The sequence below is a fragment of the Sorghum bicolor genome, chromosome 8, assembly GCF_000003195.3.
Source record: "Sorghum bicolor cultivar BTx623 chromosome 8, Sorghum_bicolor_NCBIv3, whole genome shotgun sequence".
Taxonomy (NCBI): Eukaryota; Viridiplantae; Streptophyta; class Magnoliopsida; order Poales; family Poaceae; genus Sorghum; species Sorghum bicolor.
This window is the reverse complement of record NC_012877.2, coordinates 55,569,047-55,624,401: the sequence shown is the minus strand read 5'-3', so window position 1 is coordinate 55,624,401 and position 55,355 is coordinate 55,569,047. Positions and strand designations below refer to the sequence as shown.

General features: G+C 42.6%; 5 protein-coding genes across 8 annotated transcripts; all 5 read right to left on the bottom strand.

The window, feature by feature from the left end:
- On the bottom strand, positions 22,664-29,096 carry LOC8068075. 4 transcript variants are annotated; one of them, XM_021466207.1, is made up of 4 exons: positions 28,721-29,096; positions 26,605-28,647; positions 26,345-26,497; positions 23,475-23,990 (listed from the first exon to the last, which is right to left on the bottom strand). In XM_021466207.1, the coding sequence occupies exons 1-4, from the start codon at positions 28,737-28,739 to the stop codon at positions 23,785-23,787; spliced, it is 2,421 nt and encodes an 806-aa protein (XP_021321882.1). In that variant the 5' UTR covers positions 28,740-29,096; the 3' UTR covers positions 23,475-23,784. The 4 variants fall into 4 exon arrangements, with proteins under 4 accessions (XP_021321884.1, XP_021321882.1, XP_021321881.1 ...); XM_021466209.1 differs by having other exon boundaries at positions 22,664-23,494; positions 26,379-26,497; positions 26,605-29,096; XM_021466206.1 differs by having other exon boundaries at positions 26,605-29,096.
- LOC8068074 lies at positions 29,966-31,333 on the bottom strand. Its single transcript, XM_021466096.1, has one exon. It carries the CDS (start codon positions 31,331-31,333, stop codon positions 29,966-29,968), a length of 1,368 nt encoding a protein of 455 aa, XP_021321771.1.
- LOC8068073 (glutathione S-transferase T3) lies at positions 31,821-32,831 on the bottom strand. The gene has a single exon (XM_002442281.2). It carries the CDS (start codon positions 32,829-32,831, stop codon positions 31,821-31,823), a length of 1,011 nt encoding a protein of 336 aa, XP_002442326.2.
- LOC8068072 (RGS domain-containing serine/threonine-protein kinase A) lies at positions 38,163-45,679 on the bottom strand. The gene is made up of 13 exons (XM_002442280.2): positions 44,705-45,679; positions 43,463-43,904; positions 42,448-43,072; positions 41,714-41,754; positions 41,554-41,622; positions 41,095-41,195; positions 40,246-40,324; positions 39,970-40,068; positions 39,822-39,890; positions 39,665-39,714; positions 39,497-39,578; positions 38,966-39,060; positions 38,163-38,824 (listed from the first exon to the last, which is right to left on the bottom strand). Exons 1-13 carry the CDS (start codon positions 45,112-45,114, stop codon positions 38,716-38,718), a joined length of 2,271 nt encoding a protein of 756 aa, XP_002442325.1. The 5' UTR covers positions 45,115-45,679; the 3' UTR covers positions 38,163-38,715.
- On the bottom strand, positions 48,762-53,677 carry LOC8068842 (pentatricopeptide repeat-containing protein At2g31400, chloroplastic). The gene is made up of 4 exons (XM_002442279.2): positions 51,200-53,677; positions 50,567-50,780; positions 50,120-50,304; positions 48,762-50,025 (listed from the first exon to the last, which is right to left on the bottom strand). The coding sequence occupies exons 1-4, from the start codon at positions 53,155-53,157 to the stop codon at positions 49,764-49,766; spliced, it is 2,619 nt and encodes an 872-aa protein (XP_002442324.2). The 5' UTR covers positions 53,158-53,677; the 3' UTR covers positions 48,762-49,763.

Here is a 55,355-nt window from a genome sequence, read left to right as displayed (position 1 = left end):
AGAGTTGTAATGAACCACTGTCGCCCTGAATCTGGGTAGGGAAGAAAATGACCATCCATGGATTTCATTCACTATGATGCAGGTTGCTTGCTCGTACGTACTCGTCATTCCTAGCCACCAAACGCCTAGAAGGGATCCAAGGGTCTGATACGAGCTTGTGGTTAGCTGGGGCAACCACCCCACCCTAGGGTGGCGCCGCCACTAGTGAGAGTTGCGATAGAAGGGGTTACGTCGTGGTTGAGTTAACCATTAATTTAGGTGGTACTCGACATGATGACAGTAGAGGCTCATAAGGGCGTCCCCGACGTACCAGTGTGGAGTGCATGCTACCCTAGAGTCCACGTCGGTATCAGTTCTCTATGTCATTGCAAACTATAACCCTACAAGGTGATAGAGTTCTTGTAGAGAACAATAGCTCAGCATCTTCCCGTGCATGTGACAGAAAGTAACATGGGAGAGGGAGAAAAACCAAGTAACACGGGAGAGGGAGAAAAGCAAGTACGTAGACCATGTCCCGGTCTTCAGAATGAGGTGGAGTGGTTTGCATTGAGAGCCCTTGAGTTCTAGTTCTTTTCACGTCTAACTATACTGTAGGCTATAAGCTAGCTAAATACTAAGGTGGAGGAGAGAGGAGAAGCAGGTTGTAAGTTTGATAAGTGGGTCATCTATTAATAATGAAGACCTAAACACAAAAAATCTTACCGTCAGCAGCCGATTGTAACTATTAGCCTTGCTCTTAGGCTCAAGCCAACAGGCTTTGTTAGCCTGTGTTGGGCCTGCTCTAGGATCGATCCCATCGCTGATACCTTGATCACGGAAGCCTAGATCGAGGAACGTTGTTCCTTGTGCATGCATTGTGTTATGCCACGGGGAGTCACGTCTCTTCCGTGTTGCATCCTAAATCAGTCTATTAGAGTTTGTACAATAGTTAGTTGGTTTATGGTCTACTTATCTGTCTCACAGAACTTTTTGGTTCTTGTGTATAAGCAAATGCACCAAAAAAAATTGTTGAAATATACAGTATATGTCAACTCACGTGACGCGTCTCTCCTCTTTAGATGCGAAAACAGGGGGCAGCAGGGATTGTGCCCCCTTAAGGCCTTGTTTGGATGTTGTCGGATTCACTTCAATCCATATGTTTGGTGTGTATTGAGGTAGAATTTAGTCAAGTTTCACTCCAATCCACCTCAACACATGTGGATTGATGTGAATCCGACTACATCCAAACAAGGCATAATCAAAGTTATTGATTCCGCCTCTGTTCTTCCTCTGATCATATCACATCCTCCGCTCATAGTTGTGCTGCTACCTGCGCTTTTCATTTCTGATATGATCCTGGTATGTGTTCGTTGCTGTAGGGACGCCGACGTCGGTTATGCTAGGAGAGCCACTGTGCTTCTGCTGCAACACTGGCATCATCAGCTGTTGTGAGTCTGCGACGCTGTCGATGACGACGCGCTGCAGGAGGAGCTTCACGCCATGCACATCCCCGACGTGCGCCGCCATTGTCAAATCCGTCCTATGTGCGGTTTGTAAAAATCTATAAAAACTAATGATGTGAGAGAAGAGCGGTCATCACTTTTCTTTTGGTACCTTTTCACCAGATGATTCTGTAGGTTTAGCTTCTTTTTACTACTCCTAGACTTTCTATGGGTCTTGCTGGGCTGCTGCCATCGCAATGAGGGCTTCTCCAACGAAAGCTAACAGAGGTGTTGGCCTCAAGGAAAAGGAAAGAACCACGTAGATTAAAAGAGCGTGAGATTGCATTTTAAGGCAGGCTGTCATAGCTAGACATTAGCATTGTCAACTCTGTCCAGGCACGTAAATAACATTTCTTTTGCTGCTCGACCTCCAGCCGTCCAACGTGCTCTCAGTTGGGTGCTCTGTCTTTTGGTCAGGTGAAGCACTTTAATCTGACACATTGTGGAGCAGCTCTTCAACTTGATGTGGCCTTCAATCCGGACGTGGAGTCTGGAACCACCAGCCCCCTGCCGCGTTGGGGCTGGCCTGACTTTCAGAAACTCTGCAGACCATGTATAAAGGCGACCAGTCTGCCTTTGCTTCCCTCTATCTTCAGAAGAAGTAGATACAAGTGATACCACTCCATGAAAATCTCTCTCTCTCTCTCTCTCTCTCTTAGCACAAGAATATTTTGCACAAATACTGTTTGTCTGATTTTTTTTTTGATTTTATAGACCTGCTCATGCTTTAATCCATTTGATCTCCATGAAAGTTTGATTTTTCTGAAATATAAGCACTGCACACCTCTAGCATTTGTACCTGTATAATATAGAGATTACTTTCCGTTGTACATATCCTGCATGTGAAACTGTTTGCTTTCATCTCTCATGACTTTGATGATTTGAAGCCATTTGCTATCATGTCTTGGTCATGCATATGAAATCTTTTCATCTTCTTGTATGTGCTTATGAAATCTTTTCATCTTCTCAATCTTTTTAAATCCATTTGATCTTTATGAAAGTTTGATTCTTCTGGACGACCGTTCCTTTTGTTGAAGTTCACAAATTAGGGAATTAAATTAAATAAAAGCAGCACTGCACTGCACAGTTATACTATATTTTGTGCCTGCATGGATAGCTTTCCAAGTTTTTATCCTATCCTGCATCTGAAAGACTGAAACTGTTTGTTAATTACTCCCTCCATCCATGAAAGCATCAATTCCTAGAATCCGTACCAGTCAAACTTTTTTAAGTTTGACTAGCTTTATAAAAAAGAGTAATAACATCTATGATATAAAATGCGCATCATATGAAAATATATTCTATAATGAATCTAATAATACTAATTTGATACCATAAATCTTAGTATTTTTTCTAAAAATTTGGTCAAAAGTTTAAAAAAATTGATTTAGGACAACTTTAGAAATTGACTATTTCGTGGACGGAGGGAGTAAGTACTATCTCTCATGATCTTGGTGATTCGAGACCATTTACTTTTATCTCCTCTCACACATATGAAATCTCTTTATTTGCTTCTTATCATAGTTGTACTTTGGTATCTTGAAGCATGACTGTTATGATTCTGCATATATTCTGGTAGGAAAGAGGAAGCACCAAGCTGAACTGAACCCGGATGAGGTTGTTCAAGAAGGCAAACGAGCTAGCCATTCTTTGTGATGCGCAAATAGGCCGGATTCATAGCATCTCCCATCCACTCGAGCTGATCCATCTGAGGTGAGAAGGATCTGTACCCGGGGCTTGCCCCAGCCCCTGCAACAGCACAAGTTGTATTTTCATACCAAAAAGACATGGTGGTCAGATCCTGTTCCGATCCAGTTTTGACGACAGTGACAGATACCTCTACCTCATCACCGGATAAGGCTATTCCTCACTGGCGGAGCCATGAATTATACATAAGGGAGATCGATTAAAGAGTTCCGACATATGATAACTTAGCGTAGCTTAATTGAGTAGATTTTTTTTCCAAGGTTAAGCTACATTTTTCTAAATTTATTCTACTATTTGATGATCTTAATATGTTCGCTGTTTTTTCTTTGACAAATGACTGTGTCTATCAACATCGGGGCGTATATGATTATGAATATTAAAATTTACCGGCTTAGTATTTTGAAAATATCCATACCTGTGGTAGATGATTGTTTTGTCGATTACGTGATGCATGTGATGACTTGTGAATCCTAAAATCTATCGTCTTAGTATTTCAAAAATGCTCATACCGAAATAGGATGTTTGTTTATTCATAGAAATAATCTATATGCGTGCATATATGCTCCGTGTCTATATCTATAATGCTCACAATAAAAAGAGATGATCACCAAACTGTTATTGTTAGTCAAATATGTGTCAGTAAATTATAAAGTATAATGAAACGTATGTATTCTAGTAGAACCAAAAATTCAATAGATGTATATCTTCTAATATGGTAGATGAACAAATTAAGATAAAATCAAAATATTTTATTATAATTATATTAGATTCAACTGTGTTGTCTAGAAGATATTAGTACAAATATATAACAAGATTTTATTTATTATACCTTTTAGAGTAATGTCCATCATCAGTCCCTAAACTTGTTCGGGTATGTCATCCTAGTCCCTAAACTCACAAAACGACTTTTTTGAGAGACTTGTTTGGTTGTGTCATCCTGGTCCCTAAAGTTAAAATTCTCCCATAGAGGTCCTCAAACTTGTTTAGTTGTGTCATCCCGGTCCCTAAACTTGTTTTTAAGTCTCATCTGGGTCAAAACAGGGCGAATCTAAAAACTCTATATTGAAAATAACTCATAACTTTTTCATATGAACTCAAATGAAGATAATCTTTATATCAAAATTGTAGTCAGCAACGCGATCTACAATTTGTAGTTGAAAATTTTTAAAACTAAAATCGTTTAGGGTCCCAAAATATTTTTTGTAAGTTTATAAATTTTGAAATTTAAAATTTAAAATTAAATTTTGTAACATTAAACGACTTCAATAAAAAACTTTTCAACTACAAAGTTGTAGATTGTGTTGAGGACTACAACTTTTATATAAAGTTTGTCTTCATTCGAGTTTATATGAAAAAGTTATGAATTATTTTTTGATATAAAGTTTTTAGATTGCTTTGTTTTGACCCATATGAGATTCAAAACCAAGTTTAGTGACTGGGATGAGACAGCTCAACAAATTTGAGGACTTAAATGTGTGATTTCTAAGTTTAAGGACCGAGATGACATAAGTGAACAAGTTTAGGTACCGAGATGACACAGACAAACAAGTTCGAGGATCTAAACGGTCGATTTTCGAGTTTAAAAACCAGAATGACACAGCAGTATAAGTTTAGAGACCGGTGATGGACTTTACTCTACCTTTTAATATAAACATAGACTATTAAATCTATATATTATAAAAATAAGTTTATATTGTTGCGGGGGGCATAGCCCCCTGCTGGCACCCCTAGCTCCGCCATTGCTATTCCTCATCAAATAAGCATAACGGGAGCGGGTCTTTTCTTAGGCAAGATCTTAGGTTCAATGTAGACAACGGTATGATATATGATATATATGGGGGCCTCCTTTCTCAACACATGCAAAGTATGTGTACCAATCATTGTGTGTTTTGGTTTTATTTCAGGGTCAGCAGGTGGAAGCAAATGGCCGGACACGGACAGGCACCCCGAAAAGGACGGACGACGACAAGCCGGAGATGTTCGCAGTAGGACTGAACAAACCCGAGCGCGTGCAGCTTCGATTCCGACAGGCAATCTCACCTCTTGTACGCACACGTCAATGAGGTACGTGGGTTATCGCACATCTAGCTACTAATTTCTCATGAAATAAACCTACATTATACAACTATATGTATAATAAATACAGCGGATGGAACCCTCGCTATCGGGGATCAGCGGAACCCTCGCTGAATGGAAGGTAGACAGACAAGTGACCAGCTACCACGTACGCCAGTCCAGACACATCAACATCTTGCGTACGTGCTATGTATAAATACAGGGATCTTTACGTATACCCAAAGCGGGTGGAGCAGCACTACGACCACTAGCAGATCTACCAGTTCAACTAAGATAACAACATTGCGCAGTGAAAGAGATTGGTACACCGGATGCTAGTGTGCTAGCACCTGGCGCACAGCCGAGAGGGGGAGAGAAACAGGGTTTAGGGTTAGACTTGGAAGGACCAATAGTTATTTTTCTCGTGAGGGCGTTGGTATATAGGGAAGATGATTATGTATCTTAATATCAATTAATAATATGGTACTAATTATTATTGCACGTTGCACCTTCACTCATGGGCTTTAAAGTCATCACTTATTAAAAGCTCATTAGTACTATACTAATGGATTATGTTTTAGCCCACTTATAGATCCAATTTATAACGGGTATGATTGCCTCTTGAGCACATCACCAACAATCTACCGCTTGCGATTGAATGATCTAGGCAACTGTTCCAACCCCTTAAGTATGTGACCCGTTAGATTCATGTGTAGGCAGCAATGATCAAAAACCATTTTTGAGTTATTATTCAATAGCGGCACCTAGTAGTACAGAGGTAAAGCCAACAATTTTAATTAAGGGGGGCAGACAAATATGATCGTATTTTTTTAGTGTGGTAAAATGTATATAATTATATGTTTCAACAACTTTTCAAAAAATTACACTATTTATAACTAAAATTATAATATTTTAATAAATTATATGTGAAATTGATAACTTTTTGCTATAAATTTATATATTTATATAAGTATTAAATAAATCTATTGTGCTTCGGAGGGGGGGGCATGGGCCCCGCTAGCCTCCTAGCTCCGCCTCTACAGTAGTACACATTGAATCCTGCTACACATAAAGATCATATCGGCCAAACCTTGATATAACACGTCTTGATCCTTTTGCCACATACATTATACCTGGCAAAGTCAATGTGAAATTTGTGTCCACCCTTGTGATAGCTCAACACTTCACTCGATCTTGTAGTGGATTAACTTGTGACTAACTCTTTGGTGACACCATAATTAATAATTCTCTAATCATATTGGCATGGCCATACACTTTCTTAATCCAACCACATCGAGGGGGCCAAAAAATATCTCTCCTTTTATGAAGGAGGGGCAAATTTCATCTTGATCCGCTCATATCCCATTCTATGTTTCATGGTACATCCGAAAACTTTTTTTTTTTATAACTATTCAGTTATGGTGTAGCGTTTGGCAGCCCCAAAATGCATCACTACATATGGTGAGAAACAAATGACGATTGACGATCTCAGGTCTGAGGATCCAGCAGGTATACCACTCGAGAACGCTTAATTGATGGCACATATCTCAGGTCTGTTTTTATAACTCTCCAGTTATATCTGAGAGGTCTGTCGCCACCAGCGGCCACACACCGTGCAAAGCCCTCCACCTTGGGATGTCCATGGCCGTGGTTGCCCATAGCAGCAGCACGCGCACGACCTACACCGGCACAGGTGCACGCCAGCGCACCAGTCGCCGCGCCGCCGTGTGCCCCTGCGGCGTTCAGCCGAACGGGTGGCCGGCACCTTATCGTACCCCTCCCTCCCTACGAACCAGGCTTAAAGCCCATACGACGCCCAACAAAAGCCGATCGAGATGGCAGCCTGCCAAGACAGCCCCGGCAGCCTTTCCTCACCGTTTGGCTCATCCCAAAACACTGGTCATTAGTAATCACAGGGTAATTTGGACCTAATTAAATCACACATTTAGCAAAGTTCATGGATCTAGATAATAACGTCCGCGTGAGAAGTTTAAGAACCTCTTATGAATTTCACTCGATTTTCAAGCAATGCGGAGCTTCTAATAAGTGCCTTGTGGAGATCTCGCTATGAACCATGTTCGACCCTGTTTTGTATCAAGAAAACACGGAATAATTGGAATCTTGTTTTTTCCCCCACTGCTTTGCACACGTCAGGAGTAGTAGCATTTAGATTCTAGTGCTCAACTGTGTTTTGGCATGCTGGTTGATATTTTGATAACACCTACTGCTTTAGATCTTGTTTGGATCCACTAGCTAAAGTTTAGCTGGCTAAATTTAGCTGTGGTAGATCCAAACAGTTCATAACTAAAACCAGCTAAACTTTAGCTGGAGGCTAGCTGTGGTGAATCCTAACAGTTCACAACTAAAACGAGCTAAACTTTAGGTGGAGGCTAAAATGTCCCCAATAGTTGTTTTAACCTAGCTAAAAGCAGCTAAAAAGCCTCAATGATCAAACTACCCCCAGCTAAAGTTTAACTAGCTAAACAATGGTATTAATGAGGGTTGAGGGGTAGCATGGTCAAGGTTTTCCAATTAATAGAAGATCAAAACACCCCTAGCTATTAGATGGCTAAATTTTAGCTTTATCAATTAGCTAGCTAAATTTTAGTTGAGATGGGTCCAAACAGGCCCTTAGTATAACCGAGTGTCAGATTAGGAGGTTGTTATTAGGAGGTGGGCAAATTTGTTCTTTTTAGAAATCATGTATCATATTCCATATGATCTTTTAGAAGAATGATCTAAAACGTAGCTGAAATTATTTACCATGTTTGCACTCTTTATGCGGTTCAGGGATATACTTTGAAGAAGAGGAGATGTCGAGAGCGAAAACCATGCTCCTGAAGATTGCTTCAAAACTGTTAGCTAAGCTAAAGCAGGGGTGGTCAAGGGATTCAATCAACTACAGGACGCCGACCATGCATGAAGAGGTCAAAGACACCAGGGTTCAGCCAAGTGATGAATATGACACACTACGTGATGAATATGCAAGTTCCCAAGATCCGAGGAGACCTTCTCTAACTTTATAAAGTTAAAGTTCGATCGAGAGGTTTGTTTTAGGACAGTGATACAGCCAAGTGAAGAGTAGAGGCATGTGAAACAGTTTAATTACTCTTGTCTGATGTAATCGGTGGTCGTCTTCGGCCGTGCCGATTCTTCTCCCCAATAATCCAATTCTCCATTCCTATCACGAGACCATAGAGTCCTACTGTTAGTGAAGAACAGGAGGCAAAGACACAACCGACACCAACAAGAAGATGATGGTGTCCAAGAGGCCCAATTGACAACTGCAGCCCAATCCACGTTACCAAGGCCTAGAGTGGAACTCACTCATGATGAAGCCATGTGGATCGCCTACTCTTGCAAACGGTTAAGGCCTTGTTTAGTTCCTAAAAGTGAAAAGTTTTCGGTACTGTAGCACTTTCGTTTGTTTGTGACAAATATTATCCAATCATGGACTAACTAGGATCAAAAGATTCGTCTCGTGATTTACAGCTAAACTGTGTAATTAGTTTTTGTTTTTGTTTATATTTAATGTTTCATGCATGTGCCACAAGATTTGATGTGACGGGAAATCTTGAAAACTTTTTGGTTTTCAGGTGAACTAAACAAGGCCTAAGAGAGAGTTGGTGGTGTGAGGAAGGAGGTGAACCGAGAAAGAAGAACAGGTGGCTACCTATGCCGCGCCGGACATGAGCTGTTCCTCGTTGTAATAGCTACGAAACACTACTATGGTGAGGTGATACCTCAACAATCCCTTCAGTAGTTCGCTCGCTGTGTGCGATCGCTAGCTAGCAGCCCACCGATCGATCTATCGATCGATTCATGCGTGGAGAAGATCGATATATGTTGAAATCACAGCACACACATAGGACAAAACGTAGTGGTATAAATACGGTTTTAATTTTCATTTTGTTGCGTGCAGCAGCTTTATCATTTATTTTGTGGAGGCATATACATATTTTTAGACCAAAGGTCTCGAGCCTTCTTATATTGAAAAAGCAAAAGCATAACCTAACTGCTGGGATTGACAGATTACACTTTAATTTAGCACTCACACAAACGGAAATGAAAACATAAACTGGAGACATACATATATAGACCTCGGCAGAGGTACATTATTATCCATTGGTATACGGCTGCTGAACGAAGTTGAACACGTCGATCGTGTGTGCTATTGTAGGTACGTACGTACGAACTGACAAGAAGCTGCATGAATGCAGCCAAAGATGATGGGGATATTTATAAGCTTGGTGTCATGCATGCATCAATGTCTCATGCGGCAGCAACCGTCATAGCAGCAAGCCGGGTCGAGTGTACACTCTTGGTTTCCAGCGCAGCACCTGCAGTAGATCTGGTCGGCGGCGGTGAGTACTGTAAATAAACAAACAAAATCAGCGTCAAACAAATGAAAATGCATGGTGAAAAACAACAGGCTACTTAGGTCTGGTTTAGTTTTAAATTTTTTTCAAAATTCTTGATCACATCGTCGAATCTTTTAACGTATGCCTAGAGTATTAAATATAGACGGAAACAAAAAACTAATTGCATAGATTTACAAGATAAATCTTTTGAACCTAGTTAGTCCGTGACGAGACAATCACAACCAAAATTTTTAACTGCTAGTGATGTGGACTTTTTCTAGTGTTTTAGCATCCAAAATTTAGTAAAAACTTTTCTCTAGTAAATCTTTTCTAGTGAGGATTCCCTAGTGCTATGACAACTAGTGGTAGTGTTTTACTATTAATTAAAAACACTAGAAGAACTTCACTATTTTGGTAATGAGTAATTATTAAATACAAACGAAAATGCTATAGTAGCCAAAGCTAAAAAATTTCACGAATTAAACAAGACCTTACTGTTTTTTCAATGTAGTAGTAAATTCTTTCGTATATATGCATACAAGATCAATTAATTTACCGTTGGGCTGGAGGGCGGCCATGAAGAAGAGCATAGCCACGGCCCAGATGAAGAGCACAAGGATCGCCCTCCTCGTCTTGCTCGCACTGCCGGCAGCCATGTCAGTCGAGCTCCTCGTCTCCACCACGTACGCCTCAGAAATGGCAGGCAGGTAGTACCAGAGACTGTGTGTGTGCTTGCTGCTGGGATTCCCTTTCCCTGCTATAGTATCGCTCTCGCGTGCATTTACATATTTATAGGCAGGCAGCCGAGCATCACTTTCATACCATACGTCATACGATATGGGCACATTTCCTTAGTTTATTGTTTCGACGGACTGAACCGATGCCGGCCAGCCGGACGACGACGTCGTTATTGATGGGCCAAATCCGATGGCATTCCTTGCTAGATCCCCCAGGTATATATGCCAGAGGCAGACGGTGTAGTAAATCGATTTCACATTGTTTTTGCTATTAGCTTAGTTCAACAAGACATTCTGCTATACAAAGTTGGGCTTTAATCTCGGTTTAGGATTGCGGATGTCGGGATTGTGGATCCGGGACTAAAAGTCAGAACCTTTAATACCGGATCACGCAACCATGACTAAAAGCCATCATTGGAACTAAAAAATAGTTTAAATCCTAGGACACTGCTCATGCTGTGTGTGAGAATCGAACCCAAGAGCTTTTGCTTTGCGCGTAACTTTCTTACCAACTTAACTGCACACCACATAACAAAATCCTAGACGCCCTCCTTTTGAATTCACTCGGGACGACTTTTAGTTCAAAGTGAAAGACCTTTAGTCTAGGTTGGTAACATCAACCGAGATTAAAAAGTAACCCTTTAGTCTGGGTTGGTGTTACCAACCGGGACTAAAGGTTGAAGGACCTTTAGCCTTTAGTCCAGGTTGGTAACACCAACTGGGACTAAAGAGTGGCTTTTAATCTTAGTTAGTGTTACCAACCGGGATAAAAGGACTTTTGATGTTCGTAAAATTTAGACCCAGGACTATAAGAGTCTTTAGTCCCGAACCTCAACACAACCGAGACTAAAAATACGAACAGAAAGTGCTTTATCTACTAGTTATATGCCATGGCCCATGAGTCAGAACATGTAAAAATCTAGTATGTAATGTAGCCACGGTTTCAAACTGCAATTGCAGTGCATCTGTTTCCCTCTTTTTACCTTCTAACAACGGAAAAAGTCTACATAACCCCCCAAACTATCTAGGGTGGAATACTTCATCCCCAAACTATAAAACCGGATATTCTACCCTCTGAACTTTCAAAACCGGTCAAATAACCCCCTCGAGTGGTTTTAGAGGGTGGTTTTGTTTTTTTCTTTTTTATTTATTTCCGCTGAATTTTTGAAAAATCATAATAAATCACAAAAAATCATAAAATAAAACATTCAATTTTGTTAGACCTACATAGTAAATATATAATATGATATACTTTAGTACAAAGTTTTTTCTGTAGCTTTAAATCTATTTTTTCTGTAATTAATTAGAATAATTCATATATGTAGTTCCTATGGTCCAATTGTGGTAAAATTTTTATGTTAGGCTCATTATTGTAGGCTTGAACTATGGTAAAAATTTCATACTCATTGGACCACATATAACTTAGTTATATATAAAGCATAGATTTAACAAGAATAAAGCTAAATAAATCTATAAACAAATTATGCTTGATCCAATGGATACGAAACTTTTACCATAGTTCAAGCATACAATAATGAGCCCACCATAAAAAATTTACCACAATTGAACAATAGGAACTACATATAAGAATTATTCTTTTTAATTATAGAAAAAATATATTTAAATCTACAAAAAAATATATACTAAAGTATACCATATTATATATTCATTGTGTAGATCTACTCATCAGAAGTCCAACAAAATTGAATTTTTCATTTTATGATTTTTCTGTGATTTATTATGATTTTTCAAAGATTCAGCGGAAATAAATAAAAAAGAAAAAGACAAAACCACCCTCTAAAACTACTTTAGGGGGTTATTTGACCGGTTTGGAAAGTTCACGGGGTAGAATATCCGGTTTTATACTTTGGGGGATGAAGTATTCCACCTTACATAGTTTGGAGGGTTATGTAGACTTTTTCCTTCTAACAACTATTCATTTTTTCTCTTAGCTGGGAATGTTTAACCATCATGTAAACCTATGTACCTGTTCCTTTTCACCTCTACTTACGCAAAGGCAGAGCACCTGTCGTTTCATGCTAAAAAACAACCGAGGTCAGTTTTGAAACTGAACTAGGCTTGTTTTTCCTAGGCCTTAGACCCGGGCTGAAGAAACCTTGGACCAGTTTTGCAAATGACATAGTCATGCCAAGCAGACATACAACGCTTTTCTTTCCATATAATATAAAGTTAGAAACCATGCAAATTTTTGATTTTTTCGATATATACAAACCTTGCAAAGAACCAGATTTTGAGGCAAGCAAATGGAACTGGTACCCCAACAAAAGTACAAAACCATATGTTGTTCAGGCGCTCAACAAACGAAGGCAAGAGAAGCCAAGAAGCAATCCCAATGTTTCGTTTTGTCTTTGATAGAGATAGTTAAAAGAAATCCTGAAGACTGAACTAGGCGACCAAAGGCGGTGAATGGGAACCAAATCAAAATTTCTCTCAAAATGACCGATGTCCTAGAATCACCATAAAAACACCAAACACTTAAACGTGATGTCCACGAGCCAAAATGGTGGCTGGATGTTCTTGGTGATGATCGAAGAACATAGCAGGACACACATAACAGCGGTAAACCACTCGCAATACGGGAACACTCCAAACCCCAAAAATGGAGCGCTTAACTTCAGTCACAATGAAGTAAGAGTCCAACTAAAGATCCTCTAAGCCAACTAGTGACTTGGGGATTGAGAAAAGTTTCTTGATACTATTGGACACCCACGAAACCCCAATGGAGAAGTGTATCCGCTACACCTCCTCCACTCTCTAGGCATGTCCGCATGTGTCACCATCATCCATGACCGCCCGATCACCAAGTCCTCTAGCGCCCCCGCTTGACTTGGTCAATCATCGTCTTAACTTGGGCAACACGATCTACTCCTCTGCATATCCTCTTTCTTGTTGATGTCCCCAAGTGTTAGCCACCACAGTCAGTCTTTTGGCCATCTTGGTCCCTCGGTTGAAAGGTCCAAATGGCTAGAGGGGGGGTGAATAGCCTATTTAAAATTTCTACAAACTTCAACTAGACAAGTTGATTAGTAAAACAAAAGGTGGCGCTATTCTAGCACTAGCACAACTAAGCTATGCAAGCCACCTACACAAGTCTAGCAAGAAAGCTAAACACAAGTTACAACAAGAAAGCACAACTACAAACTTGCTACACTCTTAAACAAGAAGACTAAACTAAACAAGCTAAACAACTAGCAAGATAAACAAGTAAGTAAAGGAGTAGAGAGTGATTTTTATACCAACGTTGTAGAGTAGAGATATAACCAACCAATCACTCACAATCACAAGAAAGACCTCGGCAAGAGATGACACAAGATTTTTTACCGAGGTTCACTTGCTTCCCGGCAAGCTACTCCTCGTTGTGGCGATACACCCACTTGATGGATCACGAGCTAATTGGCAATCCAAAGCCAAACCCTCAGCGGGTGCCGCACATCCACTCACAAGATGGGGATCCTCCAAGCCACGAGCAATCCACTAGAGTAGCCAATTGCGATCTCCCGCGGGGAAGGCTCAAGAACCCCTCACAAATCACTTGGTGAGGCTCGAAACAATCTCCAATCACGAGCTCAACACCACCGCTGCTCCAAGCCGTCTAGGGCGTCGGGAAACACCCAAGAGTAACAAGAAATCCGCAGCAAACTCAAGAATCAAGTGCCACTAAATGCAACTCTCAAAGCAATGCACTTGAATTTCACTCAATCTCACTAGGATTAGCAATCAAGCAAGGAGATGAGTGGAGGGAGTGTTCTCTAGCTCAAAGTATGCCTCAAGTAGTCAAAAGTGCAAGAAGAAACCCCCCAAAGCCGGCCACCAACTATTTATAAGCCCCTCAAAGAAACTAGCCGTTGGCCACTTTCACTGGGCTGAAATCGGGGGCACCGGACGCTACTAAGTGAGCACCGGACGCTCGACTCCCTGCGTCCGGTGCACTGGAGTTGGCCACGTGTCCTTCCTGAATCTCGTGTGTCAGATCCTAACGGTCACCTGCGGATCACCGGACGCTCTGCAGTTCCACACCGGACGCGTCCGGTGCACAGCGGACTCATGCGCAGAGAGTTCGTCAAGCTCGCGACCTCACCGGACGCTGGGCACCGGACGGTCCGGTGCTCACCGGACTCGTGCGCAGAGAGGGTTGCAAAAACCCCTCACACCGGACGCTAACCACCGGACGCTACCAGAGTGCGTCCGGTGCTCAACCCTAGCAGAGTCAAGCTCTGACAGCACACCGGACGCTCGGGCCAGCTCCGGTGCCTCCGCACTGAGCGTCCGGTGAGTGTTTCCCACTGAGAAACACTTCCGCTACTTCTCTAAATTTCCCACCGGCGCAATAGAAAATATACACTTAATTTTCTCAAAAGCGCCGAATCCCGCCTCGCAAGCTCGGCGGGAGGGAGAGAGGAACCCACACCCCTCTCAACCCTAGGAACTCCACCTCCTTTGGAAATGTGCTAACACCAACAAGTGTCCACCACCAAAGTGCAAGTGTGTTAGCTTTTCACAAACATTTTCACCAAAGGAGTTAAGTTAGCACTTTACTAGATCCTAATGCATATGCTCAAGATATGGACCTAGTAGCACTTGATTCGAGAGATGACCGTGATTTCCCCTCTTGATAGTCGGCTATCTATCCTAAACCCGGTCAATCACTTCTCTACTCATCCTAGACCGGCAAAAGTGAAACCTTATGTTTATACCTTTGCCTTGTTCACTTTCTCCCTTGTCCGTCATCATGATCTCCACATCATGCTTCATCTCTTTATAGTCATGTGGCCACCTTTCCATGCCACCATGTACCTTCATCACATGTGTTGCTATGCCTAACTCAAATCACTTAAACACAAGGCATTAGCAACTTGGTGACATTAATTACCAAAACCAAACTTGGGCTTTCATCGGTCTCAACCTTACGTCATTTTTTACCGCTCCTAGTCCATCAGCGTAGCACATGTCTACTTGGCCTTCACCATGTCTGTTGACCATCTCCAAGCTCTACACCTACACACCAACACGGACAAGAGACATGTTGCACACACATACACACGCCATGGTTAATCTTCAAACTCAACCAAAGCTAATAATCTCCAACAACCACTCATCACAAACTCCACACACAAGGGCACATAACGACCTTGTGTTCGCAATCTCCCCTTGATGAGTGCATTGTCAACACCAACACATAGAGATGGATCAAAAGCAAAAATAAAAGGGTAAAACTCACTCAAATGGCCAAAAGCCAAAGAAAAGCCAAAGGGGTCATTTGAAATAAGCTTGGTCGCCAAAGACATGAGCAGTGGCTCAATGCAACCAAGCAAAACACATCTAGTTCTCAAGAAGAGGCAGAACAGGCTCAACACCACTAGCTAAGTAGAAAGGTGGAACTCACCAAAGTCAGAGCAACTAAAATCTAGAAAACCAAAGCTAGTACCTCTAGAAGAGGCAAAATTTCAACACAACTAGCAAACCAGCCTAAAATGCAGCTCGCCTAAAATGATGCATTAACTCTCCAAATGCAACAATCCAAGCTCTATGTGTGCTAACTCTTCCCTTGTTGATACATGCACACATCAATTAATCCAAAATTGCAACTCCTCCTCAAAGTAGGCTAAGTCTCTATGGGATGTATAAATGCAGGAGCTTTAGGAGTAAATCACTCAAAATGAAAAGATGCTCTAAGTGACATTGTCATGTGAGTAAAACAATTAATACAAGTGATGTTCAAGCTGATCATAGGATACAATTGTGAATTGCAAAGCATTTTGAGCCAATATTTGGCTTGATATAGCATTCACCACAAAAATAGCATTTAGCATGTATAAGCAGAAAATCAACAAGTGCTCTCAAATCTATACAAGGTGAGCTACCACAAGCTAGTGCTAACCATCATGCCACAAAATGAACTCAAAACTTGTGTTTTTCATCAAATTTTCATTTCATTCATTTTCACAAGTAATATATAAGACATGTGAATGCAAGAGGTTGCAAGCACTATCTTACCTAACTTTTCCATCGTGCGGAGCCTATGTCAAAAGATAATCAGGAGCTCAAAGCATCAGTTTTAGTCATACACTATACTGCTCAAGTTCAACTCAAGTGCCACACGAAGCAGTCTTGATATAGTGAGGTGTGATAGTGCAAACCCATCTCGATCTTTCTGTTTCAATTATCTTGGAGTCAAAATTGTAGCAGAATTTCACTTGGAGTATATCAAGTGGAAGTGAAAGACTCCAAGACTGAGATATAGTAGCCTAGCATAAACAAGATAGCACAAAGATCTCACACTACCTATACATGCTAGTATAAATTGTTATATTCGAGTTCTACATTACTAAAGGCCATCAAATATAGTTCTGTGGTAGCCTCATAACGTGTTGCCGGTCATCAACACCGATAGGTATGAGGGTGAATTTTGGCTAGTGTCAGTTATATGACATGTTAGCATAGTACTTGGGGCTCTTTAAGGATACCTATGTGTTGCGGGGTAGAAATCATGGCAAGCATCATTGTTTGTCAAGTGTCACTAAGTGTGGGTCTCTAGTGGCTTGGGTGGACTTAAGAACATAAAGAATACACAACAGTTTATCCTGGTTTGGGCTCTTAAGGCCCTATACATCCAGCAGTAGATGTTTCTTGTATTTGAGATCACCCAAATCGAGGGATTACATACAATATAGTGTATGCGATTTGGAAGGGGATCGCTTGGTTTCTTTCTTGGCGACAGAGAAGAAGTCGATGGAGGGTAGAACTCTCAGTGCTCCTCTTTGGGTGGTTCTACTCTCTCTTAGTGCAGAGCTCAAAGTTGTCCAAAGGACTTTGTTCGATTTCTCTTCATCCTCCCCCTTTATGTCATGCTCCATGCGTGAATTTGTCAGAGGCATGGGTGACAACATTGTGCCTATTGGGCAACATCGAAGAGGCCCCTGAGCTCTTGGCACTGGTTCTAGCCTAGCCCTTGGCTCGGAATAGAGATGCAGCTAAAGATGGCAATGGGTACCTGCAACCCAAAATTCGATCAATTTCTCTACCCATGGGTTTGTTAATAGGCAATAAACCATACCCAACGGGTTTGTGGGCATGGGTTTGGAGACGTTGCACCCAAACCTGTATACCCATAGGTTTTTTAAACCTGGTCTATGATACACATAAATACTTGTATTGTTCAACTTAACATAATAGATATGTGCATACAGGGTATATGGGCAACTAGTTGTTACTATAAACTCACATACAGTACCAATGTTTCATGACATGTTCATAATTTTACACATCATCGCATAGCAATAGGAGAATCAAATGAGAAAATGAATAAAATTTGAAACGTACAACATGGTACTGAGCAGATTTACTATTAGCATGCATATGTATGCCTAGCTTTTCTCTGTGTGTGTTGTAGACCTGTGGGCCAGTGGCCCATTGTAGCCCACACCGATCAGCGCAGCAGCCCACGACGATCAGCACAATAGCAGTAAGCTGCGGTGCAAATAGCGCCACCTCGCGTGCGCAAGCAAGCAGCAGAAGGTGCCACGCCTATAAAATAGTGAAGGCGTTGGCACAGCTGTACTACCTTGGTTCATTCATTCATCAGTACAAAATTTCCCAAATGTAAATATATAAATATATATAAATATAAAATGTTGGATCTGTTGCTTGTTATACAATATAATCAAGTATTCAAGTGTGTGTGTTTGTGTTATTGTAGGGCATAGGGCATGGGTAACCTGTGGGTAGCTGTTACTTTCTCGGGTATAGGTAAAGATGACAATTTAACCTGTTACCTGCTCGGGTATAGGTAAAGATGATAATTTTTACGGTAATTATCTCATTAAGGTAAAAGTATGGCTCTGCTCGAGTATGGGTAAAGATGGCAAGTTTTACTCGAAAATCGATAGGTAATTACCTCATTAAAGTAAGGATATGACTTTTTTTTACCTATGGGTAACTAGTGGGTAAGGGTATGGGACTGCATTGCCCATACCCGTTAATCCATAGGTAATTTTAACCCGATTCAATAAGTTAGAATCATGGGCCAAAATCACCATACACAACCCAAGCCCAATAAAAATCATATATAATACTGTCAAACCCTAGGTCCCCACCTTGGTATCACCCATCCGCTCCCTCCCCTTTCCCCTGTCTCCTTGCGGCGGCCACACAACACGGAAACTTGTGAATTTTGTCACTTGTTATCTAGTAATGATGGATTCAGATGTTCGTGGAGCTTATATATTTGATGATTTTATTAATAACTTGTGATGCTTTGGTTGAAATTGGAAGCCTGAAATATTTAAATATGTATTTATTTTTTTCAAGTATTTTTGGAATCATGGATAAGGATAACCCATGGGTTACCCGTTACCCGCGTGGGTAAGGGTACAGGAAAGAACTCTTACCCGTGCTCGGGTATAGGTAAATTAGTGGGTAAAGTATTTTCTCGTGGGTAAGGATATGGGTAGCATATACCAGCGGATAATTACTCATTGCCATCTTTAGGTATGGGTACAAATTTATACCTAGGTATGGGATTAAATTTATACAGATATGCATCTGTGGGTATCGGATTAAATTTATACCCATCAGTGGGTATGGGATTAAGTTTATACCCATCTGTGCGTATGGGATTTTTAATGGGCATAATTTTTCTTTATGTGCATGGATATGGGTTTGTTGTATCTAGTGGGTATGTATCCGTTGCCATCTTGAGATGCAGCCGAGGATCAGGCTTGGGCTGCCACTGATTGAGAGCTAGCTTAGAGCTTGGGTAAGCCCCTGAGTCCTAAGCCATGGGTTGAGGGCGTGCTCGGGTTACGCCTGATCCTTAGCCAAAAGGTGCATGCAAGCACACCTAATTGGTGTGAGCCCTGAGGGATCCTGGAGAGATCGGTCAAGGTCCTTTGATTGAGAACCTCTTATCCTGGGACTTGACGTATCCTTACGTTTTAGTCTCGCCAATATGGCATGTACAACTTGTGTACATGAAGACAATGTGGTGATTGTGCTGGCGAGGGTTGATAGGATCTAGATGACGTCATTAAATCGTAGAATAAATTCAGAAAAATAAGAGTATTCAAGTGAACAGATTTCATTCTAAGGAACCTAACTAGATGAGCTTTGCTTATTTCAGGTTTAGAATGCATTTATTATTTGTTTTAAAAAGCTTAGTCAAAGTAAGTATGCGATGATGAGTGAGAGAGGAAACTCGTGGAGAGTAGATCGAGGCATGTGAATTTGTGACGTATGACAACAGTTTACTCTCGTGTGACCCCCCAATAATCCAATTGAATTTTCCATTGCTTACTTATTCGTTCGCTCCACGTGATGGATCGCTAGCAGCCTACCTATCGATCGATCGATCGATTCATGCGTAGAAATAAAAGATCGGTGTTGAAATCACAGCTAGCACAGGACATACAAATCGTAGTGGTATATACGCGTGGTTTTAATTTATTTTTATCATTATTATTTTCTGGAGACATACATAAGTATATAAACCTCGTCTCCTCAGTACAGTACACTATTCATGGTACGGCTGGCTGCTGAAGTTGGACACGTCGATCCTGTGTGCTATATATATATATATATATATATATATATATATATATATATATATATAGTACTCCTGGTCATTCCAAATTACAAGTTATTTTAAAAATCTTGAATAGTCAAAGCATATCAATTTCGATTAAAATTATTAAAAAATTATAAAGTTTTATGATATCAAATAGATATATTATAAAAATATAATTAATAAAGAACCTAATGATACTTAGTTGGTATCACAAATTTTATTATCTTATCATATAAATTTAGTTAAATTAAAAATATTTTGACTCTCAAAAATTTTTAAAATGATTTATAATTTAGGACGGAGGAGCAGGTAAAAGTGATAAGAAGCTGCATGCAGCATCGCCCGGGCGTAGGCAGTAGACCTGGTTCATGTGCTAATATTTTTTAAAAATTAGCATTGAGCATATAGGCCTATTTGGTTCCATGCCTCCACCTCGGCCAGGCTCTACAGGCCAAGTGAGACATGTTTAGTTGCTTGGATAAGCCTTCTAGCCAGGCCCCCATAAGCCAAACTGGCAGGCTCTAGAAGAACATTTGGGTGGAAGTCGTTTTTATGGGGTCAGGCTTGTGCTACAATTGCTCCCATCACCTCCTCACGCACGGGTGGTGGCCGTCGTCTGTGTTGTCTCTCCGCCATCGGTGAAAAATGCTCCCACTCCCCCACGGTGGACGGTAGCTCGGCGGTTGTGGCGGGGTGGTCTGCACACTATCCTCTTGCGACTAGCGGTAGCCACAGCCGTGGTGTCTGTCTCAGGCAGACGCAGCGGCGCAAGACAAGAACTGCATTCTAGCTAGCTGAAGGTTGGAGAGGCAGGGAAAGGAAGGATCGATGAATCTAAACAGGGACAACACAACCAACAATGCCATCGCCAATCAAGTCCTTCTACTAGAAGCAATGAAGCATCGATCCTCGTCAATTCCATCTCCTTCCCCAACATCTCTCTCTCTCCCCCTCCCTGATTCAATTTCAGTGACCGTTCGCTCCAAAGCGAAATCGAATAAAGAGCTTTCGAATTGGCGATTTGGAGCAGCAGGGAGCTACTGGTCCGCCGCCATGATCTGCTTCCCCAAGCATCTCGTGGTGGTCAAGCTGGTCCGCCATGGCCCTCCGTGTTCGCCTACCATCATCCTCCGATCCCTGTCGTTGTCGGTGCCGTACGTGCTCGAGCAGGAGTGCAGGACCTTGACTATCCTACGTGGTGCCACTCATGTGTCGGCATCAACAGAGATGAACACTAGCGGAACCGGGGGCTAGCAAGCACAATGATTCATTTAAGTACTTATATAGATATTAATATTTATAGCAGAAATATCTATTTCACCTATTTTTTGTTAAAATATGATGATTTTGGTAAAAAAAAATAGTGTAATATTTTTTAAAATATTCTTCAAATATATAATTATACTAAAAAATATGATCATATTTGTTCGGTCCTCCTTAATCAAAATCGTTCGTTCCGCCACTGAAGATGAAGTTACGGCTAGGCTTGCGCTAATCCATACCAAAGGTATTGGCCCACCGGAAGACGACGTGTGGCCTAATCGCTATGCTCGGAGTCCCGCGCAAGGAAGGAAGGCAGACTTGGAGATCAAATAAGAACCTAGTCAGTTAGAATAGGAATCACTATCCGACTGCTTATGGCAATTGTAAATGGCTAGGATTAGTTTCCAAATTTGTAACCCTGTCTCCTGAACTATATAAAGGTTAGCAGGGACCCCCTTAAGACATCTCATACAAAATAATACAATCATACACAAAACGTAGGTATTATGCCCTCACGGCGGCCGAGCAAGTAAAATAAAAGTCACACTTGTAGCAAAGTTTGGCACGAAAGATGAGTTTATAGCATGCGAGACAGGGTGCTAAGAAAGTGGCACGCCATAGCTGTGACAATGCACCAAACAAAATTGTGGCATGACTAACCTTTGTCTCGCCGATCATATTTTGCTACCAACCAGTACACAAGTACAAATAGAGAGAATGTTTGACAAAAGAAGCGGTTATCTGATTGTGATATAGTAGAGTGAACTATTGGAAAATTAGAATTTACTTGTTTTTATAACACTATGATCCTAGCCATTTTGGGGCCACAGTGCACCGACGACCATTACTGCCAATGGTTGCAAAAGCTAGAGCATATCTAAGGTGTTTCGTTTGACGATCCACTCAATCCTAAATGAGTTAGTGCATCATGAGTTTATGGTTCATATTTAGTGGAATAACTTCATTCCTCGTACTAGTGCTAATTATTAGCTTGCGAGAATGAGGTGATAATGCATCAACATAGTCCCTTGAGCCTTTGCCTGCACAAGGCAGCCCCCTTGTGTCGTGCTCCCATGCCATGGCCCTCTCGTCATCATGGCACCATCCATGCCTCACGGAATCCTTCCACTCTCATGGGAGTGATCCTCCCAGTAACGGGGAGGCTCACTCGGAGGGCGGCGTCGCACTTCAATGCTACATCCATGGCTGAGCGAAGAAAAATCTAGAGGAAGAAGTTGCCCATGATGCTTTATGGGAAAGCACCGTGGATGGACTACAAATAGCACTGACCCTCTGATCGGCAATCAATGGCGCAGCAAACAGGAGCGAAGCTGCTTTGCTCCTAGGGAGTGCAAATGCACCGCCCCCCCCCCCCCCAATTCAAAAACAGTAGATTTGATTAAAATTTCATCATATATGCACCCCCTACAACCCATCTTTATGCACTCATAAGGCAAGTGCACCCCTCTCTAATTTACTTTATCTTCACTACTGGCAGCAAATAGGAGTCCGCAGATCGACTTGACGCCTCTTGATCCCTAGGCCGCACGCCGAGTGGTTGCATGAAGGCAGACGCGTAGTAGAGGTGGGTTCATATGGGGCATTGATTAGTCACGCCCCGTACCATCTGCTCTTGTCACTTCCTGGCGAGATGTGTTGCCCACTATACGTGCACACACCTTGGTGCAAGATTCGAGAGGACCTTCCCTCCTCGAGTCCACCTGGATTAATCGACAGCCTAGAGCCACATGCTCGAAGCATCATGGCTCTTCCTCCATTAGATCTACGCCATGTGGCATAGCGGTTCATCCCTCATGGGGTATAGGACGGCACAGGTGTCGCGTGCTTTAACTCCATCAACTAGTGCGACAGCCGAAGCACCATCAAAACCGCATACACAAGGCATCAGAGGAGGGCTGCATGGAGAAATGCCCCACCCACTAGCAAGGAGGCCCCACGATGGCCTCGGGGGCTACGCCATCCTCTTCATCACGGATCTCGGGCCCGACCGACCAATGTTTTCAGATCGTATTATCGAACTTAGTTGTCTGACCACCGATCAGACGACTAATCGCGATTAGTCGTCGATCAGGGTCGATTAGTCGGTCTGATCGGGCTGATCGGGCTGATCGGACATTTAGTCGTCCTTATGCCTTGACAACCTGATCGACCATGTATATACTATATATATATGATGTAAATATAAGAATTCATGGCATAATGAATCATTATCATGGTAATTTGGCCACTTACCTGTAATTGCAGCTTGCTGATGCCTAATGGTGAGCGTTGACTCCTGACTTGTGGCTGAATATTAAATTTGAAAGAGAACACAATCAGTTAAACAGTCAAAATAGCAGAAAAACAAGACTCTGAGCTGAAGACTATTACAGTAGACACTAGTGCAAGGCAAAACAACTTAACCAAGTACACAAATTTTACAGATACGAGTAAGACCTAACAACACACACACACACAGTTCAATAAATATCACAGTGCACGCTGGGCATGCACAGACAGTGCATGAGTACATAACATAAATAAACTTGTCCATAGAACCAGCAAATGGCATCCATCTAGATTCTAGAGAAGTAAATCTACATCCACATGGAATTCATCATTTCCATCATTTGTTCCAGGTCCGCTGGAGTCTTCCTCCACTCCCTGGTCCTCCATTTCTTCATCTGCTCCTGGTGCTCCACTTGCATCTTGCGCCTGTTTTGGTGCAGCTCTGTCCTCCTCTTCTTCATGACCACTGCTATCATCTCCTGGTGTATCTGACCTTGTCTTCCTTTTCCTATTCCTGCCATATGTGTGAGTCACCACACCATTCCTCACATGAGCAGTAGCTTCCCTAGGCATATTGCGGCCTCTAAGCTGCTCTGTTGCACCAACAGCTTCATCAACATGTGTCCAGTTGATGTCATTAGAGGCATGAACTGGGTCAAAATTGATGTCTACCCACTGAAAGCCCAAGTTTGATTTTGGTAATTAATGACACCAAGTTCCTAATGCCTTGTGTCTAAGTGATTTGAGTTAGGCATAGCAACACATGTGATGAAGGTGCGTGGTGGCATGGAGAGGTGGCCACATGACTACAAAGAGATGAAGCTTGATGTGGAGATCATGAGGATAGACGAGGAGCAAAGTTATCAAGGCAAAGGTATAAACATAAGGTTTTACTTTTTGCCGGTCTAAGATGAGTAGAGAAGTGATTGACCGGGTTTAGGATAGATAGCCGACTATCAAAAGGGGAAATCACGGTCATCTCTCGAATCAAGTGCTACTAGGTCTACTTCTTGAGCATATGCATTAGGATCTAGTAAAGTGCTAACTTAACTCCTTTGGCGAAAATGTTTGTGAAAAGCTAACACACTTGCACTTTGGTGGTGGACACTTGTTGGTGTTAGCACATTTACAAAGGAGGTGGAGTTCCTAGGGTTGAGAGGGGTGTGGGTTCCTCTCTCCCTCCCGCCGAGCTTGCGAGGCAGGATTCAGCGCTTTTGAGAAAATTAAGTGTATATTTTCTATTGCACCGGTGGGATTTTTGGTGAAGTCGCGGGAGTGTTTCTCAGTTGGAAACACTCACCGGACGCTCAGTGCGGAGGCACCGGACGCTGGCCCGAGCGTCCGGTGTACTGTCAGAGCTTGACTCTCCTAGAGTTGAGCACCGGTCGCACTCTGAGAGCGTCCGTTGGTTAGCGTCTGGTGTGAGGGTTTTTGCAACCCTCTCTGCGCACGAGTCCGGTGAGCACCGGACCGTCCGGTGCCCAGCGTCCGGTGAGGTCGCGAGTTTGACAAACTCTCTGCGCATGAGTCCGGTGTGCACCGGACGTGTCCGGTGTGGACTTGCAGAGCGTCCGGTGTGTTGCAGGTAGCCGTTAGAAACTGACGCGCAAGATTCAAGATCGACACGTGGCCAACTCCAGTGCACCGGACGCAGAGGGTCGAGCGTCCGGTGCTCACTTAGTAGCGTTCGGTGACCCCGTTTTCAGCCCAGTGAAAACAGCCAACGGCTAGTTTCTTTGAGGGGCTTATAAATAGTTGGTGGCCGGCTTTGGGAGGTCTTCTCTTGCCCATTTGATTATTTGAGACATACTTTGAGCTAGAGAACACTCCCTCCACTCATCTCCTTGCTTGATTGCTCATCCTAGTGAGATTGAGTGAGATTCAAGTGCAATGCTTTGAGAGTTGCATTTAGTGGCACTTGTTTCTTGAGTTTGCTGCGGATTTCTTGTTACTTTGGGTGTTTCCCGTCGCCCTAGACGGCTTGGAGCAGTGGTGGTGTTGAGCTCGTGATTGGAGATTGTTTCGAGCCTCACCAAGTGATTTGTGAGGGGTTCTTGAGCCTTCCCCGCGGGAGATCGCAATTGGCTACTCTAGTGGATTGCTCGTGGCTTGGAGGATCCCCATCTTGTGAGTGGATGTGCGGCACCCGCTGAGGGTTTGGCTTTGGATTGCCAATTAGCTCGTGATCCATCAAGTGGGTGTATCGCCACAACGAGGAGTAGCTTGCCGGGAAGCAAGTGAACCTCGGTAAAAAATCTTGTGTCATCTCTTGCGGAGGTTTCTCTTGTGTTTGTGCACATGATTGATTGGATATATTTCTACTCTACAACGTCGGTATAACAATCACTCCCCTCTCCTTTACCTTTGTGTATACCTTGTTAGTTGTGTAGCTTGTTTAGCGTAGCTTTCTTGTTTAGGAGTGTAGCAAGCTTCTAGTTGTGCTTTCTTGTTGTAACTAGTGTTTAGCTTTCTTGCTAGACTTGTGTAGGTGGCTTGCATAGCTTAGTTGTGCTAGTGCTAGAATAGCTTCGCCTTTTGTTTTACTAATCAACTTGTCTAGTTGAAGTTTGTAGAATTTCTAAATAGGCTATTCACCCCCCTCTAGCCTTTTGGACCTTTCACCCACTCATTTTCCCATTGAAATTCTTCTAGCAGCAATGGGTTGGATCTCTTGCCTTTAGAACCGAGCTCTCGAATTTTCTGAAACTTGTTAGTCATCCTACGATTGTAGCTAACATAGACTAACTTATTCAACCTAGCATGCTCCAGATGGTTCCTCTTTTTAGTATGCACCTGTAGCCATAGATTTACAGAAAACAGGAGCAAAATAATTAGATGGCTGCAGCATATAAGAATGCATTAGTGTACCTGCAGTCCTGCAGCCATAGAAAATTGCACTTACATGAGCAAATGCGCTCCAGTTGCGCTCACAACCAGATGCCGAACAGCATAGACTTACAATGCGTTTTGCTAAACTCTGTAGCTCGAATGCATGGACACCAAAAGCATCCCACCACAGAACTACATTTATTACAAGCAATTGAAAGAAAACAATAATATAATCAGCACTTCAACAGCCCATCACAAGCAAAAAAAAAGTGTTGACTGCTCAATTCCTCATTACTTACCAGGATTTTTGTTATTCCTCTCTATTATTGCTAACCTCTTTGAGAAAGATTCACCCCCAGCCCTGTCATAATCATCAGCTTGTTTGCTTATTTTCCTCGCTTCACTCTCATCTGGCACCATCTTCCATACAATGTCATTGAACATGCACCTTAGCTTTCTAGCTTGTCTCATATCCTTTTCCTTTATGGCAAAGTACTTTCCTGGATTTAAGAAGAGGCCTGCTCCATATAGCTTTTGCTCCATCTGGTTTTCCCATCTCTTGCCATAGCATTCCATTACTGCATCCAGTAAAGATTGTTTGTCTGCCAAAGTTTCCTTGATGGTCTTCTTTGCAACATCCATTGCTGCCATTATCTTAGGGAGTGCTGGTGTTTCGTCACCATCAGCTATTCTCAAAGCAATGAGAAGGGGTTGTGTTGCTTTTATACAGTACTCCACTTTTTTCCAAAAATCTATGGAAAGGACTGTGTTCTCAGCCCTCCGCCCTTCAGAAGACTTTGACAAGTTGTGGGACTGCCATTCTTCACTCACAAACATACTCCTCAGACCCGCTTTGTTCTTATGCATGCTTGCTAATGTGAGATAGGAAGTAGCAAAGCGAGTAACAGCAGGCCTTACAAGATCACCACCAATCTTCTCTCGCATAAGATCCAGGATCCTCCCATGTTTGTAGATAAACCTACACACCTTCTTAGCTGAATTAATGCAAGAGCTAAACTCACGTATCTTCCCAATGTCCTCCATCATCAAATCCAAACAGTGGGCAGCACATGGTGTCCAAAACAAAGTTAGGACCCTCTCCATAAGAATTCTTCCAGCAGCCTTAAAGTTTGCACCATTATCTGTGACAATTTGCACCACATTCTCCTTCCCAACCTTGTCAATTTGTTTCTCCAACAAGTCTGCTAGCAAAGAAGCATTAGCTATCTCACTTGAAGCGTCAACTGAACCTAAGAAGAATGTTCCAGCTGGGATATTGGCAAGGAAGTTGATGAGATGACGGTGGCTAGTGTCAGTCCATCCATCTGTCATGATGGTGCAGCCATATTCCTTCCATGATTGCTCATGCTTCTTTTTTAGCTCCTCTGTCTTGTTCACTGCCCTATCAAGTAGTGGATTCCTAATCTGATGGTATGAAGGTGAGCGATACCCAGGACCATATTGCCCAATGGACTCCAACATAATTTCCCAACTTCTTGAGTTAATAGCATTTAATGATATCCCATTCTCATAAAAAAAATCAGCCACATGGTCATCTACAATTTGCTTTGCTTCCTTGCTCTTCGTGGAGTACTCAAGAGTGGGCTGTGACATCTTGGACTTGTGCCTTTCTGCAACCACTTCTTCTGGACTCTTGCAAAGCAAAGAACTCACTGACTTGGAATGCTTCTGTGTTTGAGGTTTTGGTGGAGCAGAAACCACAAAATTTCCCATTGATGCTTGAGCTATCTTTTTCCCTTGCTTTGATTTTGTCCCAGAATTGGGAACTTTCACTGAGGTATGAGCAGCTGGTTGAGCAGCAGGGGCAGCAGCAGAACCACTGCCACCAACTTCAACTGTGTCTTCTTCTGTTTCTGATTCCACCCCAGTGTCCTGATTCTGAGGTACCTGAGCCCTTGACCTTTTGGCCAAGTAACAATTCATCTCACGCCTAACTAGTTCAGGTGCTTTATGACATTGCACAGCATCACAAAAGCCTCCAGCAAGGTGCTGCTTAAACCTTTTAATTCCTGCAGGAACAACCTTTTCACAGAAAATACACTGGATGAACTCTTTCTTTCCTGGATCTGGCCAAAACCCATATTTCCATCCAGGATCTGCTGATTTCGCCTTCCTCTTCTTATCTTCGGCCATGCAAACAAGATCTGGTGGCAATTTAGCTATGGCTTCAGCTATCAGGGATGCTTCAGTTGGGGCAGCTGATGATGCTGATGCAGAAGCAGAAGTACCCCGAACCTCTTCTGAGACAGCAGTAGCATCACTCGCAGCTACAAGGTTCTCAGGTAAATAGACCTCCACAACTGCACGACGTCGAGCATCTTCTGCAAAGCAGCATAGCCAAACAAACATGAGGTAGCACCGTAGCAGGCTTCAGAGGAGTAGAGGACTGCTAACCTTCAGATGAGTGACTCATCTTGATGCAGGCGGGCGGATCCACTGGTGCCTACAGCTCTCGCGGGCGGAGGTGAAGGCGCAGGCGGACGTGCAGACACCGGCGGCTGCAGCTCGCGTGGGCGGAAGTGCGGACGTCCGGTGGCTGCAACTCGCGCGGGCGGAGATGGCAGTCGCGGGCGGAGCTGGAGTCGCGGGCGGAGCTGTCCTGGACGCCGGCTGTGAGGGAGAGCAGGAGCAGAGGACGCCGGAGCAGAGGACGCCGGCTCTGAGGGAGACTGGGAGAGCACGAGCAGAGGCAGGATGCTGGCGGCTGCAGCTCTGGCCTCTCAGCCACTCCACTCACTCACTCACTCTCAGGGCACCCACAGTGGTGGGTCGACCCATCAATGCCACGTACACCAGCTTCGAGTCGACTCTCTCATCCTTCAGTCGTGGGTCGACTCATCATGATTCGATAGCGAATAAAAAAATCTTTTGGCTTTTGGACCCGGCCCACTCGCGCGACTTGGTTGAAGTTTCCATCCCCTTCATCGCTCTTCACGAGCAGGCAATGGCGGCGCATCCAGATCTCGCCCATTCGGCGATAGCATAACGCACCTCACGTTTTCGCATCGCCTCCTCCCTCGGCCGGCCACCCGCTGTGCGAGGTTCGCTCAGAGCTCGGCGCGCGGGGGACCCTTCCGCGGCGACTCGCGAGGACTGTCCGCGGCGACACACGAGGACCGTCCATGGCGGCACGGCGAGGCATGGACTGCAAGCGGAGCGCTGCATCAAGGAGCAGTTGGACGTCGCGTTCGGCTGCGTACATGGAGGTCGAGGCTCCGCCGGCTGCTGTGTCGCAGGAGGATGCTTCCGCTCGCCCGCGTTGAGGTGAGCTGCTCCCGATGTCGCGTTCGGCTGCGTACATGGAGGTCGAGGCTCCGCCGGCTGCTGTGTCGCAGGAGGATGCTTCCGCTCGCCCGCGTTGAGGTGAGCTGCTCCCGATCTGTTACGGTTTTGGCAGGTGGGTATCAATCTATTAAATTCGATTTATGCATTTGTACCAATGTTTATCTTGTACACTATGAATATTGGATTTTTTTTTGTTTCTTTTCTAAAATGATTGAACCACTGAATGTTGGCACATAAAAAAATGGAAAATTGAAAATAAATGAGACAGTGCCATTTATTTTGCATCTTAAGAACAAGTGCGTACACAATTGATTGATTGAAAAACAAGTTGGATAGATTATTCTATAAGATAGACTAGTCTGTATCCTGATCTTGTGTACTTCCAAATCTTTGCCATATATGCTCTGTCAAGTCAGCCTTCAGGCGACGATGCATAGACCTGTCATGAATGGCTGTGTTTATCTCAAGCATCTTAGCAAACTCGTTAATGGGCCCATGCTGATAATTGACCAAGGCAGTGGAGTTTGTCTGATCATAGACGTGATCATTGCGAGCCCCATAAGAATCCCGTTCATCCTCTATGATCATGTTGTGCAATATAATACAAGCATACATGATCTGAGAAAGTGCTTCCCTAGTCCACATACGAGCTGGGTTACGTACAATAGCAAATCGAGCTTGCAAGACACCAAATGCACATTCCACATCTTTTCTTACTTCTGCCTGTTTGTTGGCAAAAACTTTATCCTTCTCACTTAAAGGCTTAGGTAATGATTTCACAAATGTGGCCCACTCAGGATAAATTCCATCAGTTAGATAATAGCCCATGTTGTACACATTGCCATTAACCACAAACTGGACTTCTGGAGCTCTCCCTTGCAATACTTCTGTGAATATTGTTGATTGATTCAGCACATTAATATCATTATTTGATCCTGCAGTACCAAAAAAGGCATGCCATATCCAGAGATCATGGGAAGCAACAGCTTCTAGCATGACAGTGGCCTTTTTATAATCACCACGAGTGAATTGCCCCTTCCATGCCACCGGGCAGTTCTTCCACTGCCAATGCATACAATCAAGGCTTCCTAACATTCCTGGAAAACCTCGAGCTTCCCCCACTCGAAGCAATCTCTGAATGTCATCTATGTTAGGCCTTCTAAGGTATTTCTCAGCATACAAGGCTATCACTCCTTCACAGAATTTATTCAAGCATTCAATGATTGTAGTTTCAGCAATTCTCAAATTTTCATCCCACATGTCTGCACAAGTTCCATATGCCAACATCCGCATAGCAACCGTGCATTTATGCAAAGGTGAGAAACCTAACTTACCAGTGGCATCACTTCTTTGTTGAAAGTAAGGTGACCAATCATTGAGTGCTTGCACAATTTGAAGAAACAAATGGCGTCTCATTCGATACCTACGCCTAAACTGCTCATCGGTATACACTGGATTGGTGGAGAAGTAGTCTCTAATCAACCGATTCTGCCCAGCTTCACGATCTCTCACAATGTACCTTCGAGAAAGCCTTTGATGTTGACTCGATTCACCTCTCTCTTGCTTTTCTATTTGAGCTGCAATCTGTGCTACAATCTTTTCTTCAATTGGATCATTGATAAATTCCCAAATGGCCTCAATAGGTGGAATATGTGGAAGAGCATGAGAAGGGCTAGATGACTCTTCAGAAGAGTTGGAATGGGAGTCTGAATCTGAGTCCATTTGTGTGGCTGAATGTTGCTGCAGGGTGGGGTGGGGTGGGATAGGGGATGTGTGTCTAGTAGAGGTAGTATGTAACTTTTATAGTGGTACAGAGCACAACCACTAGTAACAGAAGCAAGTCCAACGGCTAGTTTTAGATACTTCCCAACAGCTAGTTTTTAACAGCTACTTCCCAACAGCTAGTTTTTAACAGCTACTTTCCAACAGCTAGTTTTGATAGCTACTTCACAACTTTCTAGACAATAAAAGCTGGGCTAACACCTGACATTTTTCATGCAGGGCATTGTGTGCTTTTGTGCCCTGTGTTTTATCAGTTCACAGAATAAAGGTAAACAAACTTCCATTACTTTAAATTAGAGAAGATACAATGCCATAACTAATAACTAGACAAGGTACATTGACTGATACTGAGACAAGATACAATGGCACAATGCCATAACTAATGCAGAAATACATGCATAAATACTAGGAAAACTACAAAGTTCATCTAAGATTCATCTGCAGGAAACAATTCCTTAGTTAAGCATTTCAACATAATGTCATGTCCAGCCTTTTGTTCAGCACTAAAACTTGCCGTATCGACAGTGACTAGCTTTAGGTATTTGTTCAATTTCTTGTCCCTTATCTTCTCCTCATTTGCTGCAGCTTGCTTAGCGATGGCTTTAGCATGCTCACTTGTTGCTTCAGCCATTTTTTCAATTGCTTGTAACTTCTTCAGTTGGAAATCATTGAAAGAGTTCACTATATCATTTGACAGGTAGCCTTCTGAACAATGTGATGATACTTTCCCTTTTCCTTTTTTTTGTGCTTTTGCTGCCTTTTGGCCAATAGGGCGACGATGCACTTCAGCACTAGCTTCGTCTGTATCTTGATTTGAAGAAGAGGTATAAGCCCCAGATGCATTTAACTTTGTCCTTTTATTCTCTATTGGTGGGTATACTCTATCCCATTTAGGCTGCCCCTTCACTTCTCTCCACCAATATTCCAATAGGAATGGCTTGTCGGAATTTTCATTGCTAAAAACTGCATGAGCTCTCACCATTATTTGATCATCCGATTCACCACTAGCATGTGCATTTTGCATTCTATTCCAACAATGATTGAACTTCATCACTATAGGTGCATACCTATTCCAGTGATTTTTCAACACGGCCGCTGACCTTCGCTCTTCTTTAGGTGAATGCTTGTTGTATTCTTTGGCGACATCTTTCCAGTAGTGATCATATTTCTTATCAATGCCTTGTATTGGATCATTGGAGTTGTTGAGCCATGCACGTACTAGCCTTAGGTTCATAGGCTTACTCCACAATCTGCGCCCAGATTTTTGATTTCCTTCCTCTGGACTGCTCTCACTTTGCTCTTCATTGATAACAGGAACCCCATGTGATGGCTGTGGAACAGAAATGGGAGACTCAGATTCATCAGCGCGGGAACCACTACCACCAATGCCTCCAAACAAGCCACCTGATCCAACCGGAGATGATGGATCAGCAGCCATAGTAGCTCTGAAACTTCCTTGCTGGAACTGCATCAAACCTTCATGGTAAGGAGTACCATGGTAGCTTGATGTTCCACGAAACTGTTGAAATCCCAGTTGAGCCCCGAAAGGATTGAAATGATGTTGATAACGGGGCTGCTGAATGGGTCTACATGGTGGTGGTCGAAAATCATGGTCGAAATGATGTTGATGGAAATTTGGATATTGCTGGTTGTAGCCACTTTGTGGTATTTGGAATTCTGGGCTTGAGGTTGAAGAGTTCAACAAATTTGTGAAGCCACCAGTAGAAGATGGGTCCATGCTTGTGTTCTCTCAAATGGATAGGAGAGTTTATTTGTATATCTGCTGGTGTTTTGTGAAATAGGGAGGGAGCAAGTGTATTTTGTGGAGCTACTTGTGCATATTCATATATAGAGCAATGAACAACGGCTAGTGGGTTGGGTAACGGTTGGGTGGTTGGCTGGTTGGCCGTTGAGGCACTGTATCACAAATACTTTTTTAATCTCTATGAATCGGCTCAAGATTTTGAATCGGTTCCTGACACCTTTTATGAGTCGGTGGTCTCCAATGGGCATGAGTCGACTCACCGAGTGCCACCTCAGCCCATTGAGTCGGTTTTCAAAGCCCACTGGAGAAGCCCTTATTCTTTCCTTACCCTAATGGGCCGGCTTAAGGTGGGCCAAATTTTCTTCCTACAGGCCTAAATACAATATTCCTGTACTGGCCCAACTTATCGTCCGACTGCACTTATCGGACGACTAATCGCGACTAATCGGACGATAAGGTTTCTGATCGACCTGATCGAATCGACAGAACTTATCGAGCACGCAGTTACGATAAGGACGACTAATCGCGATTAATTGCGATTAGTCGTCCGATCTGAAAACATTGCGACCGACAGGCAGCCACAAAATGCTCCTCTGGTACGTCCAAGGTCAGACCAGAGGGCACAAGCAGTCGGTCTAATGAGGGCTCCCCAAGCTCAGTGTGTAGGCTGCACCCAATTGCCATTGCGTGTGGCCTGAGCCACGGAGTCCTGTTACCAGGCCATCCAAAGGGCGTAGGATGCCGAGCAATTGATCGACATAGAGCCTAGGCCTAGACACCCCACCATATTGCTCGACCCATGGCAGGACAAGGTAAGAAGGATGCCCCCATAGTCTCAGAGCCAGCACCTCCCTAACGGGCTCAACGGGCCCTCAGTCAGGCTCCCCTCGGCGTAGCACTCTGATCTACCGATGCTCGGCCGCAAAGCCAAGCACCCTGACCAAGAGCTCTGGTGCCCCTAGAACGACTCTTCGGTAGAGGTTGCCACCACGACAATTGGCCCAGTCACATATGATCAAGCTCAGCCCTCATCATCATCATCATCATAGACTTGACCTAGAAGGCCACAAAGGGCTCGGACGAGAGTCAAACATAGGGGTATGTAAGTCCCTGAGAGAGACTCCCGACCGGCAGACCCCGACCAATCCCTCCAAGATCGCTCAGGGGCTATAACCATCGGGTACGCGCGTGTCGTGTGGTACGAGTCGGGCAGAAGTCAAGAGCATGCCCATGGCTCGAGAGGCTCAACAAGGCCCCCGAGCCTTCCCTAGCTCAATCCCAGTTTAAATTTTTAATGGTCCAATTCGTTTTTTCTCATGGGTCATTCGGTACTCACAGCTGTTAATAATTTCTATATAAAAGAAAGAAACTAGCAACTAGTTGAAGGTAAAAGGTTTGATTTTGAATAAATTAAAGCAGAAAATGACAAACATATATACCCTGTACATTCAGGGCCGCTGCTGGCTTTTATTCATTCATTCATATATAACCACATCCTCAATTCCTAGCAGGACACACTCAGGATGTTGAAAAGTTGAACACGCACGTACGCCGTGCTGTAACAGTACGCAACAGCTAACAAGCATCAGCCAAACGACGACGGCAGCAGCAGCAGCAGCATGCATATGGCCAGCAGGCCAGGGGGGTGTGTGTGATGCCTCTCAAGGTCTGATGCGGCAGCAACCGTCATAGCAGCAGGTCGGGTCCTGTTCACACTCTCTTCTGTCAGCGCAGCACATGCAGTATACCTCGTCGGCGGCCGTGAGTACTGTATGTACGTAAACAAACAAACAAAATCAAAATCAGCTACCAGTGGAAAACAAAAGATCGAGAAAATGGTGAAAACAAACACACACCTGATCGTCTATATACTGTTTTTTCAATGTAGTAGTAGTAAATTCTTCTTTCATATGCATATGCATGCTATAAATAAAAGATGAATTAATTTACCGTTGGGGTGGATGGCGGCCATGAAGAAGAGCATGGCCACGGCCCAGATGAAGATCACAAGGATCGCCTTCTTCCTCGTCTTGCTCGCACTGGCGGCAGCCATGTCGATCGATCGAGCTACGAGAGAGAATTTCCGTGTGTATGAAACAACTGGCTTGCTGCTGCTGCTGGGATTCATTCGCTGGTATCACTCATCTCGCGTGCATTTACATGTTTATATAGACAGGCGACCTGCAGCGGAGCGTCATCAGTTTCGTACGTGCGGCGAAACTACAGGTCAAACTAAAACGGGCATATATAAGTATATATATATATATATATTTCCTCAGCTTGTTTTTACCGACGAACCGGGCGTAGTTACTGATGGGCCAATTAAGGCCTTGTTCCTAAAAACTACCCAAAAATTTTTCAAGATTCTCCGTCACATCGAATCTTGCGACACATGAAACATTAAATATAAATGAAAATTAAAATTAATTGCACAGTTTGACTGTAAATTGTGATATAAATCTTTTAAGCTTAGTTACTCCATGATTGAACAATATTTATCAAATAAAAACGAAAGTGCTACGGGACCTTAAAAACAAAAATTTTTGGAAGCCTAAATCACGATGGTGGCAGATAAAACTTTCCTTGGTAGATCCCCAAGGTATGGCACAAGTCAGATTTCACATTGGTTTGATCGCCCGAGCAGTCGTCGAGACACGCAGTGAAAGGAGGGGAGGTCCAGATCAGCGACCGAGCTTCGACGTCATGTCGACGACTATAGTCCTTGCGTGTCTCGAGTTGATCATATTTTGCTATCAGCAGGTAAAAGGAGAAAATGTTTGGCACGATGGAGCGGTGATCTCAGCCATGATGTTCGAGCGTTTGTTGTACCATGAGTGAACCAGTAGGATATTATAATTCACTAGCAAAAATATCCATGCGGTATAACGGAACGCATGGTTTATTATATGATTCTCATATCAATAGTAATAAATTACCTATTTTTATTGAATTTATTAATTAGATTTAATCCAACCTAAAATAAATTATATGGCCCGTCATCATTGACTTGCATATTTGTTTGGTAGAGACACACGAATAAGAGGGGTAAGTGCAGGCACCGAGCCAGCGGTGGGGCTACTGAGGCTCCAGCACACCTACAGCCGTCGAACCCATAGAGCCCTCCCCCCCCCCCCCCTCCCCCTCTTCCTCCTACAAATTTTTGTCATTGATACACTTCAAGAAGAGGCTGAAAGTGCCTCAAGGTAGAAGAAGTCTTTCTAAATATTTTTCTAGATTTGTCCCTAGGCGAGTGGGTGAACATATATAGCAGCCGCAGTTTATATCAACTAAAATTCTATTTTATAGAGTTTTTAAATCTATATACCATTTGGTGATTATATAACCCAACTGAAGCCTGAAGAGGAGGCAGTAGCCATTGTCATATTTTAAAAGGTAGAAAATAAATTTTATCCAAGTACATGTCCTTCAAAGACATACGTCTAGAAATTAAGACAACTGGATAGCCACTAGGACTGCAAATCGAAAGAGAATGAGAGTAAGTTTACACAACTAGAAATTAAGACTTGTCAACTGAGTTACTTGATTCCTCTCAAACTGTGCCTATTTTGATCCGGACACTACTGAAGGCTCGAATAACCACCAGGGAAATAGAAAATACCAACAGAAAAAGTAGAGAATTAATTTCTCTATTGGTACATATATTAGAGAAGTAAGCTGGCAAATCTAACGGAAGATGTATTTTAACATTATTACATATTCCCTACGTTTCAAATTATAAGTTACTTTAACTTTTATGATATATCCATTTTGCTATGCATCTAGATATAATATACATATCAAAACGGATGAACCAAAAAAGTCAAAGCGACTTATGATTTGGAACGGAGGGAGTATAATATATGCAAGATTATTTTAATATATGCACTACCATATTTTTATGGGGTTCTTTTTATCTTGCCAGATTATTCTAATATATGAAATACAACATTTTCACGATTTTTTTATTTTTTATATTTTTTTTGTCTTGCTAGATTGTTCTAATATATGCAATATCATATTTTTCATAGCTGGAGTGGGCTGGATACGACGAGTGGGCCTCGAGTGGAGACCGAGTGGAGTGGGTTTGACACAGCGAGTGGACCTTGAATGGGAAAATGAGTGAAAGGGCCAAACAAAAGAAAAAATAGGTCCACTCAAAAAAAGAAAAAATAAGTTGAAATTTCATTTCATTATTATTATTATTATTATTATTATTATTATTATTATTATTATTATTATTATTATTATTATTTGGTATAGATATAGATTTAGATTTAGATTTATTTCTGATCATTTTGGGGCCATAGTGCAGCAACCATATTTTTTAAAGGTTGGAAAAACCGGAGTATATCCTGTTTTTTAATCCGCAGTGTCCGGTTTGGCAAGTAAACTTGTTTTGTAAGAGTTTCAACTTTTTAACGGAACAGCACATGCTGCATCCTCGCGGTCTAAGAGCAACTCCAAATATGGCATCTATATTATCTAAGCTATTTTTAGATTTTTAAAGTAAAAATTAAAGTCAAATAGGTGTGCTATCTAGTTTGTTATTCCTAGACTTTCGCTTGTCATAAATAACACGGCGTCCTTACTGCCTAAAATAGCAAGTTTCCTATACGAAGATTATTATGAAACTCTACGTTTTGAACGAATTTTTTATTTTACAAAATGACTAAATTTTGTAGTTTAGAATATAATTTTACTTGGAGATGCTCTAATGTATTCCAGCGTCAGCATACTTTTCGACCACTTTGCTAACGAAGCCATGGCCGGTGCTTTGCTCTCAGCCTCGCGCTTACTTTTCTTTCGATAATACAAAAGTCACAAACCTTGCAAGTGTTGTTTTTATTTTACACAAACCTTGCAAAAAACGACATATTATGAGTCAAGCAAACAGTACTGGTACTCCTACAAAAGTACAAAACCATATGTAGCTCAGACGCTCAGCAAAAAAAGGCAAGAAGCCCAGAACCAAAATCCCAATGTTCCGTTTTGTCTCCAACAGAGTTAAAAAAAATCCTGACGGCAAGTCTGACGACCGATTATGTGAATGAAGCAAAAAAGAGTCGATTTCACGAGTACATCGATTAAACTCACGCATGATCACAATCGATCACATGTATACAATACACCACTGTTGTCAGAAACTCAGAACAAACAACCTACAGATCATCATGCCCTTGCCAGAAAACTCAAGCCCGGATTGGATGTTATTGTTAACCACGCATTTGCATTGCCACGAATCAGAAGAACCCAAAGGCGCCAGCAATCCGGAGCTCAGTCACTACTCACTCGCTACCCTACTACCTTTGCTGTCAGCACCCAGAAATTACAGTCACAATTGCCCTGGGGAGGAAAGGAAAAACCAAAGAAGACAGAAGGTACCCTCGTCTGTACAACAAACTTCTTCCAGCCTTAGCTGTTTCGGCGAAGCAAAACCATACAGTACAGGAGGTTCAGGCCCTTCTCGAGATCTGACACATGCCGCTCACTCAGCTTGGTCACTCGCAAAATGCTTCAAAGCAAAGCCCACCGCGCTCTGGGAGTTGCATTGCATTCGTCACTCCTCGATGCTGTTCTTTGTGTTCCGGTGCTGGATGGCGTAATGCCTCTGCAGCTCTCGGAGCCTCTCCAGAAGCTCTTGGAATGACGGCCGTTGCTGTGGGTCGCTGCTCATAGCAAGGGCAATCGTTAACAGGAATAGTACTATAGCTTCTGAGGTTCATTAGTCCTGAGGTTCATTAGTCCTTAGTCTGTGAATTTATCCTTTCTTAAAAGCAGTACAAACAGAAGGGATAAACAGTAAGTACCTTTCCCAGCAGCTCAGGATAATTGATTTCCATTGAGGATCTACTTCATCTGGGATATCCAACCTTTGGTTCATAAAACCTACTGCACCAATGACCTACATAGGAATACACCCTTGACAGTTAATATACAGGGATTGTCAAAACTATGAATATAAGCATTATCTTAAAAGAATTACTGGGTAAAAGTGTGCTCCACAAACCCTGCAATTTGAGTAGTTATAATTTTAAAAGTAACCAGTTATACTAGCAGTAGCCGAGACCTAAAAGGAAAATCTAGAAGCAGTCAACAAGGCCATCATGTCAGTAGCCAACCCAAAATGAGAAAATAACTACATTATCATTGCTTGCTTAAAAAATTCATTACTTTGTTACATTACTTTGTTACTACTTTTAACTATTTTATCCTTGTTTAGAATTTGCTGCAGCAAATAATGCTCTTAAGCTCACAGTATCATGGTCACAAGTTGTAAGCAAATGTATGGTCAAACTCAAAGATTAATAACTAACACAAAATATACAACAGGAATGTACCTGCATCGAGTTCAGATTTTCCCACGGTATCTTCTGAGTAACAAGTTCCCACAGGATAACCCCATAACTATACACATCAGACCTACATTAGCACCATAAAGAAAATATTAGTAAATATACAGATGTGATAAGAGGAACTTCCTTCGATTAAGATTGTCCACAGCTTACTTCTCATCGGAAGGTTCATTGCGCAACACCTCCGGCGCCATCCATTGCGGCTGGATAGGAAAGCCGCATCAAATAAGTTACACAGAAAATAACACAGAGTAAAACTTTAAACCAATCACATTTGATACATCTGAAATTAAGCTTTGCTTGAACTTACTGTTCCTTTTCCCGTTTTTGTTGTCAAGAAAGTTTCACGCTTGAGACGTGAAAGACCAAAGTCTGCCACCTGATTGAGTAAGAAGAAATGAGAAGAGGCAAGCAGGGAAATACAAAATATTTGGAAAACAAATAAACTCCAATGTTACCTTCACAGTCCAGTTCCTGTCAACCAACAGATTAGATGATTTTAAATCTCGATGAATGATAGGTGGGCTGGAATGGTGAAGATAATTCATGCCCCTTGCCTGCATAAAGACAAAACAATGACTAAGGGATTGCAGTATACATAGACACAAGATGAAAATTTTGCTAGAGAATTGGCAGTTCCTTGTTCAAATATGAAGCACGAACTGGCTGGCCCCAAACTATTCACTGAATCATGTGGATAATGGAGTCATAATACCAAGACAAAATACACTTACAATATCTAAAGCCATGTGAACACGTCGTCTCACATCCAACTTGGTAGCACTCTTTTGAAGTAAGCGAAACAAGCTTCCACTGCATTTGAAAAGACAGGATCAAAAATAGGGAAATGAACCAAAAAAAAGGTGTTTGGGTGCTTGACAGTGTTTTGAACATGCAACCAAACCAACCCAAGCAAAAGGATCTCATAGATCGGCTGTCATACATCACCCATGAAGAATACTCCCTCTGATTTGAAGTATAAGACAGTTGGGGCACACACAGTCTATAAGTGACACTTGGACTAGCATTTTCTATGAAAATATGATCTCCAATAAACATAACTAAACATTATGAAAGTAATTTTCAAGATAAATCTAGCAACATCTTACATAGTAAATCTGCATAATCCTAGACATATCCATGGTCAATGTCAAAAAAGTTTGATCTGTAGGAATCATAAACAGCATATATTTTGAAATTTGAACCAGGGACAGTATCGCCTAGGTTAGACATTATGGTTTTATATTTCTATACATGCATCCAGATTCCCTAAGGTTGGGCAAAATACTTCGATTTCTAGAGAGGCATTTTACTACATAATCCTACTTAAATATAGATTTTGCACGATACACCACTTCCAACAGCAAAATGTATGCATATCAATGACTTCTCAACTTAAACAAAGCCTAGAATTTCTGAATTTAATTTTCCTTTTCCTTATGCAACTATTGTTGTAATCAAACCATTCAATCAGATGCAAACAAACTTTTTGGCTCAACTCAAGTAGATGTGCAACATGAGGAAATGCCACAGAATAACAAACACTTGCAAACATGTACGCTTGTAAAAAAGTAGGGACATACCGAGGGAGATACTCTGTTACAATACAAAGGCGTTGTGGAGATGTAACCGCACCCATGAAGAGCAGTATGTTAGGATGGCGTAGTTTCTTCATAAGGGATACCTTCACATATGAATGATATCAGTGTAATTAAGTACACCACCTTTGATATAAAAGTCACAAAATCTGAAGTTAACACAGGCTTCACTACCACTTTCCAGAATCAACTCTAAAGAAACATATATGAAGAACTGTGAGCATGTTATTTTTTATGTCTATCTACAACAATATATTTGGTGAGTGGTGACAACGAAAATGGTAGGTTCAGCAGGAATCCTGAAACTGAACCACTTATCTCATTTGTTTAGTTCTCTCGATTTTGGTTCATAACTTAATAATTACTCTGCAGCTCCAGGATTAATAACTGCATATCCACCTGTTATAAGCTGTACAGAAGTTGTAGCTGGGGATGGATATCTACCTCTTGTCGAAAGGTCAGTATCACTTCTTCTGAATATTCTTGCTTGGAGAAAACTTTAACAGCCACATCCTGCCAGAACATGCCACATAAGAATGATGAAGCTAAAACCAAAAGTAACAAAGATTAGTAATTAATGCAAGAGTCATGCAACAGAACATACCGAACCATACCACAAAGCATGGTATACTGTCCCACAAGAGCCTGCATATGTAAAAGTTAAACAGAGGACGATTAAAACACATTCAATATAACATAAAGCAGTACGCAGTACACCTCAGTGTGCTTTTAGTAGGATGTCTTTCAAGCTTGCACATAAGACACATTTTTTAATATGAACCTCAAGTGAAGATTATTCCTATGGTAAGGCTTATTTGGCAAAGTTAAATTCATGGCTTATTAAAAAGAAACGCTGAAGATTATATGTATATAAAGTTTTAGGAGGACACTGGTGATCAAAGTTCTCCATAGGTTCAGACTGTAGCAGCATCAAAGTTTCAAATTTCAGCCTTATATTTCAAGCCATTTACTCCCCACCACCACCCAAAAAAGGCTTTAGGATTAAATTGTCATCATGAGGACATGGTTTCCACTTCTAATAAACTTAGAAAGAGATCTAGGCCAAACAGGGGCAAAGTGGGTATATTCACATCTCAACTGTAGTGCCTGTCTAGCCCTTTTCTTTAGAAATAGAGAATATGCAACAAATTTAGAGATAAAGTAGCCACTCGGAGATGAAGGATGTAGACAAGAGCACAATCCAAATGCTGCCAAAGAATTAATAAACGACACAAAAGAAAAATGAAGCTGCTTTTATTTTAGGCTAAACAAATATGAAACCATGAATAAAAACTTCCATATGATCAACCAACCATTCACAAAAGGAGAAGCAATTACCTTGACCTATTTGTTCTCCAATGACGAGGTCTTCCCACAGGATCTCATAATCCAGACAATCCGCTTCATGATCAACTTTGTAGAGAGCACTGCTATTAGTGCTTCCCGTGCTGCTTGCACTGCTTGTGCTGTTATTGTTGAAAGAGGACCAGGAACCTGATGCCTCATTTTTGTTAGGTTGGTTGTGTTCAGCGCCTTGGGCATCTGGAACTATGCTAGAATCAGAAACCTTCTGATGATTCGTACCATTCTCTTGGTCACCATGCAACCACGGCAATATCACATGATTCCTTTCATCAGGTCCCTCATTTTCGCGCCCTTTCCAAGGCCATGATATCCCTTTCTTGTTCAGTAGTGCCTCTGCTTTTGTACTCCAAATCTTGTGCAGAGCTATTTTTCCTTCTGATTCATCGCTGTTTGGGTTCATTGATTTCCCAGGGGAGTTCTCTTCTGTAGCAAAGGGACCATGTGGTGCATCCCCTCTTGGTGTATTTGTTCCACTAGATGTTGGCTCTTCCTTTGCACCACGATCCGAGCAATGACTCTCACCACTGCCACCTTCCCGCTCTATGCCATTCTCATCTGTCCTGACCCGAGAACGAACTTTATTTGTGACCTTGGTAGCCTGTGTTATTATTCTAAAAATCAAAAAGGAATATGCTAGCAACAAACAAGAATATATACTAAAAAGAGATCATATCTGATTACTACACAAGTTGTGCCAAAGTTATCATTCTAGAATTTAGCAAAACAATCATGGTACATCTAGAAATGACCATGCACCCACATTTAAGTCCATAATAAGTTATAGTTGTTTTGAGATGATGCTAAATTATAGCATGGCTGGTAAACGCTATTTGAACTACAAATGGACCATTGAGACAAAAGTCATATCAATTCGCAGGACAGCATGATATAAGAACAATATTTGTATAAGCTAGAATACTTTGTATTTAGGAAATGAAGTAGTGGTACATCTACAACTTTTGTTTCATATAATGAAAAAACATCTTACCAAATTCGTTATCTTGGAAGCTAAAGTGCTTTGCAGGGGTAGCTGAGGATCAAAAGGACTTTTGTTCAACAAATTGATTCTGCGACTAGTGTTGCTGCAACTCCCGTCACAAGATGTCCTAGATGATTCTGACTGGGGCCTTGCAGAGGTTGGAGGCTTACAAAATATTTGCTCCAAGAGGCGGGAATCACTTGAAACACAAATGATACCCACCAAGCTGCCATCCTCATCGTAGAAAGGTGTGTTGGTGGCAAGAGCTGAAAATCTATCTCCTTGCCTGTTCTTAACTGGAAACTTCCCAGTCCAACTTTCACCCATAGAAATACGTCGGAAGATGTCATTTACAGCATTGTGGTCATGGGAATCAACCAGAAGCATTAGGGCATCCTGACCAAGGGCTTCTGATGCAGGATAGCCAAACAGATTCTCCGCAGACTGATTCCTACATAAAAAGTACATGACAAAATATGGTGAAAAAGGAAGCACAAACAAAAACAAAATGGGATCAAGAACACTTGTGAAGAACCTATTGTGCTTATGTAGCAAAAAGCACACACACTTATCAAACCAAAATGTTTATTCGATTAAAGGGCAAAGAAGTAGCATTTTCAAGATTTTAAAAAAATGTTATGACGCAAAGGGCACATTCTGTCAATACTTACATAAGAAATGCAACTCAACTAATTTTGATCTTGTAGGGAGCTCCTGGTGCATTTTGTGACTTAATGTTGGCCCTCAAGCAACCAACAACTAGAGATGAAGTGTCTTATCATGTTATATTGTAGTTATACCAATATGTTTAATCATGTAGAAGTAGAACTTCAGGGTACAAAGCTCATCACCAGAACCAGTTCAAAGTCTAGGCATCCTATCCAGCATTACATTACTGTGACTTCGCACAGAAAATTAAGGGCACATCCTTACAGAGCTAGGGTTCTACAGAATGCTAACAGTGTAACAGATTGTCATTCGCACTATCCCACTGCAACCTCTATCACATGTTTGTTATTGATAGATCAAAATGACACACAAGAATTGCTCAAGAGTCTAGGATTGTTATTGCAAGAGCTTCAAATACATTTCGTTTTGGTCACAACTTATATGCGGTCACTTACTCCATTACAGGCACTAGAATCAACATATTTAATCAACATGCCCACTACTGCATTTCCTCGAATGTTTGTCAAGCTCGCAAGTTGAAGGCAAGCAAATCAAAAGACGGTAAAGCAGCAGAAATCTAACCAGTATATGATCCTCCCGTCGAGGTCAAGAATGTGGACGGACTGCCCCAGTGACTGCAGCACCCTAGAGTACTGCCTCTCCGGCAGCCTAGCGCTGGTGCTAGCGTCTCCAGCGCCCGCGGCGCGGCCCTCCCGCTGCAGCGGCGATGAGTGCGGGAACGACGCCGACCCACGGGCCCACGCACGCTGCCCGCCCTCAAAACCCCCGGACAGCCGCCTACCTGGCGCCCCCGCCTTCCCCTTGGCCGGTGGTGGCGGCGGCACCGGCGCGCCGCGCCGCGGCGAGACGGATTGCGAGCGTCGCCGCTCCCCGGCGCCGGGTATTAGCTTGGACATCTCCTGCTTGAGCTGCGCCTGCCCAACCTCCAGCTCCCGGATCTTCTTCAGGAGTTCCTCCCCGCTGGAGTCCATCCCCGCCCGGCTTCCTCAAAACCACCGGGGCCGCCTTGACCTCAAACCGGCATCACCGACTTCCACGAGCGCCCTAGAGCTGCCGCCGCCGCCACCGCCGCCGCCGCGTCCCCTCTAGCCTTCTGAGGGACGGCCCCTACGAGCTCGAAAGGCCGCTCCTTTCTCCGCTTCCCGAGGCAGATTCGACGCAAACGGAGCAGAAACTTCGAGCCTTCCGGTTCTAAGATCTCCGGCAGCGATTTGCCGGACAGAAACCGGCTGAAAATACGATCTTTTTCCGGGGAGCAGTTCTTGCCTTGGGCTGTGCGTGGAAGAGGAGCAAATTGCTGTGGAATCTGTCTCTCTCACAAGTCACACACACGCATCCAGATGGAGATTGAATAAAATAATACTAGTAATAAATAATGGGTACAATAAATGATAGGGAGAGAAAAAGAAATGTATGCCATATAGGATATAGAGGGAAATGGTGACTTTGGTGAGGTGTTCTTGAGTGTTCCCCTCTTTGTGATTGGTGAGCTTGGCAATAAAAAAAAGTGCCGGGCTGCTTGCTGGCTTCCCAGTGGATTTTAAGCATCTGGTCTTAATTTGTGTTTGATATTTTGGAGCCATCCCAGAATATTTTATGCTAATTTTTTCTGTTTCTGCAATTTTCAGTTTCTTTTTCTATATTTCCTTGGGTGCTGTGTTGATCCACACAGGGGCTGTCCCTGTCCCTATCCATCTACCTTGCTGCCAGTGCCAACCTGTGTTGTCATCCTGATGAAGAAAAAATATTGGCAACTAGTGCAAATTGGTTGGTGTACTACTACTACACATCACAAGAATTTCTATTATCACCTCCTCTCCTCTGCTCACCTGGTGCTGTATTGCTAATTTTAGGATCTAGGATAGGCTTAGGGTTAGATCTTGGCTTTTAACTGTATAGATTTATGACTTTTGTGTTGCCAGTTCTGTTTTGGTGCTCATTTTTATGATTTGCTTCTGTTGCTGTATATAGGGTCCTTTTGTGGATGCCTATTGATTAGCACTCAAAGTGTCCGGAACTACATGCCACAGTTGTGATCAACTTTTTTCACTTGTGTTTGTTAGGTCTTGTTTAGTAACCAAATTTTTTAAGATTTCTCGTTACGTTGAATCTTTGGCATATACATGCATTAAATATAGATTAAATAATAATTAATTGTATAGTTTGTATGTAATTTGCGAGATAAATTTTCTGAGCCTAGTTAATCCATAGTTAGAGAATAATTGTCCAATACAAACGAAAGTGTTGCGGTAGCTGAACCCAAAAAATTTTGCGAACTAAACGAAACCTTATTAGCATGCCCCTTTTTCATGTGTTGTACATATAATTTAACCAAAACATCTAGCCATGCCCATATCTAACACTACTCATAACCAAGCCAGATGTAAAAGAAAAAGGATATGTCATATGTGCCAAAGTTCTGACTAGCTACCTCTTTTCCCACTCCATGTTGCTTGGATTTTAATGCTTAATCGGTTAGAATAAACTACATCGTAAAGTATGGAGAGAGAGAAAACATGAAAAAGGAAGAAAAGAAAACTATAAAAATACTAAGTAGTTAGTAACCCTATGTCTTTCGCCAAGTAAACTTTCTGCCATGTTTCTATTTATGCCTTAATTCAAACTAAGTTTGCGGATCACGATTATAATTTCAGTCAATTGAACTTTCTCATAAATGTCAACTGGTTATGTAACTTTTATTTTTGTTGGTGTCGAGCATTGAGAAAATAAGGCCTTGTTTAGTTCACCCCAAAAACCAAAAACTTTTCAAGATTCCGCCTCACATCGAATCTTGAGACACATGCATGAAGCATTAGATATAGACGAAAACAAAAATTAATTGCACAGTTTGCCTGTAAATCACGAGATGAGTCTTTTAAGCCCTAGTTAGTTCATAATTGGATAATATTTGTCAAATGAAAACGAAAATACTACAGTGCCGAAATCCAAAATCTTTTCGAAACTAAACAAGACCTAATATTGTAGCCTTGCCGACCGCTTCTAGCAAACCATGGTTGATGGCTATGACTTAAAAGATTTGTCTCGTAAATTATAGACAAATTATATAATTAGTTTTTAATTTTGTCTATATTTAATATTTATGCATATGTTTAAAGATTTGATGTGACGAAGAATCTTGAAAAATTTTAGGTTCTAGGAGCGAGTAAGCAAGGCCTAAGGCCTTGTTAAGTTTACCCAAAAACCAAAAACTTTTCAAGATTCTCCATCACAACGAATCTTGCGGTACATGCATGAAGAATTAAATATAGATAAAAAAAACTAATTGCATAGTTTGTCTGTAAATCACAAGATGAATCTTCTAAGTCTAGTTACTCTATCATTAGATAACGTTTGTTAAATAAAAATGAAAATGCTACAGTGTTAAAATCTAAAAAAAAATGGATCTAAATAAGGCCTAAGGTGTAGCCCTATTTTTGGCCGCCGCCTTGTTTAGATTCATCTCGTGATTTACAGGTAAACTGTGTAATTAGTTTTTGTTTTCGTCTAAATTTAATACTTCATACATGCGTCGCAAAATTCGATGTGACGGAGAATCTTGAAATTTTTTGATAACTAAACAAGGCTGCCGTAGTTATTTTACCAACCAAACACGTAACCTTTTATGTGGCACCGCTTAGGCTTCGGCGTGGCATCTTTGTGGCGAGAAACCAAACACGTCTTATATGCATTTTTCTATCATCGGTTTGCAGTTGCACTGGCAAAAAACCTGAAATTTCATAGATAATCATGACTGTTTTTTACTCAGTCGTATAGAGTAGTATTTACATTTCTGTATGACAATTTGCGCCGTACTAGCTAGAATAGTCAACCGTCACGTCCAGGTACAGTGAACTGTTCTCCAAGCCATTTTATTTTTCTCAGGTGAAAAAATTTAGAATATTGTAGCACTTTTATTTTTATTTAGCAATTATTACCTAACTATAAATTAACTAGATTTAAAAGATTCGTTTTACAAATTATAGATAAACTATATAATTAATTATTTTTTTATCTATACTTAATATTTTATGTATGCGTCGTAAGATTTGATGTAACTAGAAACTTTGAAATATTTTTAGATTTTAGGGGACCTCGGTCCAGATGAACAGCCAGCAGTAACAAGTTTAGCGCAAAAAAGAACAAGATTTCTCCCAAAATAGTCAATCCGTGGACCAATCTCTTTCAGTTGTGTTTTGGTTTGGCACGGTTTCCCAATATTGTCCTCCTCGCACAACCGCATATTCCTCCCTCCAAAACGTTTGGATCACAAGTAATCATTAGCTTTGCATCCATGTGAAGCAAACCTTTTCTTGGTAGTGTTTTGCTCCCAGACGCAATTCTTTCTTTTAAAGCGCTTCCATGAAACGTTTGCGGTTCAACTTAAACTCATCATTTTCTCATAAACAGAAATCAAGTGAAAAGGGATTTTTTTTTCTAGTTTGGACTGCTGACTGCCACTATTATGAACTTGATTAACTGTGCTTTTATAAGTTTGTGGAGTAAAATTGTGATAGTTCTCATTAAACTTTATGTGAAAAATTTAACACAAATTTTGGATAACAAGATAAGTAACTGAACCGTATTTGTAAACATACAAAAAAAAAAGGTAACACACAGATAGACGGGCTATGATCCTTCCTTGCTCAATTAATCGAATACATACATCAGCTTTTCTTTAGAAAGATACATAAACAAACTAGCAAAAAGGACATTTGCAGATCGCAATTGCATGCCCAACCAATTGCACACCTGGACCACTGTTCCCTTTTCTTTTTCTCTGGCCTGAATTGTCACACAGCAAATGATATTCTTTTTATTATTTCTTTGACCCTGCCCTCTAGCAAGATGTCATTTCAATGACTTAATAATATCCAAACCGATGAAGGGAAAGACAAGTTTCAGAACTCCAGCTCCAATTTGATCCATTTGCATGGCTGACAAATCCCCATGTAAAAGTATCCATCTCCAAGTCCAATTATGCAGGATGAACCATCAGATATTGACCACAGCTGCAAATCTGATTCAGCAGAGAACACATTGCACTCCTCTTCGCCACTCTTTCCCAGCCTTTACAGCCTCTTGAGCTGTTGCCACACAGAAAGGGCCACAAACCACAAGCTGTTAATGGATGAGAAGATGCTCTTTGCACCTTCAGCAAAGCTGGCATCACACAAAGCAGCAAAGCCATCACGAGCCAAAGGGAGAAAGCGATGGATGTGTCACCATCAATGGGCAGGTGTAGCTTTCATCAAACAAACCGAAAGAGAGACACAAGGCCTTAATAAGGGCATCACTGACCAAAGACGTGACAAATCGTCATCCCAAGGTAAGGAGCTTTTCTTTGCAATTAAGGAAGCCAAGCACGGGTCCGAGGTCAGCAGTCATGGAGCTCCTATTGTGAAGAAATTGCACTTTTTATCTTGATGAAAGGAGTTGTAAGGCAGGCTGACAATTTTACAACATTACATTCATCGCTAAAACGGCCTAAAACACTGGGATTTAATAGAGTGACCTATTCCCTGAGCCTATGATACACTACAATCTTCTGAACAAAGGTGAATATAAAAACTCTTGTGACAGAACCAACCCTACCACGGACAACGAGATGAGATCTAGGGGGCTACAACTGCAACGCCTGTAACATCGGCACCAGATTGGACGGGTTTGCATGTTGCACTCGCTCATTGCGGAGGAGGAGGATGTTAACGGTGCCAGATTCTCTCAACCAGGCAGCCACCAAAGCACTGGGTGACACGAACCTTCCGATGTTGAAGCGCTCGACCTGAAATGGCGCTCCAATTGAAAGGAGTAATGCTTCAATGACACGACGGAGAGTGCTTGAACCAGCTATCTTGCTATGCTTTCCCCAACCTGTCAGAATGCTGCAGAGACACCAAAAAAACATTGTGTCAGTTTAGGCAAAGCCAATAGATTCTATCCTACAGTTCCAGATTTGCACAATCAAGGATCAAGTACCTTAAAAATTCAGGCATAGCTCGACCTTCAAAGACAATAGAGCGCACATTCAGGAGCCATGCATGTACCATTGCTTGGGCTGCACCACATGACATAAGGTGCAGGTCCAAGCAGAAATCACCCCATGTGTTCTCCCAAACACGACGGTTTACCCCTTCAAGCACAACTTGCTGAGCTCCTTGCCTCTGAAAAAGGCCAAGAACATAAACATAAGTACTTATTTGGAAAACGTTTACATAACTAATGCGACAGAAAGAGTGAAACTTGGAAGACTGAGAGATGACAAATGATTGAAGTTGCCAAAAATGAAATAGAATAGTCTTCTTTCTAAAATATAATTTATCAGTATAAAACAAGATTATCACAAAAAAAAATAGTGAACTCATAATCCTAATAAACAATGATAACTGCACTTGAATCCAAGTATACACTAAGGAGTAAACCTACCTGGCCAAAATGCCATAGCACATCTGTAAGAGCATTATAAAAGGCAGAGGATGTTGGAGAATCCATGCGGCCCAGCTGATTAAAGAGGGACCGTGCTTGAGACCAAGCTTCCAGATGGCCCATCAAAAGCCCATATGCAACCCCGTACACAGAGTTATCAAATAAGCGAAGCTGTTCCAGTAAAAGGGCTGCATCTTCAAAATTATTACAGCGACTGCAAGAACAAGAACGAAGCAAATAGTTAGAACCCACAAAGAACTTAAAGAGGCACACTTACGTAAATTTGCAGTGTCATCTTTCACTTCTGTGCTATTTGTTTTGAATAACACAAGGACACATTTAACATAGCTTTTTTCTAGTATTAAAAAAATATTGGTTAAATAATCTTGTGTAATCATGAAATACACGAAAGCTGAAGTATAACCAGTGTAAACATAAATCCCATATTGAAGTTATCTAGTTCAAACTGTTAAAAAACAGTTTAATGTCCTGGTTAACACACTGACAATTGTTGAATTTATGACTGACACAGTGCATGAGTGTATTTTTATAGAAACACTAGCATAATACAAAGAGCCACAACAATATTGGTTATTGGCATTTGAAGGTTCCAATGAAACGATGAAGATGTACCTGCAAGCATTCAGGATCGCAGAAAATGTTACAACATTTGGCCGTACACCCTGCTGGACCATCTTCTGGAATAATTCCAGAATGAAAAATAATTCCTGTGACCTCCTCATCCGAACATCAGTTGCAGAGCGCCCTCCTCTTGTCACTGGATTAGTGGCCCTTACAATCTGGCCACCATAAACCCCAACAATACCCATGTTACCAGGATCCTCCTCAGTAAGAATCTTCGACTTGCCAAATGCATCAATAATTGTGTTGTAGGTTACAACATTTGGCTTGATACCCATCTTGATCATCTCATCAAGCAAAGACAAAGCACACTCAACCAAACCATTCTTGGCCAATGTATCAATAAAAGAGCTGAACAGAACAACGTCTGCTTTTAGACCAGACTCCTTAAAATCCAAATAGACATTAAATGCATCTCCATGCATTCCCGCCTTTGAATAAATATCTATCAAAGTTGAATATGTCAGCACACTAGGAGCTACGCCTTGCGCCCGCATATCTTGAACAAGGAAAGCGACCATGTCCAAGCGTCCTTGCTTTCCGTATCCATTAATCAAGGAATTGTAAGTAACAGTATCCTTCTCAATACCCAAATTCTCCATATCTTCACACACAGTAGCTATTTCATCATACTTCCCTGTCTTCACATATATGGCCAGTAAGGTGTTGTAGCAAACTCGGTCCAGTTGAATTCCCAAAGACTTCATCTTTTCACGCAACTTGAGTGCCTCATCATACTTCTCCAGTTTGGAGAATCCATCCATAAGCGTACTATATGTAACAACATTTGGCTTGATGTTGTTTGCTTCCATATCCAATACAACTTGCGTAGCCAGCTCCATGTTGCCACACTTGCAAATAGCATCGACAAATGTGTTGTAAGTGTAAATGTCACGCCCACTACCAAGATGGATCATTTCATCAAAGACAGTGCGAGCATCTTCCAAATGCCCAGCCCGGCTACATGCAGCAAGAAGTGAATTAAACGTCTTACGATCCGGACAGAGCCCATCCTGCAGCATCTGACGGAAATACCCGAGTGTGAACCTAAGATCAACACCCCCTTTTCCACATGCATCAATCACCGCATTGTATGATACCGTGGTAGGCCGCAATCCTGCACCTTTCATCGACTCAAGCACCCCCATTGCCTCAGTTGCAAGCCCGCTCCTGGCATAAGCTGAGATGAGCGCAGAGTGCGCAAACACCGTATTGCCATACCTATCTGCAATGCCACTATCAAAAGCCCTCCTCGCGAGGTCTGGCCTGCCCATCTTGCCAAGTGCACCGATGGCAGCAGTCAGAAGTTTTCCCTTGTCAACAGCACCACCCCCAACTAAGGGTAGCGCGGCATAGAACACCTCGAACGCACGGAGTGCAGATTTATCCCTGTCGCCGAGCTCCCGGAGGACCTGGCAGTAGTCCTCAGGACCAAGTAGGTCGCCCCGGAAGGACGAGAGGGCCGAACCAAGCCCTCGCCTATCTTCAGGCGCGACGCGGAGCAGCTTCTCGACGCAGCGGCCCGCGGCGGCCGAGGCCACGCGCCCGCGGTCCTGCGCGCCCCCGCCGCCGCCGCGGGTGCGCTTGGAGATGGTCTTGGTGGTGCGCGCGCGTCGGAACTCCGGGCCGAGCGCTGCCGCCGCCGCCGCGGCGCGCTGGGGCTGCTGCCGCGCCCACGGCGCGCCGGGCCCGACGAAGATGGGGCTGCGGGCGGGCGGGCACGCCGCGGAGGCCGAGGATGAAACGGCCGGGGACGCCGCCGCGAGGAGGTGCGGCGGGCACAGCCCCGCGGCCGACGCCGAGGCCGGCGGCGCGGCGGACGCGTGCAGCCGCGCCGTGGCCGTTGCCGTGACCACCGCCGCCGCGGCCGCCGCCGCCGAGTGGTGGTGGTGGTGCGCCGCGTGGTGCGACGCCGCGTGCGCCTGCGACGGCGTGAAGTGCGTCGGCATCCCGGCGACGGCAGCCGCAGCAGTAGCTTCCCAGCAAAGCACGCAACCACGCAACAATCACCTCCCTCGGCTCCTCCCAATCCCAAACGGCGCGCCCTTCTCCGCAAACCCGATCAAAATCCTCCCACGAAATCCTTCCTCCACGAGACACCACCTGCACAGCCCAGAATCCTCGCCTCCTAAATCCTAACCCAGCCGAATCAGCCTCGAGATACACCGGAATCGAGTCTCCGGGAGCTCGCGCTGCGGCACGCTATATAACTAACCAAACAGAGCACCAGAAAGGCAGGATTTTTGAGGACTAAAGCAGGGTCATTTTGCTGCGGCGCAGCGGCAGGGGCGACGATGATGAGGGGGCCATCATGCCGGGCTGGGCGATCGATTTGACGATAAGATGAGGGGGGTGGATTTGGCGCCGGATTTCGCGAGGCCGGGATTGGGTGGCTGCCAAGAACACACACGCGTGGCGTGGGGAAGCGAAGCGAAGCGGAGCAGGAAAGAGATAAGACGCCAAGAAAGGGAAAAAAAAAAAGTGAAGAAGAAATTTTGGACTTTTGCGTGGGCCCCGCAGTAGCCACCTCGCAGGATTTCCTGCGCAGGGCTGCTACCGCGTTTCGTACATATTTTTATCGTGGGTTCGGTTACTGACATGTGGGACCCAGTGTCGTTGTGGCCCGCCAGCAGTGGTGGAGGCTGGTGTGGGGCCGCGTGGTGCGAGGAGGCCGCTTTTGCTTCTCGGCGAGGCGGGGCGGAACGTGAGCATGACATGTGGGGCTGGAGGGCAGCTCGGCTGAGCTGGCGCGTTTCGTGGCCGGGGGATTGGGTGGCCGAGGTGGCTTGCTGAGCTGGCGAACCGCTACGGCCTACGGGCACTCGTTGATTGCCTGCACACTTTTGACTTTCCTCCGTTTATGTAGGGCGGTTTGGTCTTGGCCTTGTTTAGTTAGCAAAAACTTTGGTTTTTGGCTACTGTAGCATTTTTGTTTTTATTTGACAAACACTATCCAATCACGAAGTAACTAGGCTTAAAAGATTCATCACACAAATTACAGATAAACTGTGCAATTAGTTTTTATTTTTATCTATATTTAATGCTTCATGCATGTGACCAAAGATTCGATGTGACGGGAAATCTTGAAAAATTTTTGCGAACTAAACAAGGCCCTTGTGTGGGCAAATTCCGTATGAACTTGTACAAACTCCGTGATGGAACTCATTCGTAGTTCTTGGCTGGATTATTAATCGCAAATGGTGTATTGTTTGGATACTTGCATCTTCAAAGGTTGACACCAAATTTATTGCTCCAAGAAGACAAGAGTTACTAAACGTAAAGAATGCAAATGGTTAGGCGTATTTTTTTTTAAAGAAAACTCGGAAGATAGCCCCGGAGCTTTATGTTTAAGAAGACCTCTTATGCAAAGGTCGGGAAAAAACCCCGAACCTCATACTCTATCAGCACACACACACAGGGGTTTGTAACCCCGTGAATGGGCCAATCCACAACCTGTGCTTTGGGAAACGTAGGGCAGGTTAGGAGATTTTTTTTCCCTTCTGCCAGCAGAAATCACCCCTAAGGGGTTCGATTCCACGCCATCAGGGTGCTGCAGGAGCACTAGACCAACCGGACTGGCAGTTACGCGTAATTTTCAAAACATGTTATGTGTAATTTTTAAATGAGTACCTCTTTTTGCTTCTTTGACATTGATGACAAGGTTAAGAAGACTATGACACAACATAACAGGATTGTAAGGTGGAAACATGAAAAATTGCTATTAGATTGTCTTCAAAGATAGTATATGAATTTCGTTGTGTTGATTTGGTCTTCCATGAGATGTTCGCAATTGAAACAACAAAGCGCTAACATATGAAAGTTATAAAACATTGATATGTATATATGATTTATCTGCCATAGATCTAGATAACTAATCTTACAAACATGAATCTATATATGTACATTGTTTTTTTCTCCTGCTTGAACAAATACAGTGTAAAACACAATGAATCATAGGTCTGTTTTTTTTTTCCTTTTTTATGTAAGGTCTATCTATCATATTTCTGTTTGTCTAAAGACAAAGTCAACACCTTCATAAGACTTGGCTGCATGCATTTTAATTCTTCGCTGGTGAAGATGTTGAAACATTTTTTCCTTTATCTAAAAATGTTAGCCATAATCTAGAAGTACTTTCACTCCTTTTTAA

Excerpts from the sequence above, each read along its gene's own strand:
- LOC8068075 (XM_021466206.1), bottom strand. The coding sequence starts at position 28,675 with ATGTTTGTTTGGCTATGCTGCTTTGCAGAAGATGCTCGACGTCGTGCA. Across the intron at positions 26,498-26,604 it reads GAGGAATAACAAAAATCCTG|TTCTGTGGTGGGATGCTTTT; the intron begins GTAAGTAATGAG and ends TAATAAATGTAG. Across the intron at positions 23,991-26,344 it reads CTATGGCTGCAGGACTGCAG|GAATAGGAAAAGGAAGACAA; the intron begins GTACACTAATGC and ends CACATATGGCAG.
- LOC8068074 (XM_021466096.1), bottom strand. The coding sequence starts at position 31,333 with ATGGACTCAGATTCAGACTCCCATTCCAACTCTTCTGAAGAGTCATCT.
- LOC8068073 (XM_002442281.2), bottom strand. The coding sequence starts at position 32,831 with ATGGCTGCTGATCCATCATCTCCGGTTGGATCAGGTGGCTTGTTTGGA.
- LOC8068072 (XM_002442280.2), bottom strand. The coding sequence starts at position 45,114 with ATGGACTCCAGCGGGGAGGAACTCCTGAAGAAGATCCGGGAGCTGGAG. Across the intron at positions 39,891-39,969 it reads ACAGGAACTGGACTGTGAAG|GTGGCAGACTTTGGTCTTTC; the intron begins GTAACATTGGAG and ends TTACTCAATCAG. Across the intron at positions 39,061-39,496 it reads AAAATCTGAACTCGATGCAG|GTCATTGGTGCAGTAGGTTT; the intron begins GTACATTCCTGT and ends ATTCCTATGTAG.
- LOC8068842 (XM_002442279.2), bottom strand. The coding sequence starts at position 53,157 with ATGCCGACGCACTTCACGCCGTCGCAGGCGCACGCGGCGTCGCACCAC. Across the intron at positions 50,305-50,566 it reads TGCTATGGCATTTTGGCCAG|AGGCAAGGAGCTCAGCAAGT; the intron begins GTAGGTTTACTC and ends GGCCTTTTTCAG. Across the intron at positions 50,026-50,119 it reads GCTATGCCTGAATTTTTAAG|CATTCTGACAGGTTGGGGAA; the intron begins GTACTTGATCCT and ends GTGTCTCTGCAG.